The sequence below is a fragment of the Phaseolus vulgaris genome, chromosome 4 (genome assembly GCF_000499845.2).
Source record: "Phaseolus vulgaris cultivar G19833 chromosome 4, P. vulgaris v2.0, whole genome shotgun sequence".
In the NCBI taxonomy this organism is placed as follows: Eukaryota; Viridiplantae; Streptophyta; class Magnoliopsida; order Fabales; family Fabaceae; genus Phaseolus; species Phaseolus vulgaris.
This window is the reverse complement of record NC_023756.2, coordinates 43,145,531-43,217,619: the sequence shown is the minus strand read 5'-3', so window position 1 is coordinate 43,217,619 and position 72,089 is coordinate 43,145,531. Positions and strand designations below refer to the sequence as shown.

The window sequence follows — 72,089 nt, the reverse complement described above, 5'->3', positions numbered from 1 at the left end:
TATAACTCCAAATAAAAAAAAATATTTCAAATTATAAAATTCAAAAAATTTATAGATAATATAATTTAAAAATAAAATTGAAAGATTTATTGAGCTGGAAGAAAATATGGACGTGGAAGAAGAAATTTGCCAAAAATTAATATTGCCTTAAAAACAGTCCAAATTTCCTAACCTTTGGGTTATTTTCATTTATGTGGTTGTAATTCTCAACATCCTTGATGGTGTTGGAATTCCAATAACCAATTAATACTTGCCACAATATTAAATCTAAATTAGCATACAGTAAATTTCATGTTTTTGACAATTCTAATCAGCCAAAAAATTGCCTTATTCAGAGTTTAGTGTATAGATTTGTCATAAAAGAACGTAAAATATGATTGCTTTGAGTTATCTCAAACAACTATTTAAGCTGTCAACAGGAGAATACATGCATTTGTGCTTTGAGTTATCTCAAGCAACTATTTAAGCCGTCAACAGGAGAATACATGCATTTGATCTGTGTATAACGAAGATCACCAGATATTAGATGATATCACAGTTAATGAAAAGTACAACCAGATGGGAACAACATATATGTCCACACTACGAAAGCAAACTATAGCCAAAACTTACATCTTAACAATCAGCAGTGCAATATCTTGTTGCACAAAACAAAACATTATTACTAACACAGTTCACACATAGGTGTCAACGAGGGATTTCCTCATCTCGTCCACAATGGCACTAGGCTGAGCTTCTCTCAGCTTGAAAACACTCTCAATTACAGATAGCTCTGTTGCTGTGGTGTCTGAACCACAAAATGCTGTCCAATCATTAACTGTCATTCCAGCTGCTATCACTTCACTGCCCCGGTTAACTGTCCCAGCCACCAATGGAACCTGAAGAAGTGTTGAAAGCTCATCCAAGTCTTCTATGGAAGTATGAGGGTGGACCTGCATAGAGTGTATGGTCAAAAGACAGTGTATATAGATGTCTAGATTCTAAATTTCTAAGAGATAATATATTTTACTTACCAAACCACCCCTATTGGAGAAGGCACAGTAACTACCAACAAGAATGTTGCCTGCAATGGTCTGCCTGAAAACTTCTACTCCAAGAACATCTGCAATCATCTCTTCAGTTTCCTGAAAAAAAACTTAATATTGAAAACTCGAGCTAGCCAATATTTATATATAAAATCAAAGATAGATAGATGCAAATAACGATGATGGACTAACAAGGTTTGAAGAAAAAATTGGATTACTATAAATAAAAAGATTAGTGTTAATATTGACACCTATATAGGAAATTACCTTCATATGCATAACAATAAGAGAACATGTTTGGCAGAAAATAGGCTTAACAGGAAATTAGCCAGTTTAGCATTTTGTGAATCAACAAAAAAGCAGGCAGCATTAGGTGATCAAATTCCCTAGGCTTTGATACATGCTAAATATTGAGTTGTCAAAACTTAAGGCTTTCAGAGATAGAAATATATATGTGATAATTAGTCCATTCACTTCCGTGCTTCACATCAAAATATAAGTCTCTCAAAATCAATTTTTAATTTTAAACATGAATTATGAATAAACAGTTACAGAAAAAAATAATTAGTCAAAAATAAGGCAATACCTTGTCAAGATCAGTGTGTGTGAGGGCCACATGGTCATTACATGCTATACAATTCCCCAGAGCAGATAACCTTTCGTCTATACGCTGAACAACAACTTGATCAGGTAGACTGTTCCTCAAATGCTGAAGTTCTACAGCAACAACAAAGACAACAAAATCAAATACCAAATCAGAGATCATGAAAACCCAGTGAACAATGTGGAAAAAAAATTAAAGGCATAGAGACTAGATGTTGATAAAGATGAGATACTAACAAACAAAATGAACAGAATTCAGAATCTTTATGAAATCAGTCAAGTTCACAACCACAGACCCAACAAAAACACCAAGTCAATCATTTGGTATTTAAACTAGTAAGTTTGTTAGGATCTTTTCAATTACAGCTATACAGAAGCAAATGTAGTGAATTCTTTTTTATCAAAATCAGCTATTATTCATCCAATGTGCTAAGAGCCACCAGAATCACCAGTCAGATGTTGAGTAACAGTTTGACATGTTTTATTCACAAAGTCAATAGGAAGAATTTTTGTTTGGGAAGACAGGGAGTTTAAAAGCTTAACAGGCCATAGCACATGATATTAAAATTGCATCATAAAGTACAGAAAATCAAAACCAACACAACAGACACATGAATCACCTTGATCTGTGGTGGTATGGGGCAAGAGAAGCCCATTCTTATTTCCTGCAAACCAATTTTAAGAAAAATTAATTAGTTCCAATAAAGAGACAACTACTAGAAAGAAGAAACGAGTGTAATTTTTTGGGTTAAGTAGAAAAAGAAAATAATTATATATAAAGGATGGAGCCATCTCAACATGGACTATTACTACTTGACAAATCAAGAGAACAAATAAAGACAAGAAAAACTTTACCAGCACAAAGACGACCAATAATACGAGTACCGCCTATGGATGTCTTGACCACAGGGATAACATCAGCTAACTCAGTTTCAAATACACTGTGGCAAACACATATTAAATTCATCTATAAAACTATCATAATAAATTGTAACTATATATATATATAAGCAATGTTTTCAATAGTTCATAAAGAATGAAAACCTGTAAAAGCTTTCAGAGCCTCCAATGGCAACCAAGCAGTAGGCATTGGTAAGTTTAGAGAAGACTCCAACTTCACAATTATTTTCAAACTGAAGTCCTGCACGAAATTCATAGTCATCCGATATATTAATTTAAAAAATAAAAAAAATTCCTGCCAAAGAAGACAATAAAGTAATATACACACAAAAAACATAAATGATTTGTAAAGTACCAATTAAAGATAGGGAAAACATAAGTTTCACTTACTAGTTGCCATGATTGAGAATGACAGAAATCTGACCCAAGTAATCAAATTGAAGATCTACAGCACTAGAATTCAAATCAGAAAAACAAATAAAGGTTCCATATTTCATATGAAAATTAATTTAAACAATAAACACCTCATCTAAAACATGTAATCCTCACATACTCTCAATCTGTGGATGCATTTACATTAAGGTATTGGAATTTGAATATTAGATAGAACTTTTTATGAAAAAAAAAAAGAAAAAAAAAAAGAGGGGTCAGTGCTCAAACAACTCTTCAGTGTGGACATTGTCAGATTATAAACACATAAATTAACAAACTATAACTAATGCTCACCAAAATACAATTAAAAAAAAGAGAAATAAAGAGACAATGAGTGACTTCTCCACTAGAAACTCCTTCATTCTAATGCCACATAAAAATTGTGTATTCTCTACTGCTTCTAGCATTTCGTAGACATGATCAGGCGCAGTAGAACACAACAAGCAGATCAAGTTTTATGTTTGCTACATTAATAATATTTAACATTCAAAAACTCAGGTGAAAGTGATTCATTCTTGTAATAGAAATACAAATAGTTTGCACTTCTTTATTTTGAATTTTTTAAACATCATAAAAAAATCCTTTAAAAAACTTTTGAAAAAGATATTCTTCCATGAAAAAAGTAAACTGCACAAACATCACTTAGTTTATCCCATTCTTGTTGATTAAAATATGAAAGAGGAATATTATATTGTGTCTGAAACCTTCATGATAATTTCAGCTCAGCAACGAAATCAAATAAAGATAATAAATTTAAAAACAGAGGGAATCCCCAATTCGCAAATCATCCATAACCTAATTTTGGGTATTACGAAAGGAAAATTAATTGGATGTGCGAACATGAAGATAAGAATACCTGGTGCAGCGCTTAGGGATAGAAGGTCACGGCGAAGTTAGAAGGCGGAAATAGCGACGGCGCCGGAAGAGAAGTTGCCGGAGCTGAAAACAGGTAATGAGAGTCAGACAGAGAAATTAGGGTATTGTGTTGTTTTTGTAGTTGTGCATACCGTGACCTCCACGTTCTTTTTTTATTATTATATACACACATTTAATTTAAATTTAATTATAATTGAGTATTAAAATATTTTTATTGTATAAAACACCGAGTTATAAGATTAAAATTTAAATTTTATAAAAAAATAATAATTGGAATATACTAACATGATATGAAAAATAAGATTTTTGGTAATAAAAAAAAATAAACCTTCCTTCTTGAAAATATATAATTTTTTTCAATAACCATATAAAAGGATAATGGGAATGTGAATCTTACTAAGATATTTATATTTGGTGTAAAAAATATAAAAAAATCTTAAAAGATAAAAATTAAATTATAAAATTATAAAATAACTCTTGCAATAGAATTGTCTTTATTGATTTAATTAATTCAAGTGACTCACTAGTAATGTTTTTAAAAAAAAAATTATAATTCATTAAAATAAATGTTATTTATTTACCTTAAAATCATTTTTTCCATGCTACCAAAGAAACCAAGAAAAATAGTAAGGTGGTTTATGTCTTCACTTGCTCCTATTAATTTAGTCCACATGAACTTAGGACGAGTTTGAATTTTAGAAATTATATTTAATTAAATTTGAATTATAATTTAAATTATCTCAATTTCATTCAATATTATATACTTGTTTGAAAAAAAGTAATTGTTTAAAAATTATGTATAAATAATAATTTGTTAAACATTACATTATTTATTTTAAAATATATCATAATTGTATTTGTATATTTTTTAATATTATTATACATATAAATATAAATATATAGTTAAATTTAATATAGGTAATGACACCGATTCAATTTCAACCATACAACGTGAAATGATGAAAATATCTTAAAAAAGAGTTGTGATAAAAAATAATATTGGATTTCTTTTTTAGGACGTGTTTTTCTATTTGAATTTTGAAATACCATTTTGGTTTTCATAAAGGTAATTAGATGCAAGTAATTATTTATAAAGTATTATTATTTTTAAATATATTTCGAATTTCTGAAAGTTATTTTTAGATTTGATATTACCTTCTACATTATATAATTTTTTGGAATATATTTTTTTATTTTAAATTGCTTCGAATTTTATAAATCTCTAAAAAATATTTTTGAATATAAAAATATTTTTTTCATGTAATCAAAATATAAAGAATGTAAGATTTTAAAGATTAATTTGTTTTTTAATAAAAAAATAAGAAAATATTTTAATATTTAATATGGGGTGTCTAAAGGATGTATGGAGGTGCAAGAAGAAACAATGAGTTTTTCTTTTCCTTTCTTCTCATCCCTTCATTTTCTAATTTATTTTAAAAACCTTTCATTTTCCCGTTTCTCCAATTTCTCTCCAAATATGATTTTGTTTTTCATACGCGTATGGTACCTTATAGTAGGGATGCTGGTAAAGAACATGGGACGAACTTACCTTTTCAACTCGTTAACTCGTATTAGCCTGTCTCGCATAATTCGTGGCCTGCATGAGCCAGCAACCGGGCGGGGCGGGCTGACCCGCAAGCCCGCAAACAAAAAAAATGACTTTGGCAGTAGTAGAGTAAATGTTTTGTTTTTTTTTTCCTTTTTCATTTTGAGGGTAGAAAATTACAAGGATGATTGGAGTTATAATTTTCTTAAGACTCATTTTTTGTTTAGTTTTGGGGATGAAAATACAGATATGATATTTTTCATGTAATTTGGAATAAACAATAGTGGATATGTTAGGTAGTAGGTAAGTCAAGAATATTAGAAGGTTGATATTTTGATTATGTAACATTCAATTAATGTTTATTATTGTATTAATCCTAATGCCTTTGTTTTTTATGACAATTTTTCAAGAGACAAAAAATCATTGAATTTCTGAAAAAAAAAATTGAATGTGGGCTGACCCATAAACCCGCAGATCTGCCCTTGTGCAAGACAGGACGGAAAGTCTAGTCCGCACTCACTTTACGGACCAAGGGCAGGACGGGCATATATAGGACGGGCTGCCCGGTTTGCCATCCTACAACCTTGTAGTAGTAGATCATTTAGAAACTATTTTCTTTTTATATTAGAGTAACTTCATGTTTACTTAAAAAAAAAATCAAATTTCTTTTTCAGTTAAATTTTTAGCTTAATATTACTTAACTTAATTAAAAGAAATTAATTATTTCAATTAGTTTAATTTTTAATTAAATTTTAATATGTTTAAATTTGGTGATGCTAACTTTTGTATTTTGTGAAATTTCATAATCCAAACATTTTCATTATTCTATTATATTTACATTACTATGTTTCATCTCTCCTATGATTATTTTTATTATATTTTTCATATATTCTTATTTATCTTTATATTTTCATTTACTTTACAAGGATCACATATTTCTTCCTGCACCGTAACAAATGTCTCCTACATCTCATCAATTTTGAAAAACTATTTTATTCCTTTTAAAAATTATTTTGGATTAATTTTTTCAGAATATATATTTTGAAATTTATATATTTCTGGAAAAAAAATTTAAAATAGAATTTTTAGAATAAACTTTTCATAACTTATTACAAATGTGTTTTCGAAAATAAATTTTTTAAAGTATGTTTTGAAAAGAGTTTTCCAAAATGATAACAAACTAGATAAAGCATTTTAGTTATTTTACCTAATTGATGAGTACAAGAAAAACTTGATGGGGGTGCAGATAGAAAAAATAGCCTTAAAACCATTGATTTCAACTAATCATATAGAAGAAAGAGATGACCAAATTGTGAATGCTGGTTTTGTTGTAACTAAACTTTTCAACTGTCATTCTACCAACTACCCTCCAACTCCTGCACTACTGTCATACTGTTAAAAGGTAAAACTATTTTGTTTATCCCTTTTATTTATTTAAAAAAAAACATTTTTATCTTCAATTTTAAAGGGTTGAATTTTATTTCTTAATTTTAAATCAATTCAATGTTATCATTTTTGGTCTTAACCAAGCTGATAGCTGAAGATTATAATCAAACATTTCGGAATGATTTGAATAAAGAGAATTTTAAAAAATAAAAAAATTAATTAAAGCCTTAAAAATTGAAGGACAATAGTTTTAAAAATAATGAGGATAAAAAGGTAAATTAATTTTATTAAAAATTAACAAATATATAAGACAACCACATTTATGATGATATCAAGTACTATAAGCAATGACCCACCGATTCATGTAAGACTTTCAAATAACACCAGCAAACACTGTCCTTGATTCATGTAACTCCTTCAAATAATATCCTCCAGACCTATTTTAGTTTAGTTACTATAAACCAAGAGAGAGAAAAACATTTAGTATTTCAAAATATAACTTAAATATATATATATATATATATTTATTTATTTATTTTTTTGCAAAAAGAGTAAAAAAAATTCTAAACTCTTTCATACATTGCTCATGTACATATATCCATATCTGGTTTACAAGTTATACTATATTATCACACAAAACAACATATATAAATAAGTTATTGAAATAAATTTCAACATGAGAAGAATGTATATAAAATGAAGCATTTTAAGTATCAATTAATAAAATGGTATGCACTATACTCTCTCAATAAACAATGTTTATTAGGGAGATTCATGAAATTCTCCATGATAGCAAGTGAAATTGTAAAGAGAGAGAAGAGAGAGAAAGGAGAGAAAAACCAAAAGCAAACGAAAAATGGAGCATGAAAATTTATCCACTCATTGTAAAGAAAGAGTCAAGGTATGTGTATATATATACAACGAAAACGAAAGTGAAAGTGAAAGAAAAACAAACTAAGAATGTAACTAACTAGCAAACAAGATGATTTAAATAGTCTGTTAGCAAACTAAACAGTCAAGTGTTAAATATACAGATTAAACGATTTAGACGGTCTGTTAACGGACTAGACAGTCTAGTGAGAACAAACAAACTAGATGATCAAACAAGATGAACAAATAGACAAAACGGTCTAGATCGACTATACAAAGACTAAACAGTTTAGAAAAAGACGGTCTATATAAAGACTAGATGGTCTAGCAGAAGACCGACTATACAAATATTAAATGGTCTAGTGGAAGGTTGTGTATATACACGAAAACAACGCACAAAACAAAGTTTATCAACAATCTACAAACAATTTGATTTCATCAAACACAAACATATAAAAATTATATATAGCACACATGGACATCAAAGGATATTCAACAAATGGAATATCAACTAACACCTTCCGAAACCTTCATATTAAATATGTTCCAGCAAAAACTAAAATTTTTAAAACTTAGATTAACAAGTGAACCCAAGAGTAATGGATTAGGATAAGCTCATTACAATCCATGTCATACATCTACACATGTCATGGTGTGTAGAAACTCTCCCTTTAGTTTCTTACCACTTGATATCTTAGTTTACGTGACTTAGACCATCAGTGAAGCAAAACTATCTCTATTACAACATAAGTGTTGTTACTTAATACACAAATTAAATAATGGCTCACATACCATCCTAAATTTGTGACACCAAATTCATAAAATTTATATAATTCTCAATAATCATTTTCTTACAATTTTAAAAAACCAGAAATATATTAAATATATAAATTAATATTCTATTTATATATATATATATATATATATAATTAACATTCGCATTTGATATGATCCAACTTTATAAGAAGATGACCACGAGCACTAAAGACCATTCACGGCTAGGTCAGTCATCTCAGGTTGAGACACAAGACCTCACCATCCATTAGAGGATCCTCAAGAGAAGAACACCCGGGCATGGACCAGAGTATCAATTGTTTTTTCTACTAGTATTTTTAAGACAAGATTAAATTGTAATCAATTTGGCTCACATTGGTCCAATTATAAGAGAATAATTTAGGTTAGGATTTTATAAACCCTAACTTCTAGAAGATCATTCCCATGTGCCGCCCTCCCATGTGTCTCACAAATTACCCTAATTTCTAGAAGTCTCCATTCATGTGTGACATTTTTGTTGAAGATGGTTGCTGCCCCTTCAAGACATGTGTTTGATGAAGACTTTTATGTACATTTCATGTGTATTTTGCTTTGCTTTAAGTGTGTCTTAGGTAGTGCTTAGAGGTTGTTTAAGAGTGGGCTTTTTGCTGAGTAACTCACCTCATAACCATTGGCCATGTGATAAGAACAAGCATAAGTTTTCTTAAACTGTTTTTCACATGTTTTACAAAAAACACGTTTACTGCATAAAAATAAATCTGTTCTTTTCTAAATAAACAATTTTTTTAATACTGATGCCTTGGCTAAAGTCTTGTGAAAATTAGATTTTGTGCATCAAGTATTTTGACTAAGTCTTCTACCTTTCAAAACGACTGAGTTTTAAATAGTTAAACTTTCTCTGTTTCGTTTTGAAAAATAAAGTTGTTCATATATAAATGAATAGATTCTTTTTGTCTCTGGTGCCATATCTAGCTTAAACGTTTTTCAGTTTTATCGTTGCACCAAAATGGTTGACTAAGTCTCCTCACTTAACAAATTCTCTAACTGTTTTTTGAAAATAAATCTGTTCATTTTATTTTCAATCTGTTCATTTTATAACAGCTTTAACTGTTTTTCAAAATTTTGTTATAAGTTGGTTTTCTATAAAATGAAAACTTGTTTATGAGTTTAAACATCGTTCATACTTTTGTAAAAACAAGTTTTACAGCAGAGAATTAAGAGTTTACAAAGAATTAGCATTTGTTCTTCAAAGATTTCGAAAATCACAAAGTGCTTGTTCTTGATTTGGTTCCAAAAGCTTGGTGTGAGGTGTTGTTACTGTTCTAGCAATCTTGCCTACTGGTTTAAGGCAGATCTTTGTATCCTCAATCAGGTGTAGTCATTTCACTTTTCATTTCTTGTAATAGTTTGGTTGAACACTCTTCTTGATAGGTTTTCTTGAAGAGTGTGTGTGAGCTGAAATAAGTTTTTTCAGCAAGAGTACCTAAGTTCTTGTAGGTTTCAAGAACAGTGGGAATTGTGTTTGTTTGTACGGTGATTTAGTGAATTTCACCTTGGTTTTAGGTGAAGACTGGATGTAGCTCAGTTGAGTGAACCAGTATAATTGCCTTGTGTTCATTCTCTCTCAATCTCTGCAATTAAGTTTCTTCATAATTGATAAAACAGCAAAGAAATAAATATGTTCATTCATTAATAAATCTGTTTTTTCTGGGCTCGTTTCATCCTGTTCTTAATTTATGAAAAAGTTGTTTGTTTATGATAAGAACATATAAAATTTGTTGAAAGCCACTGTAACAGATTGATTGTGATAGGTTGCTCAAGAAATTGTCAAAGCTATTAATTGAACCTTAATCAATTGCTTAAAATTGAAGCTTGCTGTTCTGTGATTCACTGTTCTTAATTTCTGGAAAACTGTTTGATATCAAGAAGAACACTCATAATTTGTTAAAAGCCACTGGAACAGGTTGATTGTAAAGGTTACTCAATTAATTGGCATGCTATCAATTGAACCTTAATCACTTGCTTGAAATTGAAGTTTGTTGTTTTGTGTTTCACTGGTTTTTGTTCTAATATCAGTGTGTGTGCATCTGGAAAATCTATCTGCATAATCTTGTGATTAACCTTGCTGTATAAACGCTTTTCAAACACAAATAGTGCCAAAATAAATCTGTTCATTTTCACATAAATCGATTTATTTTCTGTAAACTGTGTTAAACACTGTTTCTGCGAGAAAGTGTTAAAAGGTCAATTCACCCCCCCTCTTGAACTTTGGCACTATTAAACCCAACAATTTTTGCATAACTGTAGATTCTAGAATACTCTCCTCGTGGGCCGCCCCTCTCCTTGCCTCTCTTGCTCATCAAGGCATCTTAAGCTATATAAATAGAGTTCTTTGTGTTGGGTTTAATAGTGCCAAAGTTCAAGAGGGAGGGTGAATTGACCTTTTAAAACTTTCTCGCAGAAACAGTGTTTAACACAGTTTACAGAAAATAAATCGATTTATGTGAAAATGAACAGATTTATTTCAGCACTGTTTTTGTTTGAAAAGCGTTTATACAGCAAGGTTAATCACACGATTATGCAGATAGATTTTCCAGATGCACACACACTGATATTAGAACGAAAACCAGTGAGCCACAAAACAACAAACTTCAATTTCAAGCAAGTGATTAAGGTTCAATTGATAGCATTCCAATTAATTGAGTAACCTTTACAATCAACCTGTTCCAGTGACTTTTAACAAATTATAAGTGTTCTTCTTGAAACAAACAGTTTTCCAGAAATTAAGAACAGTGAATCACAGAAACAGCAAGCTTCAATTTTAAGCAATTGTTTAAGGTTCAATTAATAGCTTTGACAATTTCTTGAGCAACCTATCACAATCAATCTGTTCCAGTGGCTTTTAACAAATTTTATATGTTCTTATCTGACTCAAACAACTTTTCCAGAAATTAAGAACAGGATGAAACGAGCCCAGAAAAAAACCAGATTTATTAATGAATGAACAAATTTATTTTTTTGTTGTTTTATCAATTATGCAGAAACTTAATTACAGAGATTGAGAGAGAATGAACACAGGGCAGCTATACTGGTTCACTCAACTGAGCTACATCCAGTCTTCACCTAAAACCAAGGTGAAATTCACTAAATCACAATACAAACAAACACAATTCCCACTGTTCTTGAAACCCACAAGAACTTAGGCACTCTTGCTGAAAAAACCTATTTCAGCTCACACACACTCTTCAAGAAAACCTATCAAGAAGAGTGTTCAACCAAACTGTTACAAGAAATGAAAGTGAAACGACTACACCTGATTGAGGATACAAAGATCTGCCTTAAACCAGTAGGCAAGATTGCTAGAACAGTAGCAGCACCTCACACCAAGCTTTTGGAACCAAACCAAGAACAAACACTTTGTGATTTTTGAAATCTTTGAAGAACAAATGCTAATCCTTTGTAAACTCTTAATTCTCTGCTGTCAAAACTTGTTTTTGCAAATGTATGAACGATGATTAAACTCAGAAACAAGTTTTCATTTTAAAGAAAACCAACTTATAACAAAATTTTGAAAAACAGTTAAAGTTGTTATAAAATGAACAGATTGAAAATAAAATGAACAGATTTATTTTCAAAAGCAGTTAGAGAATTTGTTAAGTGAGGAGACTTAGTCAACCATTCTGGTGCTGAGATAAAACTGAAAATTGTTTAAGCTTGACATGGCACCAGAAACAAAAAGAATCTATTCATTTACAGATGAACAGATTTATTTTTTTTAAAACGAAAACAGAAAAGCTTAACTATTTAAACACAGTCGTTGAAAGGTAGAAGACTTAGTCAAAATACATGATGCACAAAATCTATTTTTCACAAGACTTAGCCAAGGCATCAGTGTAAAAATGAATCTGTTTATTTAGAAAAGAACAGATTTATTTTTATGTAGTAAACGTGTTTTTTGTAAAACATGTGAAAAACAGTTTAAGAAAACTTATGTTTGTTCTTATCACATGGCCAGTGGTTATGAGGTGAGTTACTCAGCAAAAAGCCCACTCTTAGACAACCTCTAAGCACTACCTAAGACACACTTAAAGAAAAACAAAATACACATGAAATGTACATAGAAGTCTTCATCAAACACAATCTTGAAGGGGCAGCAACCATCTTCAACAATCTCCCCCTGTTTGATGGAGACAAATCCCCATAGCTAACCTCATAGCTTTGTTGCTTTAAGCACCTGCACTACACCAGATTTTAAACCAGAAAAAAACAGTAACATTGCACAGCATAAGAAATGGTTTTAAGGTGCAGAATTAACTCCCTGTTTTAGCTAGCTTCACCTAGCATGGTGAGCTATTTTTCAGCAGCTATTTTTCTCCCCCTTTGGATTCATCAAACAGCATATAAGCATAGGGAAAACAAATATGAAACAAAAACCATAACCATAATAGTCTAGAAAATAAAACCATATTGTTCACCATTACAGACATTTGAAAGCTGATAAAGAAAGCATTAAAAACAGATGACTACTGATCCTTGTAGTAAAGCTCTGCAAGTTGTGCCTGAACCCTTTCAATCTGATCATCAAGGTGTTGGAACCTTGCATGAGTAGTCTCAAAGTATGCCCTTTGTTCTGCATACATTACATCAAGATGATACAACACTTGCCTTTCAAACATAGACATTGGTTCTCCTCGGTATTCTGGAGCTTGATAGGCAACTATGGCATTTGGAGCAGCTTCCTCATGCACAAACTGGGTAGGAGGTGAGTCATCATCCATAGGAACAGCTTCATCCTCATCCTCACTGTGGAGGTTTGATGCCTCATGTTCTGCTTGAGGGTTCTTCCCTTTGAGAACCACCCACTTGTCCTCAATTTTGTGAAAACCCATTTTGGTGAGAGTTGAAGTATCAATCTCACTTACAACCTTGATAGGTTCGTTTCTCTCATTTGTAACATCAATACCAAAGTAATCAATCAATTTGGAAACAATTATAGCATAGGGAAATCGGTAATCAGCCAACCTTTTTGATTTGAGCATGTGTTCATTGATAATGAAAACCCAGTTTACCTTAATCTGGTTCATGATGCAATATAGGAGAATTAGATCCTCTTCATGTAAGACAACATGGTTTGTCCCTCTTGGAATAAGTTGCCATGCTATGATGTAGGCAACTAGACGTGGAGTGAGGTTCAAATGCCCTGCATGGAACCTGTTTATACTCTCTGTAGGATTCCTCATGCAACTCTTATAATATTGCAGCTTGTTGAATTATGAAATTCCACTGGTATTTCCCTTTCCTACTTTCAATCCAGCATATTTTATTCTAACCACAGAGTTCCACACCTCACTTGTGATCTTCATCTTAATTCCTTTCACATAAGAAACAACATTCTTCCCATCCAATGTGAGGTTACTGTAAAACACCTTAACCAAGTCAGGATATACATTACTCGTTAATTCCAGCAGCTTTTTCAGTTTCTGGTGCTTCAACACAACCCTTGTTTCTACCAGTTTTTCAGATTTCAGCCAGTTGAAATCCAACACCTTGGGTATGTTGATCTGCTTCCTGCTTGTCTCGTGAATGTAGGCATTGATGCCTTCTTCATTTCCAGCGAACCAACCTTCTAGTACACCTTGAGAGGTGGTTTGCTTTCCCTTGCTTTTCTGTTTTTGTCTTAAAGACGAAGCCATGGTTGAACCAGAAAATATCTCTTGTTTCTAATGGTGAGAATCAAAGAGAGGCAGCCAATGTGGGTAGCAAATATTCACACAGATTTATAGCAGAATAAATGGATTGATATGACAGTTATGAGTGGATATGCATGAAGATTTTATGCTCTGAATTTGTGCAGAGAATCTTTGAAAATATGCACCAAATATTTAGGGTCACGATGCACACAATTCATACCTTTATTGAGCACCCAAACCATCAAATCGGTTACATAACCATGACCAAAACCGTCAAAGGTACAGAGGTTAATGCCCACTAGGTCAGTCAAGCAGTCAAAGATCAAAATTTCTCTTTCCTAGTCATAAATGCATATCAGTACAGAAAATAAACACATTCAATTACGAATAAACAGATTTAATTTTTTACTGCTAGGCACAATTGACGTTTATAATACCCAATTCATTAAGCAGAAAATTAAACCTATCTTTGGCTAATGGTTTTGTGAACAAATCAGCAAGTTGTAAATCAGTACCAATGAACTTAATATCACATGTTCCATTAGATATGTGTTCCCTTAGAAAATGATGCCTAATTTCAATGTGTTTGGTTCTTGAATGCATGACAAGATTTTTGGTTAAATTGATTGCACTTGTATTATCACACAGCAGAGGTATATGGTTAAGTAAGATACCAAAATCATTTAATTGCTGTCTTAGCCATATAGATTGAACACAACAACTCCCTGCTGCAATGTATTCTGCTTCAGCAGTGGAGAGAGCTACACAAGCCTGCTTTTTGCATTGCCATGAGATCAAGCTTGATCCTAGCAAATGACAGGTTTCATTTGTGCTCTTCCTATCAATTTTGCAACCTGCAAAATCTGAATCAGAATATCCAGTTAAGCTTAATGAAATATTACCTGGATACCACAAGCCAACTTCTTTAGTTCCTTGCAAATACTTCAAAATCCTTTTGACAGCATTGTAGTGTGATTCTTTAGGAGCAGATTGAAATCTTGCACACATGCACACTGCAAACATTATATCTGGCCTGCTGGCAGTGAGATACAGTAGTGATCCTATGAGTCCTCTGTATTTGGTTTCATCAACAGAAATTCCAGCTTCATCATGATCCAAATGACAGCTTGTTGAGAAGGGTGTGCTGATTGGTTTACACTTGTCCATTTCAAATTTCTTCAGCAGATCCTTGCAATACTTAGCTTGACTTAAGAAAATGCCATCCTTGAGTTGTTTGACCTGCAAGCCTAGAAAATAGTTCAACTCACCCATCATTGACATTTCAAACTCACTCTTCATGACTTTCACGAAAGCTTCACACAATTCTCCATTGTTTGATCCAAAAATGATGTCATCCATATATACTTGTACTAGAATTGAGTCATCTCCTTTCTTCTTAATGAACAAGGTCTTATCTGATGTGCCTTTGTCATAGCCTTGTGAGGTGAGAAAATCACTTAGCCTCTCATACCATTGTCTAGGAGCTTGCTTGAGTCCATAGAGAGCCTTTTGGAGTTTGAACACATATTCTGGATGTTGATGGTCTTCAAAACCTGGTGGTTGTGAAACAAATACCTCTTCATTTATATAACCATTTAGAAAGACACTCTTCACATCCATTTGAAATAGCTTGAACCCTTTGATGCAGGAGAAGACAAGTAGCAACCTAACAGCTTCTAACCGAGCCACTGGTGCATAGGTCTCATCATAGTCTATCCCTTCTTCTTGATTGTACCCTTTAGCTACTAGCCTAGCCTTGTTTCTGGTGATCAGTCCATGCTCATCCATCTTGTTTCTAAATACCCATTTTGTTCCAATTATATTCATCTCAGGTATTCTAGGTACAAGAGTCTAGACCTCATCAAGAGCAAATTGATTCAGTCCCTCTTGCATAGCTAAAATCCAGTTGCTGTCCTTGAGAGCTTCATTCAGATTCTTGGGTTCAACTTGAGATACAAAGGCCATTGCTTCACAGAAATTGTTCAAGGATTTTCTAGTTGACACTCCTTTCTCAATGTTCCCAATGACATTATCAAGGGTTAAGTCTCTTGGGGTTTTCCACTCTTTTGGCAAACCTGCAGCTGCAGTAGATTCTTGTATAACATGTGTATCAACAGTATCAAAATGAATCGATTCATTTTGATTTAAAACAGATTTAAATTCATTACTGTCAAGGTCATCAACAACAGTTTTAGATATGCTACGATCAATTTCATCAAAAACAACATGCATTGATTCTTCTACTATAAGCAACCTTTTATTGAAGACTCTATATGCATGACCATTCAAAGCATAACCAATGTGCACACCTTCATCAGATTTAGCATCAAACTTACCAAGATTTTCTTTGCCATTATTCAATACAAAGCATTTACATCCAAATACCCTAAGGTGGCTCACACTAGGTTTTCTGCCCTTATACAGTTCATATGGGGTTTTCTTAAGAATTGGTCTTATTAAGGTCCTATTTAACACGTAAGCTACAGTATAAACTGCATTAGCCAAAAAATTCTTAGGAAGCTTAGATTCATTTAACATAGTTCTAGCTAGTTCCTCTAATGATCTATTTTTCCTTTCAACTACACCATTTTGTTGGGGTGTCCTAGGGGCTGAAAAGGTATGTGTTATCCCATGCTTCTCACAGAACCTCTCAAACTTAGCATTTTGAAACTCTCCCCCATGATCACTTCGAATTGATTTTATGCAGCAACCATTTTCATTTTGCAGAATCTTTGCTAATTTCTTAAAGGCAGTGTAAGCATCATGTTTATGTGCAAGAAATAAAGTCCATGTAAATCTAGAGTAATAATCCACAACAACTAAAGCATACAAATTTCCAGCCAAGCTAGCAACTCTAGATGGTCCAAATAAATCCATGTGCATCCTTTTGACTCAAAATTCACTTTGTATCCTTTGTCACAAAGCTGACTTATGCTGAGAAGACTATGCTTGAGTCCTTCTACATAAAGCACATTCTCAATGGTTGTTGAGTTCCCTGTTCCAACAGTGCCTCTGCCCAAAATCCTCCATCGGTTATTATCACCATAGGTTACATGTCCTTCTGCTTTGAGCTTCAAGCTAGTAAACTTTGTAAGATCTCCAGTCATATGCTTGGAACAGCCACTGTCCAAGTACCATTGATTTTTCTTGCTGCCAATCTGCAAAACAGAATAAAAATGATACAAATGGTACCCTTTTTCAGTATAGGGTCCAACACAGATTAAAACCTTCTCTTTGGTAGTGATTTTGCTAAGTTCTTAGGCACAAGATGCTTTCTAGCAATGCAAAACCTAGAGGTATGACCAGATTTCATGCAGTAAAAACAGGTTACATGAGATGCCTTTTTGCCACTGTTAAAAGCTGAAAAAACTGATTTTGCTGGAACAAAAAAACTTGAAAGCTTTTTGACATTGGTTACATTTCCAGGGGTATAACCAAGACCATTCTTATTGAAAACAACATTCTGTGATCCAAGGAGAGACTCAAGGTTTTCTCTTCCCTGGTGAAATTGGAAAGGGTTTTCAGCAAATACTCCACTTGTTTTTCCAATTTTTTGCAGTTTTCACAGGTTTTAATAGAGACATGCAAGCATGTTAGTTCAAGGCTTACCAACTTTGTTTTGGCTTTATGCAATTCTTTCTCAAGTGTTTTTACTATAGGTGCAAGCACATTATTTACCTTTTGCAGCTTATTGCATATTACAGCTAGCCTATTTTCTTCATCATGAGTTTCCTTGAAAGCAGTAAGCAATTGATCATAGTTATCTGAATCCACAGAAAAATCACTTACTGAATCTGAGATTGACTCCTCATCTTTCATCATGAAGAACAGATTGCTTTCCTCATTCTCAGTTGAAGAGCTGCTGGTTGAAGACACTTCATTTTCCTCCCATGAGATGTAAGCTCTTCTTCCCTTGTTCCTTTCAAATTTCTTGCTGGCAGATTTGTCCTTTGTTTGATTATCTGGACAATCTGTTTTGATGTGCCCTGTTTTGCCACAGCCAAAGCAAGTATATTTAGAGGAATTTGAATCATTGGGTTTAGGATACCTTCTTTTCTGCTGGTTCCTATTTATGCTTTTCTTCCTCAAGAATTTGCTGAATCTTTTTGTAAGAAGGCTGATTGTGTCATCATCTTCAGCATCTTCTTTTTCCTCCTTGATCTCATCCAGTTCAGTAGCTTTCAGTGCAAGACCTTTGGGTTTTCTCTCTGTTGTTTCCTACTCTTTGAGTCTTTTGAGCTCTAGCTCATGCTCCATTAGCTTTCCAAACAGTGCAGCAGTTCCCAGCTTTGACAGATCACGACTTTCAGATATGGCAGTCACCTTTGGTTGCCAGCTTCTGTCGAGGCACTTCAATATCTTTATGTTGAGTTCCTCTCTGTCAAATTCTTTTCCCAAACCAGTGAGGTAATTCACAATATGGGTGAACCTTTTCTGCACATCAGCAATGCTCTCCTCGGGTTGCATTCTGAACAGTTCATATACTTGGATGAGAGCATGTTTTCTTGACCTCTTCACATCTTCAGTGCCCTCATGAGTGACTTCTAAGACTTCCCACATCTCCTTAGCTGACTTACATTGGGATATCCTGAAGAACTCATCCATTGTCAATGCAGAGGTTATGATGTTCTTGGCCACAAAATCATGTTGAGCCTTCCTCCTTTCGGTCTCATTCCATTCTGATCTTGGCTTTACCACTTCTTCATCCTTGACAACCTGCATTGGCACATAAGGTCCATTGACCACAGCTTCCCAAATTAATGCATCAATAGATTCCATGAAAATTCTCATTCTAACTTTCCAAAATGCATAATTCATTCCATTGAACATAGGTGGTCTATTAACAGCGGATCTGATGGAAGAGGCCCAAGCACAAGCCCACATGCAAGCCCACCAAAGGGTAGATTTGGGCCAACCATAGAGTTATGGCCAAGAGGATCCAAGAAGACGTTCTTTTACATGTTCAAATGCCATAAACTCTAGTGTAGAGTAGACTTTAATTTCTTGTCAAAATTAGCATAGGAACTTTATTTGTAATTTTCTTAGAATTAATTTTTGCACCTAAAACACCAACCTAGGTAAACTTAGAGTTTCTAAAAAAACCTCTAAATTTACCAAGGCCGGTCTAGAAAGCCCATGGAGGGGGTGAGCATAAAAACTAGACACACCCCTCCCCATGTGCTTCACATTTACATTTCATTTGGCTAGCATTAGGGTTGCATTATGGTCCTCCTTAGCCTATAAAAGGAGGAGCCTACACCTTGTATTTTCAAGTTTATTGTGAGTAAAGTTATGCTGCCCATTTGTGCTCAACTTTGCTTCTCCCTAGAATCCTAGGCTCTAAACTTCAATTCCTTCATCTTTTCCCTTGGGCTGGCCGAACCACCCAATACCCACACTTATCATGCACCTACAAGATCAACACCACTCTTAGGAGGATCTTGCTCACTCTCATTCATTGCTTCCGCCCCATACTCTACATTGATTCAAGAAGAACTTCATGAAAATGCCATCATTTGGTATCATGAGCTTTTGGTTCTTCAAGATGAGTAGCTTGGTCTTTTAAATTTTCAGTTCTTCTTTATTTCATATTGTCATTTAAATTCCATACTTGTCTTGCTGTTTTTTTTACTTTTAAATTGTTCTTGGTGTGCTTATGGAAGATCCAACCAAAGCACAATTGTTCAATTGATCTTGAACAAATTCTGTGCAGCTTGTGATAGGATTCCTTACACCATTGAGTGGCTGTTTTTCTTTTAGGAATTTGAGTCCTTATTGCTTTCTTAATTTTGCTTCATTTTATGCTTTGAGTCTTTATTTTCTGAATCTATAAATGTTGTGTCAAGTCATGTGAATCCATATTTGTCAACAATTCTTAGTAGTCCTATTATTGGCTTGATTGTTTCTTGCTTTTGGGTCTTTTTAAATTGTTTGAATCTGCTGTTCTTTGATCCTTTGGTATCTTGCTGTTTTTGTTTCCAGTTTTCGGATTCCCCTGTTTTCACCTTCTCTGTTTTGGCTGTTTTAACCTAGAAAAATATTTCCACCCATAGGAAAATTTTGATTCTCTGGAAAATGCAAGTTTAAAGTGTTATAGAAAGGACAAAAAAAGAATTAGGTCAAAAGAAGCAACAGAAAAAAAATGATAAATCTTTTAAGATCAGAGTGCAAATCTGAAGCGCTCCAGCTGGCATAACCGAACACCAATTTTGCAAAATTTATTAAAACAAAATGGTGCATCCGTTTTGAGTGATTCCAAAGCCAGATTTTAGATAAGATCCTGAATATCTTGCATAACAAATTTCAGAGCCAAATTCTAAAAATACAGCTCAGCATAAATCGGGGAACAAACACGTTTTCTGGCCCACAACATTTTCCAGTGGTGCTGTTTTTTTTATTTGGTCATCTAATCTAGTGCTTTTCTTTAGGAATTCTTTTGTGTGCCAACCTTTAATTGAGTACCTTTATTTGTTTGCTTTACTTAATTGACTCCCTTTCTAGTTGTTACAATCTAAATCCTTTTGGTGGTACTGTTTTTATTCAATTAAATTTGTTTCTTGCTTTTGTTCTTTGACCTCTAATTTGGGTGCTGGAATTTAATTCTTCTTTGGTGCTTATGTGAATGGGAACTTGATTTGGTTAAGGTTTAGCCCTTTGCTAGGTGCTGGAAATTGGAGGATTAAAGGCCATCATTCTAAGGAGAAGACAAGGCCAAAGCCGAAACAAGCATTCTTGAGAAAACACTACAAACACTTGGAAGATCAACAAGCAAAGACAACAAGGAAGTGCACTAACCAAAAGAGGATCAACAAAGGGAGTTCTCTTATTTCCTTTGCAACTTGGTTTATTGTTAATTACCTTGTTAATTACGTTTAGACGGTGAGTGTGTCTTCAAGGGCTCAAAGTGTCCAAGAAGCCTCACCTAGGGCCGACTAGTATAGAATTCTTAATTAGCAATTGTTAATTGTTTGTAATTGCCTTTTCTTTTGCTTAATTAGTAACGCTTTGTATGTGTGGTTGTTTTTAAGCTTTGTTAAAACCGTCTAGCTTTGTTAATTAGTTAGCATACATTGTTTTTCTTGCATTGAAAAAAAAAAGTTTTGATTTCTCAACTTAATCGTGTTTCAAGTGGTTTACTAAGAGAAAGCTTTGTGTGAAGACATTGAGGGATAGTTTTTGGCTAAGGCAAAGGCTTGGTATTTAAGTAGTCCACTGTGACTCACCTCCCTTACCTGGAAGACTACCTTCTTTGACTTCCCTAAATTTTTCTCAAGGTAAAATACTTCTACACACAAAGCTTTAGTCATGTCTTCTCACTCCTCTAAATCTCTTAAAAGTGAGGTGAAATCCTTGAAATCTCTTCTGAAACAACTTACTAAGGATATTCAATCAATTTCATCTAAACAATTGGAGAATGAGATCAAAACTAATGAATTGACTAAAGCAAAGAATGAGAAGTCTCAATTTTCAAAAAAAATTACATTCTCATGCATCTAGCTCTAAACATCATGATTATCTTGGGGAAGAAAGTCCTAGGAAAAATGAATATCATCAACAATTCCCTAGGAGAGCTAGGAAAGAGAGACAAGAAAACCTAACCAAGCATATCTCTCACACTCAAGCTAGAGAAATTCCATGTTTAGAATACCTTGGCAATGATCAATTAGCATCTCAATGTTTCAATGAAAGATCTATGATCTTAAGGGACAAAGATGAGAATAGTAGCCAAGAAAAAGAAGCTAGTGAGAGTGAAGAAAATGTAAAAATAGAAAAGCAAGAGAAGACCCTTGAAGAACAAAAGGCGTGGGAGAAGAGTGTTCCTTCCCACAAGGTCATTCAACAAGACCAAAGATTTAAAAATACCTTTGAAAATGTGTGTCTTGTTGAACAACCTCAAAGCCTTACCTTTTGTAAAGGAACACTTGCAAGCCTAAGTGAAAAAGAAGAGTCTTTAAAAGAAGCTTGCATAGATAAAAATGAAATAGATTATTTCTCATATGTGCTAGGATATCACCAAGTGAATGTCAAGTTTTTTATAAGCATCTACAAAAACAATTTTTTATGTGAAGTAGTGCCTAAAGAAACTTGTCATGTCTTATTGAGACAACCATTGCAAAGTGTACAAATCCTTATAAACAATGGTTGTCACAACGAGACTATCCTTACACATAAGAGAAAAAGTCTTCATGAAGGAGAACTCATGGGACAAATTAGAGTTGATAAAACTCTAGAGCTTTTAAAAGGAAAACTTTTGTCCCCCATGAGAAAAGAAGTTCAAAGACATTACCTTAGGTACAATTCTTGTTTTCAAACTACGCCCAAGGCAATGTCTCATAAACTCTATACTCCTTCACCTTTTGCAAATGATCCTTGGGAAGATATAAATTTCATATTAAAACTCCCTAGGACAACAAAAGGTTGTGATTCAATCTTCATGGTTATGGATAAACTCTTCTCTAGAGAAGTGATACATCTTCATGGTTTATCTTCAAGCATAGTGTTGAATAGAGTTCCAAATTACGCAAACCATGATTTGAGGATTTCCTTTGGAAAACTTGCAACTAAATTGCACACTTTAAATTCTTATCATCCTCAAACGCATGGTCAAAATATATTTGAAAATCTAGCTCTTTCTACTATGCCTAGAATAATCATGAAGTGCACACACAACTCTAGAGGTGAGCAAACATACCATAAAGTAGTTCACAAAACTACTTATATTTCTACTTTTAAAGTTATGTGTGGGTTCAATCATCTTTCTCCTTTTAAGTTGTTACCATCTTCTATAGGATTTATGCCTAAAGAGAAAGTAACCACAAATGAACATTTTAAAATACATAAGATGATTAGAGACCACACACAACCATTAAAAGAGAAACTTTGTCCAAGGTTGCCAAAACCAAAAGAAAAACAAAAATGGCAACCTAGTAAAATTAATTTGCAAACTAACACCTATGCCTTATTTGATTATTTCTATAGGTGGACGTTTGATCCAGGAGGACAAGCTTTGGCGAAGCAAAAGGTTGCTATCCGAGATCAAGTCTGTAGATCTGAGGATAGATCTTCTCAAGAAGGAGGAGATGATGGACACCATCCAGCCACATCCATTCCCCTAGCCATGAAGAAGAAGAAGCAATGGATTTGAGGACAAATCCTTTTCAAAAGGGAGGGGATGATGGAAGAGGCCCAAGCACAAGCCCACATGCAAGCCCACCAAAGGGTAGATTTGGGCCAACCATAGAGTTATGGCCAAGAGGATCCAAGAAGACGTTCTTTTACATGTTCAAATGCCATAAACTCTAGTGTAGAGTAGACTTTAATTTCTTGTCAAAATTAGCATAGGAACTTTATTTGTAATTTTCTTAGAATTAATTTTTGCACCTAAAACACCAACCTAGGTAAACTTAGAGTTTCTAAAAAAACCTCTAAATTTACCAAGGCCGGTCTAGAAAGCCCATGGAGGGGGTGAGCATAAAAACTAGACACACCCCTCCCCATGTGCTCATTTGTGCACCCATGTGCCATGTGCACCCATGTGCTTCATATTTACATTTCATTTGGCTAGCATTAGGGTTGCATTATGGTCCTCCTTAGCCTATAAAAGGAGGAGCCTACACCTTGTATTTTCAAGTTTATTGTGAGTAAAGTTATGCTGCCCATTTGTGCTCAACTTTGCTTCTCCCTAGAATCCTAGGCTCTAAACTTCAATTCCTTCATCTTTTCCCTTGGGCTGGCCGAACCACCCAATACCCACACTTATCATGCACCTACAAGATCAACACCACTCTTAGGAGGATCTTGCTCACTCTCATTCATTGCTTCCGCCCCATACTCTACATTGATTCAAGAAGAACTTCATGAAAATGCCATCAGGATCCTTCAGCAAAAAGCACATTAAACTCAGACATTATTACAAACAAACTTGATTAAAATACAAGTCCTAGCTCTTGATACCAATTGTTGGGTTTAATAGTGCCAAAGTTCAAGAGGGAGGGTGAATTGACGTTTTAAAACTTTCTCGCAGAAACAGTGTTTAACACAGTTTACAGAAAATAAATCGATTTATGTGAAAATGAACATATTTATTTCAGCACTGTTTTTGTTTGAAAAGCGTTTATACAGCAAGGTTAATCACACGATTATGCAGATAGATTTTCCAGATGCACACACACTGATATTAGAACGAAAACCAGTGAACCACAAAACAACAAACTTCAATTTCAAGCAAGTGATTAAGGTTCAATTGATAGCATGCCAATTAATTGAGTAACATTTACAATCAACCTGTTCCAGTGACTTTTAACAAATTATAAGTGTTCTTCTTGAAACAAACAGTTTTCCAGAAATTAAGAACAGTGAATCACAGAAACAGCAAGCTTCAATTTTAAGCAATTATTTAAGGTTCAATTAATAGCTTTGACAATTTCTTGAGCAACCTATCACAATCAATCTGTTCCAGTGGCTTTTAACAAATTTTATATGTTCTTATCTGACTCAAACAACTTTTCCAGAAATTAAGAACAGGATGAAACGAGCCCAGAAAAAAACCAGATTTATTAATGAATGAACAAATTTATTTCTTTGCTATTTTATCAATTATGCAGAAACTTAATTGCAGAGATTGAGAGAGAATGAACACATGGCAGTTATACTGGTTCACTCAACTGAGCTACATCCAGTCTTCACCTAAAACCAAGGTGAAATTCACTAAATCACAATACAAACAAACACAATTCCCATTGTTCTTGAAACCCACAAGAACTTAGGTACTCTTGCTGAAAAAACCTATTTCAGCTCACACACACTCTTCAAGAAAACCTATCAAGAAGAGTGTTCAACCAAACTGTTACAAGAAATGTAAAGTGAAATGACTACACCTGATTGAGGATACAAAGATCTGCCTTAAACCAGTAGGCAAGATTGCTAGAACAGTAGCAGCACCTCACACCAAGCTTTTAGAACCAAACCAAGAACAAGCACTTTGTGATTTTCGAAATCTTTGAAGAACAAATGCTAATCCTTTGTAAACTCTTAATTCTCTGCTGTCAAAACTTGTTTTTGCAAATGTATGAACGATGATTAAACTCAGAAACAAGTTTTCATTTTATAGAAAACCAACTTATAATTTTTTTTTGAAAAACAGTTAAAGTTGTTATAAAATGAATAGATTGAAAATAAAATGAACAGATTTATTTTCAAAAACAGTTAGAGAATTTGTTAAGTGATGAGACTTAGTCAACCATTCTGGTGCTGAGATAAAACTGAAAATCGTTTAAGCTTGACATGGCACCAGAGACAAAAAGAATCTATTCATTTACAGATGAACAGATTTATTTTTTTCAAAACGAAAACAGAAAAGCTTAACTATTTAAACACAGTCGTTTTGAAAGGTAGAAGACTTAGTCAAAATACATGATGCACAAAATCTAATTTTCATAAGACTTAGCCAAGGCATCAGTGTAAAAATGAATCTGTTTATTTAGAAAAGAACAGATTTATTTTTATGCAGTAAACGTGTTTTTTGTAAAACATGTGAAAAACAGTTTAAGAAAACTTATGCTTGTTCTTATCACATGGCCAATGGTTATGAGGTGAGTTACTCAGCAAAAAGCCCACTCTTAGACAACCTCTAAGCACTACCTAAGACACACTTAAAGCAAAGCAAAATACACATGAAATGTACATAGAAGTCTTCATCAAACACAATCTTGAAGGGGCAACAACCATCTTCAACACTTTGCCTCTTGTAAATGAACATTGAATAGTAAAGAAACTCTGCTTGAGTGAATCTTGATTGTTCCTAAATTCGTTTGAGTCTTATCTTGGCAGAGATGGCTGCAAGTGGCAACTCACATCCTCACTCATCTTGGAGCTCCATCCCCCAAGTGACGTGAATCAACTCCATTTCTCCACTCCATAAGCTTATTTATCTCTTTCCTTCTTTCCTTTCATTATTTTGCCATTACTCTTTCCTTTGTTATTCCTTGGTCTTCCATTTACATTTGGTCATTTAATTATCTTTTGTGTTGGTAATTTCCGTGTTTATCATCTTACTGTGTGTGTTTTTCTCTTTGCTCTTTTAAAAAAAACCTTCACACTTACTTAACCACTTGGTTAAGTTCGTATTCAGTAGCAATCTTCACTGAGTTTCACATTATCCTGCTAATCCTAATCTTAATCCAAGTGAAAACCATAAAAACATGTGTAATAACAAATCAACATTCAATCATGAAAGAGAGAAAAAGAGAAGAAAGAAAGAAAAAAAAAATAGCTTGAGCAAAAATCTAGTTGAGAGCAAGGTTGAGTTGTAACTATATTTTTGCTTGAGCAAAAAAATTCTCGTTTAAACAAAAATAGAATTGAGAGTAAAGTTTGGATCTTTGTTCTATCTTCGCTTGAGCGAAAATATCATAAAATCAATCTTATGCAACATGACCATTTTTTATCAAAGTCTTACACAACCAATATAACAAATACAACCTTCAATCACATTCAAACTTAACACTACAATCCATAATTTGTCCAATCCTTATTTTTCACTCATTTCAATTCAACATTGATTAGTCAAATTCAATATATATATATATATATATATATATATATATATATATATATATATATATATATATGTTTTGCCTCCGCATGGAAGGCTAAACCTTTTTGGTTGATTCCTTTGTAATTTTCCATTGAGTTATGAGGTTTTGGTCAATAAAAGTTTTGATTTTTAATTCTCTATAGGAGCTGTTTTAATAGTCTAATATCCTGGAAATTTGGTTTTTGTGAGAGGTTATACTTGAACGCCTGATTGATAGTCTTCCTTATCTTAAACTTTGATTTATTAGTTAGTTTTCATTGTTCTGATTAATTTATTGGGCACATGATTCAAGGGTACACTTTGTTATATGTGTATACTCAATGAGAATGTTTATCTCCTCTCCCTTGAATCATGCACCCAAGACATTAATTAAAATAATGTGAACTAACTAAGAAACCAAAGTTTAAGATAATGAAGACTCTCAATCATGCATTCAAGTACAACCTCTCACAAAAACCAGCTTTCTAAGAGATTAAACTATTAAAACAATTACTATAGAGAATTAAAAATCAAAACTTTTATTGACCAAAACCTCAGAACTTAATGGGAAATTACAAAGGAATCAACCAAAAAAGGTTTAGCCTTCCATGCGGAGGCAAAACAAAAGAATTACAAAGAAAAAAAGAAACTAAGAAAACCCTATGAAGCTCCTCCCTTTTCCCCTTGGGAAAACATTGTAGTTTAGATTTTATTAACAGTTTCCAACTTTATAGAATTCTTAGAAATCAGAACATTTATCTACCCAACCATAAGGTAGATCAGTCGCTACCCCCCCGATACGAAAAAAATTATGCATCATTCTCATACCTGTCGCAGCTTCAAATAGATCATATATGAATTCTCTTTCTCTGAAAATATAGAAAAAAGGGGTTTGTATTTTGCAGAAGATTTGCTTTCAATTTTGTTTCTGAGATATTGTAGATTTTATTTTCTCTTTCTTCTCTTTAGAGTTTGTTTTCAGTTTTGATTCAAGAAGCAACTTGGACTTTTGCATATTTAGCCTATTCACAAAGGTAGACACTTCCTTCAGACCATTTACTCTAAAAACACAAAATTAACAAAAATAATAGTTAAGGTCCAAATAAACCCAATTATATGAATATTAATTAAAACAATAGATTTATTTATTATTATAGTCCAATAATTTATAATTAAAGCTATTGAGTGTGAATAAATATATGTTAATCAATATCATTCACATCAAACTCATAAACTAACACATTGAAAATTATAGGAAACTAAACTCTACTCATTAAAATCATATTCAAAACTTGATTTAAGAAACTATATACTTTAATATGCAAAATCTAACCATTATGTCAACATTTCAACAAGAGTATCCAATTCAAAGCATTTTAAAACAATCTTCAATCAATAAAAAAACTCAAATAACATTCTTACTCAATTTCTAATAAAACATAATTTTTCCTTAAAAAATTTAACCAAGTCATATTCACATCCAAGTCATATATTCTAAGGTTTTATAAAAAAACATAAATAAATTATTGATTTATAATTTTTCTCTAAAGAAAACTTCAACTCAAGAAAGAGAACTACTCAAAATCTAAAGGTTTAGAACAAAATATCCAAACATAACAAAAATTCATTATAAGTTTAATCAAGTTTATTTTATTCATTATAAGTTTAATCAAGTTTTTTGTTATTCATTATAAGTTTAATTAAGTTGAGAATATTATTTTTTTTAACTAAACCCATTTAGATGGATGATAAATCCATAAAAGAAAGCAAGAAGATAGAAAATATTTATAATAAATAGCAACTTACTCTATTTAAAGATCTAATTAATTAAAAATAATATTAATTCTTCCATGCTTGATCAAATTCTTCAAAAACACTATTTTGAAAAAACAAATTAAAGAGGAGGTAGAGAGATGAGAAATGAAGGAGGGTTACACCTCCTTAAATTTCAAAACACTCTTCAATAAATATTCACCACATTAATATAATTTAAATTTTTTGAATTAATAAAGTCTCCAAATTGAATCACTTTTCTTAAGCTCGAGACCAATATATTATAGAAGGAAATCAACTCAGCCAAAAATTTATCAGTAAAACGATACATTTTCAGAAATGAGAGACAAAATGATTTTTTAAAGAAAATAAACAATACATTTTTTTCCATTTATATAAATGCAAAAATTTATAAGCCAAAAATTATTTACGCTGGAAATGTTATATGTTGAAACAAATCTTTCGAAATACTTCTAAAATAATAAAATAAAATAAAAGTTTCTGCAAAAGATAAAATTGTAACGATAGAAAAATATTGGTATGACTCTACACACATATGACACGCATAACTCGAGAAATTCTACAAATTTTTTCTTATATTTCTCTGTATATCATAAATACATCATTGTTTTATGACATTTTGTAAAGAAGTTTTTTCTTTTCATCAAGAGTATAATTTCACTTCCCAAATATTTTTAAAAAGAAAAAAATTTAATAATTTTAAAAATAAAATTTATTTAATAAATATTTATAATTACAGATAGATATAAAATAATTTAGGATGTTTTTCAACTCATATTGAATATCGGATAAATACCATTGAAGGATGATAGAGTAGTTGGTCCCAACTCATTTAGTGGCGGCTATTATATATATATATATATATATATATATATATATATATATATATATATATTCCTTTCATTTTCTTTTTGGAAATTAGAAAGATGACATAAGTGATAAGAAGATAGCATCAAATTCTTTGAAAAAGTTATATAAAGACAGATATATTTTTTTAAACGATTCATTATTGAATTTCTTCTCTCTATACATAAGAATATATATTTACAAAGAAATAAATAGAAGTATAAACTATTAAGGAGTCAATTATTTAGTGTTTAAACAATAAATTTTATTTTAAACTATATTGCAAATGAACAGAAATAATAAAAAAAAACTGAACAAGTGTCAATTTTATTTTAATTATCTAATTTTCATGATATTATTTTTTAATAGGGAGAATGAAATAAATTTTGTTGAATATTTTTAATTATTAAAAGAATATATTGAATGACTTCCCTCGTCAATAATATATAATAGGTTTTTTAATATTGTTTTTTTATTTTAAAAGATGTGCTGGTGAATTGACAATACATGTTGATAAAAGTTAAATGCTTTATTATTGGTTATTTATTTATTACGTGCTTTTTGTGACGATTAAAAAAGTACAGTATAAAATATATAAGAGAACGATAGAGTATAAATTAGAAAGTTTTTCTTGTCACTTTGTATTAAATATACAAATGTAACTTAAATGTTATAAGCAATTCAAATATTACTATTTTCTTAAAAGATTATTAAATATAAAACATGGAGAGTTAATTAATAATTACTATAATAATTATTAATAGCACTTTTTTAGATTAGATGTCTATTATTTAATAATGTGTCTTACTATAATTTTATTAAAAAAAACCTGCAAAATAAAAACCCAATAAATTATATATTTCTAAAAAACACACATAATATATATATATATATATATAATATATAGACTAACTAAGAAAAATACATTCAATTTTTTATTGATTCACTTTACAAGGATTTTGTAACACCCTAATGTAAACCACCCTAATATAAACCAAATTACATAGATCAATTTCTCAATTATTCAATATTCTTCAAATTCTAACTTAAAACAATTATTAAGAATGGATTTTAAGTCAAACTTAACCTCATTTATAGTCGATGTGAGATCTCCAACACACCCCACTCACGCAGAGACTGACAGCTCGTGCGTGGGACAACATATTATGAGTGATCCGATAATGGCTCGATAGCGGGTGGCATGATAGGCCCAACAAACACTTGCTATGATAGACTTTAAATGACTCTGATGCCATATTAAGAATGAACTTTACGTTTAACTCAACCCCATAAAATCGGCTCATGGGATGAGGTTTGCACCCACTTATATACAATGAAATATCTTCATCTTTAGTCGATATGGGATCTCCAACAACAATCACATAGATCTCACATGAATCTACACATTCAGGATATTCAACAAACAAAATAACAATCGACGCCTTCCGGAAGACCCGTCCTACACCTGATCCGATACCCAAGACTTAGATTACCAGCAAAACCAAGGGAAAGGATCAGGGTAAGTTCAATACAACCCAAGCCGTGTATCTCATATGTCACAATGTGCATGAACTCTCCCATCAACTTCTCACCACCTGATATCTTAGTCTGTGACTTAGATCATCAGTGAAGCAGATATCTGTTACCACATATGCATCAATACTTAATACACAAACAAACATGAGTCCATATATTATCCCAAATGTATGACTTTAATTTCATACAATTTTCATCATACAATATCATTCAAAACGTGATCCACAAAATTCAAAAGTCTATTTAACATATAAAAAAAACAACACTTGAATACTAAACCATCAAAATATGATATTTCTACAATTTTAAATAATATATAAACAAACAACATCCCTTTAAGGGAAATTGAATATTGGGGTCACGCCCCCTCTACATTCACATCTTCTAGCTTATGATACTATTAAAAATTAAAGTTAGTTTCCTTTACCTTAATTACTTGCTTTATAAGCAACCTCTAAAATTTTATCCCCCAATCTGGATAAGCTTCAAGGTATAAGGACCTAATGCAAGTTTTTCAAACAGAACATAAATTCAGTATATAGTAAAATAAGTTGAGAGAATTACTCTTCTCAATTGACCCCATCAAGATTAATGAACTTACTATGTTTAAAAATCTAATCGGATAGAAATGTTCCTTAACTCTTGAGTTACAACATGATGCGACCAGATTCTAAAATAGATTAGGTATGGAGTGAGAGATCAAGAGAGATGAGATACAGTTTGAGAGATGGAGAGAGAAGAAAGAAAAGTTCCATTTGGGGGTGGGAGTGACTTGCTGTTATGTGTTTTTTTTTTTTTTTTTTTTTACGTTTTTACATATTTTCAACTAATCATTATTTATTATAAATCAATTATCATTTAGATTTTTTTGCTATGTTGATTAGATAGTTGTAATAATATCTTTTGGACCAAATTATATTATGATTAAATTGTTTAACTTTAACCATGTCAAATCAATATAATATTTATAAAAACACAAAAGAATCCTATTATGAAAAACTCATGAAAGAAGAAATTTATATGTTTTGAATTTTTATCCGAGTCCAAATTAGATGTTAAAATGTTGTATAAATGTAATAATGTAAAAAAAAATGTATGTGATATTTGAATGTTGGAGTCACAACCACAAATTTTGGATAAACAAACCTAATTAATTACCCTTAATATGTCATAATTTGTCAAATAATGAAAAAAAAATAGTGGACATCTACCAGGAATAAAAGTACCTTAATTATACTTTTTAAATATTAAGAGATTTATGTCAATTAAGAATTTCTAACTTGTTGAATTAAAATTTCATGTTTATAATGTCTTAATGGGACAAATTTTCCTAGTGACTATATAAATCAATGTGATAATGTGATGTGTCCACTTTCCACATTAGTTGTAGAAAACCCATATAGAAAATGCTAATATGCTTCAACTAGATTAGAAAATTAACATAAAACAATTGTTTTTTAAGTAATGGATGTTAAATTTGACATTTTTTATATTAGTTATCAATCAAAGTGAAAACTCTACCACTCATTACATCAATGAGATGCATTTGAGTTATACAACTGTTATAAAATATTTAAAATAATTAATGTAAAAAGTATTTCTTACTAATGATTATCATTTGATTAACTAAAAAACTTGTTAGAAAAACCCAACGAAACCAAAAAAAATATGTATAACTTATTTTTCCACTTAAAATTTAAACATCTGAAAAAACTTAGTGTTGATAATTTACAACTACCACTCACTACTACTACAAACAAGAGAGAAGCTATATCAATTAAGAAGTTTTCTTATTTTGAAAATGTATATATTTTTTACTATTGATTATGAGAAAATTTATAAAAAAGTTCTGTTTACTTTTATAAATAATTAAAGTCAAAATATTAAATCAATGACATCAAATCAAATAATTTAATCAATTCACTATTGTTTATTTTTCTCTCTTGAACTTCCGTGTAAAACACTGATTCCCCAACCTTGTGTGAGAAAATTTGGGAAAAGCAATTTGCCAATTACACCACTTTACGTGGCAATGCCCTGCAACAGTACATTAAATGCAAATTCATCATTATATAAGTTAGAGTGTAAACTTAACTTAATTGTTCTTATTTATGTTGTTTTTTTAGAATTTAAAAGAGAGTTTCTATATAAAAAATCTTATAAGCACAATTTTTAATTCTCGAATTAAAAAAATATCTTAAAATTTGAAGAATAACTATTCTAAATTTTAAGATTTGGAATATATTTTTAACCTCAAAAAATATATTTTTAACTATAAAATTTAAAATATAATTTTGTATTTTAAATTTAGAAGATACTTTTAAATTCCAGAAAATGTATTTTAAACTTTAAACTTTAAAATATAAAATTTATTTTAAATTTTAGAGTTAAACTCTGTTGGAGATCTCACGTCAACTAGAGATTACAACATTTCACAGTGGGTGCAAACCTCACCTTATAAGCCGATTTTATGAGGTTAAGTTAGGCTTAAATTCCACTTTCTAATATGGTATCAGGGTCATTTAAAGTTATCGTAGCGAGTGTTTTGTGGGCTTATAAGGCCATCCGTTATCGGGCCGTTATTGGACCACCCATAAATATATTGTCTCAAGCACGAGCTATCACCCTCGACGTGAGGGGTGTGTTGAAGATCCCACATCGACTAGAAATTAGAGCATTTCATGGTGGATGCATACCTCACCTCATAAACCGTTTTTATGAGATTGAGTTAGGCTTAAATTTTACTTCCTAATAAACTCAAAAATATATTTTAAACTCTAGAATTCAAGAAAACAGAAAAATGAATGTTACTAGAAAAAAATGAAGAAAATGACAAAGTTGTTATTTCATGTTTTTTTTATACAAGTGCAAGAAAAGAACATGGAGTTGAAGGAAGAAACCGCCCCTTCTTATTTAAAAAGAACTGAACCAATAAAATATAGAAAGGTACATAGAAAAGATTAAGGATAGTGTGGGAGTGGGGTAGCACTTTGTTAGCACTCTGTATTTTCTGTTAAACACGCAAATTGAAACCACAAAATATATTACAAAACAAGTTGTCTTTCTTGAAGAGGTTAATGTTGTCACAAACATTATCTTTTTGATAAACAAAATAATAAGGTACTTCAACATTGATGACAAGAGTGACATAAAAGTCAAATATGTTTTGTGGTGCATTCGAGAAGTTTTATTCTTTTGTATGTCTTAATTATTATAGTTTGAAAGGTAAATTTTGAATTTATCCTATTGGTATATGTTATTATCATTTTATCAAAAATTATATAGAAAACAATACTAATTATTTATTTGAGCAAAATAAATGTAAACACTATCTCTCCTCTGGCTTGGGAGGGGAATAGATACTCCACCTAATCATTATAATAAAGTAAAGTGATAAAAAGAGATAAATAAATTTATGGGATATTTTTTAATCATTTACTACTTTTGCATTTGTTAGCTTTGGAGAAGACAAATCTAATTTCTTCCAAAGCAAATTATACATGTGTTTTGATTTTGCTGTAACTTTGGAGGAGGAAAGATTTTGTTGTCTTAACTATAATAACTGGCAATGAATTATTGAGTGCCATGAATTATTGAGTGTTGTCTACATATTCTAAACTTATCTAATCATTTTGGCATTCCAAAGAGATGCTGGAATAAGTATTGTCTTCCAGAGTTGGAACACTCCTCTCAGATCTAGGACGATCATTGACTGCTGTGAAACACCACAAACACTGGTACTTCTTTCATTTCAGTGCTCCATGCAATGAACTCTGCTACTTCTATCATCTGATCATTGATCATTGTGTGTAATTGTGTATATCTATTCTGCTCAAACTGCTTTTTTTTTGGTTTGATTGTCATAATGTGTTTGCATTTGGGTTGGGCATATCCAGGATTTGGTTCATCGGGGCTGAGTAGCCATTAGTTTGTGGTGAGAGTATAAGAAAATTGTATGTAGGAAGATGGAAAGAAGAAAGAAGATGTTATTGAGAGAATTTTCCTGTGACCCCTTTTGTTGAAAGTGCCAGAAGTGCTTTCAAAATGTTGAAACTTGTGGTTGAATTTGCCATGATGTTGAGCATACACCCCACATGCTTTTCAGGTTCTGAGTAATAGTTATACATCTGCTATAAATTAAGTTCCTTTTATGACAGCTGGGATGATGGAAAAAGAAGATGATGAGAACTATGGTGATTATGAGCGTGGCATAGAAATTGAAGGTCTGTTGGATGGGAATGAGGAAAATGGAAGGTACTTGTCAGGGTTATCTGACAGAAGCATGGCTCATACAAAGCCACTTCTTGTGAAGAGGATCAACACCACCTCACAGATTGCTATAGTTGGTGCCAACCTCAGCCCTATTGAAAGCCTTGACTATGAGTAAGCAACCTGCGTTTCATTTTATTACGAGAATTTCAAGTGGGTATTTCTATTCAACCTTTGGGGTTCATTGATACCGTATTGGGACAAGGATGAGTATGAAGATACCCACCATCTTGTACCCTTTTGCTACACAGTTATCTTTCCATTGCTCTTGTTTGACTCATTGAACATTTTCTTTCTATTTATAGCCTTAATTACACATTTTTATCTTAAGAAGTGAATTTTAAGAAAACGGTTTGACAAGTGAGGTTTATACCTAAAATATATTATAAACTGATGTAGAATTTTCAATACAACCCCTCACGCCTCACGCCGATACCAACCAACTCGTGTGTGTGACTATATATTTATGGATGGTCGATAGCATCCTGATAGGGATGACACAATAGATCCAACAAACTCTTGTTAGGATAGACTCTAAATAAATTTAATATCATCTTAAGAAATGAATATTATGTTTAACTCAACCTTACAAATTGTATCTACTTATATACTATGAACTGACCTTATCTTTAGTCGATATGTGATCTCTAACATCTTATCCTTTTTTGTATGATTTTCTTCAAACTATCTATTGCATTTTAGGAAACCTAAACATCAATTTTATCAAATTATTGTGTAAACTCAGTTTATTAGGTAACATAAAAAACTTATTTTTTCTTTTATTTTTAGTCTTAATTTTGTTTCATTTGAAGAACTTTTCTTTCCTTATACAAATTTGTATTCTTTCTTTTAATGTTCTAATGCATCAAGTTCACTCAAATTCTCAAAGTATTATTCTAATTATTTTATGTTTGGAAACTGATGCTTCAGAATTCAGTGATATAGTTGCATTTTATCTGTAAACTACATATGGCTGAACTTTTATCACTTCTTGAATTTTGGGAGGGGCATTGGCAATTTGTGCACACATAAAAGTATGCTGATGAGGAAATCGTTGTTACTTAGTTTACAAATTTTATGGCAAATTCTATTCTGTTTCTATATGCTTGTTTTCTTTCCAAGCTTCCATGGCATTTAAAGTCATATAAATATGCATCAGCTAATCAAAATTACAAATAGCAAGAACTCTGGAGTTGTTTTTTTTTTGTATTGGCAAGTCAAGTACTGAAGGAATTAGCAAAGATGCTAGAGTACTTACTCTTCAATTTCAGGATTTTTTATAATGAAATATTGAAGCATGACTGGAGGTCTAGGAAGAAGTCTCAGACGATCCAATATGTGGTGCTTAAGTGGGGATTTGCCCTTCTTATTGGATTAGGCACTGGATTGGTTGGCTTCTTTAACAGTTATGCAGTTGAGAACATTGCTGGTTTCAAGCTGCTTATGACCACCACTCTCATGTCCAAAAACAGGTGAGCTTGTTCCTATCATAGCTCCAAAGTTGCTTACTGGTTAATGACATTTGGTCTGTACTTGATTTTTTATGAAAAAGCTAATTGTGTTTTCGGAAGTTACTTTTGAACTAAAGATGAAGATGGGGTGCTTATACTGTGACTGTTGAATTATTTCATCAAGTTATGTTAACAATAAATGTGTAGATCTTTCTCCTTATGTATTATTTATCTTTATTTGATATAAAACTTCGAACCCCACAAATCCTTGTTATGTAATTATGCTTGGCAGAATTACTGTTCATGTATTCTCATAGATTAGAAGTTCCAGTGCAGATATCTTGAGGCATTTTTAGCATATGCTGGTGTGAATATATGTTTAGCAGCAGCAGCTGCTGCACTTTGTGCTTTCATTGCTCCAGCAGCGGCAGGCTCTGGCATTCCAGAGGTAAAAGCATATCTCAATGGAGTGGATGCTCACTATATATTGGCTCCCAGCACCCTTTTTGTAAAGGTAAATAACACTACTATAGTAGAAGCAAATCTACCTCCGCTCTCATTCTTTTGACTCATCATGAGCACACATAAAGTTTGAGTAACTTCTTGAACAAATGAAAACTACACAGTATCAGCTTTCTATTTTAGATAAAAAGAATTTTAGTGAAGAGTGAAGTTTATCTTATGAATAAGCCTTTTACTATACTTCAATCCAGGGGATATTACCAAGGAAATGTTAAGACAGTTTCTTAATTGTTCAAGATAGGCTATTGTATGCATACTATTTATTGTGACATGTTTGGTGTTTCTCTTACTGATTTTTCTACCTTTTCTATCTAGTCTTTTTTTTCTGCAAAATAATATGGAAAAGATAGACATAGCTATACTAATTTACTAAATGTTAAGAGAAAAAATAAAACCATTCCAGTGTCTACTCTTAAACTTTGGGATGAATTTATTTATTGACATGATATCTGCTTCAATGGCTGAGCAATAAAAAAATTATCCTCACTCTGTGCTGATAGTGAATAAAAAATAGAATAAACTATGACAAATAGCCCATCAAATTCAAAAGATAATTGTTTCTTGTACAGATATAAGCTATTTTCCTTGAGCTAGTTGACTCGCAATGGATAATAAATTTCATATAATCATATATGTTGAAAATGTTGTTAATATTTCTTTAGAGAATAGAACCCCAACAACAAAATGTTTTTGCCTAGAGGTGTAGCATGGATGAAATGTGCTGTTGTGTTAATTCAAAACCCAAATGTTCTAAAAGAAGTTTTTATCCTGATCTTCACTCTTTATTTCTGTGTTTCTCTTAGAATTGTCCTTAACTCCTTAATCTTCTTCTGCCTCTATTTATTGAGATATCTTCCTTCTGATTAACTTAGGACTTCTCCTCACGGAGCCAAACCATCATATGTGAAATTTTCATATTTTCCTCAATAAGTACTACTCCAGTGGTCTCTAAGATATTCATTGATGATCTTATCTTTTCTTGTATTTTCAATCATACTCAACATTTTTATTTCCACAGCACTTAGCTTGTGTTGATTCGTTCCTAATGCATCCAGTGTTTTCTTCTCTTTTTAGTGTTAAGAACAAATTGAAATGTTTTACTTCTTGGTGAATATTAAATTTCTGTATGAAACCTATGGAAAAACTGTGACAGATATTTGGTTCCATCCTTGGAGTTTCTGCTGGATTTGTGGTGGGCAAAGAGGGACCTATGGTACATACAGGTGCATGCATAGCTTCTTTATTGGGACAGGGTGGATCTCGCAAGTATCACTTGACTTGCAGTTGGCTTAGATTTTTCAAAAACGACCGAGATCGGCGAGACATGATTACTTGTGGTGCAGCTGCTGGTGTTGCTGCTGCCTTTCGTGCACCAGTAGGGGGTGTCCTCTTTGCCCTTGAAGAGGCAGCTTCATGGTATCTATTTCTGCTAAAAAGTTTCTCTGTCCCAACTTCATGGTATCTTTAGGTTGCAAATTTGTAATTCTAACAGAAAGAAATTCTCTGCAATCTCCAATTTTTAATAGCAACAAATATTATATTCTAATATATGCAGTATAAGATGTTAATTGAAAAGAAACCAACAAGGGTTGTGTCTAGCAAATGGGCTAGTCCCTTACAAGGTAATGAACCAAGGTTTGAATTTTTTTCCTAGGAAGGTGTCTGATTGTGTCTCAAATAGTATTGTTCCAAAGGGATATGGGAAATCAAAAAGAGATGTTAATTGAAAAGCAGTTAAATGACATGAACGGTAACCTTGAATGTGTAATCATTTGTGTGTAAAGAGGGTAACTTCTAAGATGTTAGAGTTACATAGCATGGAAATTAGTAGTTAATTGAAAAGAAGCAGTTAAATGACATGAATGGTAACCTTGAATGTGTAATCATTAGTGTGTAAAGAGGATAAGTTCTAAGATGTTAGAATTACATAGCATGAAAATTAGTAGGCTGTCTGATAGAATAAAAATTGAAAAGAAAGCAGGCAACTAAGCGGTTACCATATGGAGCTGGTGTTGGTGTACGAAATAAGGTTTACTAGGTAGGATGATCAATGAATTGATGAATAGATTCATTATGTTTAATAATTTATGATGATTAAGTAATATGGTATTACCAAATTAGGAAGAATCTGAAGTCATCTTGATGAAACTTGTTCGGGTATACAATAATCACTTATTTAGAAGTCAAGGTCAAACGCAATTTAAATACACCCCTTAACCCTGTGAGACACCTTTTAAGGACAAAATTATGATAGAACTTCAAGTTCCAATGCGCACAATATCTCGAATGCGGTAATTCGGACTTGAAATTACTGAGTTTTTAATGCTAACATAGTCCTTGCCTCAAAATGTAATATTAGGATTTTTGTTTCTTTCCTTTGGACAAACGAAGATGATGCCTGCATAATATATCTCACTTTATGTATTAAGTGCTCTTAAACTGTTTATTCTTTGAATAAAGGTTATACACCTTCTATATAAAAGATTTTTAAAAGAAACTCTGCTTCATCTAAGCTATTGCCATTCAGAAAACTGAACATTTTTTTCTATGTGGAACACCTTCAGGTGGCGGAGTGCACTTCTTTGGAGGACATTCTTCACAACTGCAGTAGTTGCTGTTGTTTTAAGAGTTGCAATTCAGTTTTGTGCCACAGGAAAATGTGGGCTATTCGGTGAAGGTGGTCTGATAATGTATGATGTTGGTTCAGCCAATATAACATATAGTGCTGTTGATATATTTGCAGTACTACTTTTGGGAGCCGTTGGTGGAATTCTCGGAAGCATATATAATTACCTTGTCGATAAGGTTGTTCGAACATATAGCATCGTCAATGAGTATGTCTTACATTCAAAGTTAAATAGTTCTTAGCCATTTACTTTCTGCATCATACCTATAAAGTGAGAGAGAAAAAGGGTGCATCTACCCTTATTAAATTAGAGTACCTTTAAATTAAGGATAGATGCATCCTTACTTTCTCACTTCACAAGAGCCAAAAACTAGTACTTTTGTAGTATAATATAATGTATTAACAATATAACTAATAACCCTTTTCTTTGTGTTGTGGCAGAAAAGGTCCAGCTTTCAAAATCTCTCTTGTTGTGACAATTGCTCTTTTGACATCATGTTGTTTTTATTTCTTGCCATGGGTTGCACACTGCATTCCCTGTCCTTCTGATTCAACATCAGCCTGTCCCTCTAGTGATGAGTCTGGAGAATACCAAAACTTTCAATGCCCTCCAGGCTACTACAATGATCTTGCTTCCCTCTTTCTGAACACCAATGATGATGCTATTCGCAATCTGTTCAGTCCCAAGATAATCAAAGAGTTTCATATTTCTAGTCTGTTTATCTACTTTGCTACTATTTACTGTCTTGGGATAATCACTTATGGTATTGCTATTCCATCTGGGCTCTTCATTCCTGTGATACTTGCTGGTGCTACCTATGGCCGTCTTGTTAGCCGGATCTTTGAACTGATCACAACACTTGACAGAGGACTCTTTGCCCTACTTGGAGCAGCTTCCTTCCTTGGTGGCACCATGAGAATGACAGTTTCTATTTGTGTCATATTGCTTGAGCTCACTAATGATCTCTTGTTACTTCCACTTGTGATGTTGGTCTTATTAGTGTCAAAAACTGTGGCTGACAGCTTCAACAAGGGTGTGTATGATCTAATACTTCAGATCAAAGGACTTCCTTATTTGGAGGCTCATGCAGAACCTTACATGAAGAATTTAGTTGCAGGTGATGTTGTTTCAGGTCCATTGATTACCTTTTCTGGCATTGAAAAGGTTGGGATTATATGGCATGCTTTGAGTGCTACAGGGCATAATGGGTTTCCTGTCATTGATGAACCACCTTTCACAGATGCACCAGAATTATGTGGGCTTGTACTGAGGTCTCATTTACTAGTGTTGCTGAAGGAGAAGATTTTTTCAAATGATAAGAATTTCATAGATCAAAGTAGTTTCCAAAGAATTTCTGCTTTGGATTTTGGAAAGGCAGGATCAGGAAAGGGGATCAAACTAGAGGATCTTGATATTGATGAGGAAGATATGGATATGTATGTTGATCTCCATCCCATAACTAATGCATCTCCTTACACTGTGGTTGAGACAATGCCACTTGCCAAAGCTGCTATTATTTTCCGCCAACATGGACTCAGGCACATGTGTGTTGTTCCAAAGAGCCAAGGGGTATGTATAATGCTTTTTCTGTTATTTATGCCTTCACTGGAATCTGTCATCTGCATTCTTTCACATGTAAACATAACAGTTTTCATCCCTGTCTCTACTGTTTATTTGAAGATTCCAAAATGACTAAACCATAATTTTTTCCCTTGAATTATGACCTCCTCTCATAAACAGTTTCAAAAGTAATGAAAGTAGTATAGAAGTAATTCATGAAGAATTGAATATTGATCACTTTAGTCCTTAAGTTGTTGGAGATTATATTTCATAGTACATAAGTGATGAAAACCTCACCTCATAAGTCAGTTTTATAAGGTTGAGTTAGACTTAAAGTCCACTCTTTAATATACTATCATAGTCATTTGGAGCTTATAATAGTGAGAGTTTGTTGACCTTTTCAAGGTACCACTATCGGACCACCTATAAATATTTAGTCTCAAGCACATTTGGAGTCTTACTTAACATGATTTTTAATAGTTCTTGGACAACTCAAGTAATCTTTTTTACATTAAAGAACATTGTGATAGTTTAAGGACAAAATTGATGGTGTATACATTCTAAACTAGATCCAAGAGGCATTCAAAAAAACTTTTGAATTTATAAATGAATTATGAGCTTTGACCTCCTTATATAATAAGCTCTTTTTTTATCTTATTTTAACTTAACTCAATAACATTCACCATTAATCTTATCTTATGAATAAACTCTAATTTATTGAAGAAGTACTTAGTTAAGCTGTTTAGTCAAAAACATTCCCAGTTTAACATTACAACTTCTTTTGCTTCACCTGATGCAAAATATGCTGACAATCTCTACATGTTGCAGAGACCACCAGTTGTTGGGATTCTAACACGCCATGATTTTATGCCAGAGCATGTTTTGGGACTTTACCCTCACATCAAGTCTCAAAAACAGAGTTTAGGGATATCAGTGAAAAACATTCTTTCTTCAGTATTGAAGTGCTGCATTCATTAGTTGATCAAAGTTTTCACATACAGTAGAGTGTAATAATTATTCACAAAACATTTGAAGCAGAAATGCTACTTTGAGATGTGGCAGCTGCATAGTTTTGATGCTTGATTTAGCAACTGTGTCTGTATATTAATTCTTTACCTCTATTTCCTAAAGTCAGCTTGAAACTTGCATATAGATACTGTGAAACATAGAGTTGCAGTATACAGTGGACATTTATCTCTTGTAAATGTTGCTTGTTTGGATTTTTTTTATAAAGTTATTTGTATGATATTGTTAATGTTAAAATTAAAAATTATCACAGTTGTCTTTACTTATTTCTTGTGGTGTTTTATTCTCTCCAACCAAATAATAAAAGTGACTTATTTATGTTTTATATTAAAGACCTTTAAACAAACACACTTAATGATACAGCTTAAAAGTACACAAATCAAATAAAACTAAAAAATAATAATTTAAAAATAAAAAATTATATTAAACATTGGAATTTTTTTTCTTATTTTTTTTTTTACTTTTCGTTTTATTCTTACACTAATTCATAATTTAAAGGTCAAAATCAAAGTCAAATAAAAAAGTATATAATAATTTACTTTTTTTTATATTTTTGTACTCAGTTTTAAATTGATTATGAATAAAAAAAATGCAAGATAAAATTAAATTAGTTAATTATGACTCAAAATATTTAAACAAATCATAATTAATTTTAACAAGTAATGATATATCCTATAACTAAAGTTAATATAAATAATGAGATTATATGTAAGATTGAACACATAATTATATTAAAATAAATATATTATTATATTGAATAAAATAAATAAAAAATTGATACAGAATCTTGAAAATAGACAAAAAAAAATATGCTTCAATTTATTTTAAATTTGTTAAACTTTGAAATGTTATTATCTAGAGTCTCTCTATTTAATTTTGTTATTATTTATATCTCACCAACAAGTGTGTTTTTAGTTTATTATTTGAGTATGTTTCTCAAGTATATAATAACAAAGATATGTTCAATCACCAAACCAAAAATGGTCATTTCAAAACATTTGACTTGTATGAAAAAAAATATGGAGGTGCAAATGTAATTGCCTTATTGTAATCAAAGTGGGCCTAAAGACAAGCAACTAAGTTAAAAAAAAATCATACACTTTCAATAATTCACTCTGAGGATCAACAAACTATATCAGGTTGTCCTTAAAGTTGATTCCTAAATTATTGTGTAATTATCTTTAAACAAGTTTTTTTTTTAAAAATGCACCGGTCCAGTTTTTTTTTTATGATTTTAAGATTAAAATTAAATTAAAAAACAAATTAAATTAAATACATTATTTTTTATTAAATTATAAAATGATTCTCTATAATAATGATTTCAATAAATTTTAAGATAAAATTACATTATTTAATTATTACTCAAATATTTAATCAAATCATTAATCTTTTTAAGAAAAAAAAAACAGAATGTATTGTGAAAACAAAATATTTGGACTTTAGTTGCTTATCTTTAAGCCAACTTTGATAATGCAATTATTATTTGCACCTTCATATCTTTTTATACATCTCAAATATTTTGAAATGCCATTTCTTCTCTGGTGATTTACATCTGTTGCCATTTTTATGTATCTTTGAACTGGTAATGTTGGGAGTGGTATCATGATAAATAATACATTAGGGCATTTATTTTAAACAAGAGACACCATAAATGGATATCTGAAAAAAATGATTCAAGAATAAGAGTAATATGGTTGAAGAGAAGTGGAATCCATATCTTTGGAGGGACGTCAATATTGGAATGTTTGTCCTCATGAATCCTCAAACCGAAATCTTACAACAACAAAAATGAGAAATATGAGAAAGAAATATATTATAAAAATATTTATGAGAATAAATTCAAAATAAATTGGTGCAATACTCACCTCACTTTATTTTCTTTTGAATTAATATTTATTCAGATTTTTGTTTAGATAACTATCTGTGTTGTGAGTGAAAAACTCTGTTGTACGGTGTCGTGAAAAGTATGTTAAAATAGTTGAATAAGGTAGATGAAAGGTATATGTAAGGTATATGGGTAAGATAGGTGAAAGTGTTTGTGTGTATATGTAGATAGAGTGTGTTTATAACTTGTGTGTATGAGTTAAATGTCTTTAGGATGTTTTAGTTGATTTGTGTGTAAATGTGTTTAAGTTTTTCTTTTTATGTATTTTACTCCTTTTAAATGTGTTTTTAGTTTATTATCTGAGTGTGTTTCTCAATTTTTATTTATGTACCAGCCATTCAATGAGTTTTGAATTTAAACTATGTTCAAGCATGTACATTTTACTTGTTAGATATGTCTAGCAATTCAATTTTAAATTAAAAAATATTTAAAAAGTTAAACAAAATATACACTAAAAAAATATCAAGTTTAGATGATGATAATAAAATTCAAATTTTCAATTTTTTACAATAATTTTATCATAATTATTTTTTGTTATGACATGCATGCCTTATAATTTTTGTTCATAAATGTTCATTTTATTATTAATTTAGATTTTTTAAAATATCCCAAAGACTGTGAACTTAATCTTTAAAAAAATTAGAAACTATTCATTATGAATTATAAATTAATCAATATAAATTGTATATAAAAAGATTATTATAATAATCCATTATTAGTTTTTAAACATTATAAAATTTTAAAAATTCAAAAAAAATTGAACCATATATTTTTTTGATCTATTTTCAAGATTCTGTATCAACTTTTTTTTTATTCAGTATAATAATATATTTATTTTAATATAATTATGTGTTCAATCTTAAATAAGTCTCATTATAAATTATATATATATAAAAAATAATATAATAATCCATAATCAAGTTTAAACATTATAAAATTGAACAAATTTGAATATTTTTTAGTTTGAGTATATTTTCAAGATTATCTATCAACTTTTTTTATTCACTGTAATAATAAAATTATTTTAATTTACTTAGGTATTCAATCTTATATAAAATAATTAGCAATGTAGTTAAAAAATATCAAAATTAAATGATATTAAAATTCATAATTTAAATATATCACTCATTGTGTGTGTTTTAGTTTTTTATAATGTTTAAATATATTTATAGTTTAAACTATTTTTGAGTATGTATTTAATAATGTTTTGATATTTAAGTGGGTGTAGCACCTCTGATCATGTTAATAAGACTGATATAATTTAATTCAGTTTCAAATTGAAAATGGACTCAAACTATTAATATAATACAAAAATAATCAAATCAGAACGATGATTAAGTTAAAATTTTAATTTTTTTTATCAGCAATGAATTAATATAATAAAATGGAACACTTTAACCCTTATACTCCTAGTTTAAGCAATCAACAAAGCAAAGCAAGATTAAGTGACACACCACTTAACTCAAGAATCTTAAACTATTTAAGCAATCCCTACCCAAACAGAACTGGTTTTGCAAAAACCAGCAAACCAAAGACTTGATGGCTATCTAGCCAATGAAATTTTAACAATCTAAAACTTGAAGTCTAGCTAGCTCCCCTACCCATTGCAGCAATACCAAACCTACTACCTTGTGCACTACATTTTATTGCCAAAGTGAGGCACGGCTTCTGCTGCCAGTCTACTTCCAAAAGAGCTGGTCTACTAACCACACAAAACATGCATCTACCAAAACTGCAAAACTTGACCAGCATTGACAGCATTTGGACATTGGCTTACAGGTCAGATTTTTGCTTAGCAGACCACTCAACAAACCTTTGTCCTGCTTGCTGCTGCAATAAATAACCCATAACCCTTTTCTGCTTAATAAATCACTTCTACACCATCATCTTCCTTGTCCCTTCCTCAGCGTCCTTCTTGTAACGTATATATGACTCCACCACAAAGAGAATCATTGTCCCTGCATCCTTACCATAAGACCTTTCCAACCAATAAACAATATACAATTCTAACCAATAGCTAATACGCAGAACAGGTAATCCAAATACATATGAAGTTAACGAAAAAATAAAGGATCCCATCCAGCACCCAACCCCATCCTAATAATACCCTTTTAATTTCAAACATATAACATGATAAAGAATCCAAACAGGGAACCCAACATGAAAAACATTCACCATATCTTTCAACCATAACCAAACTTTGAATCGCCTTTGTCGTGACTTCAGTTGGACTTGCAAACAACTAGCAACTAGCTCTCTAGGAGCATTAATAGCACTAATCTCAGAAACATCACAACAACAAAATTAAAAATAGTTTACAGTTGTAATTTACAAGATTTCTTCCTATTAAAACAAACCCCTCCTTTTTCATCTTCTCTTTCGGATAAATTTCAGACATTCCGTAGGATTTATGCACCTGTGGGCGTATGTAAATTCAGCTAGATTCTCTTTGTTTGTAAGCCACGTCCACGCCTTTAGTTGAGCCAAAGTGAAGATTTCGGAGTTGTCTGCTCGACCATCCTTAAAAATGAGTTGGTTTCTTTGTTTTCAAATTTCTCCGACCACTGCAATCCAAACACACCTCCAAGATCTGTTTATCTCTTGTAGCCCAGTTCAGATTAAATTGTAGGAAATGGGATTTGCCTTCCCTATGAACCACTGTTGGTTCCCCCACCCATTCACTACAGAGGCACCATACTTTCCAAGCTACTCTACATTCGAAGAATACATGACTTCCACTTTCCTCATCTTCCCCACACATTGCACACCTATTGCTTTTCAGGATTAACCCTCTTCTCTCCAAATTAGCACGCATCGGAAGCTTGCCATTCAAAACTCTCCAGGCAGTTGTTAATGTTGAAGGTAACGCCTTGATGCTCCAAAAAGTCTCATACAATGTACTATTGGCTCCTTCGTCCCTTGTTCTTAAACAATTATTAGTTGAGTTAACCGTATAAGATAGTTTTTCAGCCACCTTCCATATCCACTGATCCCTGGACCCTTTTAATAAGGTTTTGTTATCTAACAACGATGTGAGTTGGTTTTCCTCACCGATTTCTCACTCGAAAAGATTACGTCTCCATGCCACTTTCCAACACCATGTGTCGTTATTCCAAAAACCTACTTGTGAAAGGCTAGCAGATTTTTCTTATAGAACGACATATAAAACAGGGGCATTGACGACAAAACCGATTTGAGCATACAGATTCTCCCCGCCATTGATAGAAATTTCCCTTTCCACCTGTCCAATCTTTTCCTTATCTTTTCAATGACTTTGCCAAAAATTAGTTCTTCGGTATTACCGCCCACCTCCATACCCAGGTATGTGAAAGGAACCTTTATAACCTCACAATTAAGGATAGACAGCAGACACGTACATCCGCAATTGGGGTTGCCTTATGCCCACCCCTCCCAATCGGCTTTTTGAAAAATTGACTTTTAGTCCTGAAGCCAACTCAAAGCAGCATAACATAGACTTTATGGCCATCTCATTGTGGGTATTATCCTTACAGAAAAAAAATTGTGTCATCTGCAAAATGTAACATGTTAATCTTTACTTTTTTAGTCCCTACCTCCACACTCTAAAGCATATCCTTGTCTACGGCTTGCCTGACAACCCCTGCCAATCCCTCTGTCACAGCTAGAAATAGGAAGGAGGCGAGAGGATCTCCCTATCTAAGGCCCTTCCCAAGTTTGAATTCCATAGTTGGGCTCCCGTTCACCAGTATTGACACTGACGCAGACTCGAGACATGCTTTAATCCACCTGATCCATTTTCTCCCAAAACCTAGCTTGCCTAACATATAATAAAGAAAATCCCATCGGACAGAATCATATGCTTTTTCGTAGTCAAACTTTAAGAACAAGCAACTGGATTTGTTCCTTTTGACCTCTTCCAGAGTCTCATTAGCAACAAGGACATTGTCCAAAAGAGGTCTCTCCCTTCCAAAACGCTGCTTGCCTTGGGTCTATGACTTTCTGTAGCATTCCTTTAAGTCTCCTTGATAACAACTTACAACTTTCATAATAACTTTCGTCATACATTTTTTCATAAATATTTTCACTTAATCATTATATAAACTAGATTTTATTTAATATAAAATTTTAAATTGATCTTCATGAATTATGAATAAAAAATTATAGTAACAATCCATAATTAGTTTTTAAATAACATAAAGTTTAACAAATTTTATAAAATTAAAATATCAGAGTGTTATTTTTTTTAATGACAACCATCACCCTCTACATGTTGTATATTATGAAGAACAAAAAAAAATCTCATTCTGAAAAACAACAAAAATTACAAATACGAATGAGTTTATGATCTTAAAAGGAACTAACACTTAAGACAGGCACAAAACCGGCAGTGAGGGTTTACTTTCAAAACATTTTGGCTAACATATTAAAAAAAAATACAATTACCAATCAATATATAAATGATTCTCATGCATTAAGAAGCATGTACTGTTCAAAGATAAAATAAGATCATAAGCCTAACTTGTGCATTAATGAGAAAACATTTATATATTTATCTCTTTCTTGCTTTCCTCCTTCTGGACTCTGCCTTCTGCCATTTCTTTCTAGAAACCAGTTTACTCTTTGGTTTCAGTTTTAACTCAGGTGAGAACTTGTAATTTGGATCTCTCATACGTGCTTGTATGTCCTTGAAAAACTGAATATTTAGTTGTTTAGGCCCTCCTTGTCTAAGCTCTTCATATTCTGGTCCTGAAACAACATTTTCAAATGCTCCTATTAGAATATCTAAATCACTCATAACCTCCCACACATTACTGTACCTCCCATCTGGACCTTTCTTTAGTTTCTTTAAGGCATTCTCAACAGCAATCTTCCTAGCTTGCTTTCCTGGTGACAACTCCTCAGGTTCTTGTTCTGCTTTCAACATCTCTGAGATGGTTCTGTATTTGGGAACTTCGTCAAACTCAAACAATTTATCTATGTACTTGTCACTACTTTCATTTGGGTAAGCTGAAGTAGGAATATCATCATCACTATCCATTTCATCACCAGTCCACAGTGTCTTCTCTTCATCACTGCCAGACCAGACACTTCTTAACTCATCACTGTCATCTGCATCAACCAAGTCTGAATGTTTTTTAGCTTCCAGTCTTGCTTTCTTTATCTCCTTATCTAGATTACTTTTAGATCCCATTTCTTTATCACTTTCATCCTCACTTCCTGTCCATAGAGTGTTATCTTCATCCATCTCCTTTGCCCAGGCTTTCTTGAACTCTTCATCCCCTGGTCTACTTCCCCGGCCAAAGAGATCATAGCCTCTACGTGTGTCACGTGCATATGATCTCAACGCTTGAAAGTTCTTGAGAGAACCACTATTGCAACAATGTTGTAGTAAGCTTGGACCTGAATCATAAAAATAAAATACTTCTGACCTTTGAGAGAGTGGCAACAAATGTGACTTTGCAACCCTTAGAAGAGATGGAAAAAGACTATTGTAGGAGAATGACCTACATCCCATCAGGAAGAACTAATTGATCTGTCAATAATAATTTTTTTTCTTCAGTCCACAGCATTTAGCCACACTTAAACAGGAAGAAATAATTAAAAAATATATAAAATCCTAGGCAGTCCATGCCACAATTTCCAAAATTAAAATCACTAGTGCTATCTTTCAAGGCATGTTTGGATGAAACCATTTTGCAGAATGATCGGACATTTTGTCAAACAGCTTGAGGGCATTGCAGTTAAACCACTAAATCCCACATTTTCAGTAACGAGAATGACCCATTGTAGCACATTCTTCAACTGAGAAAAGAAGCAACAAATAGGTTTATGGGTGCTATAGATTTCTAAAGAGTGGTGTGAAGAAAATTGGTTACCTGACAAGGAAATGCAGAGAAGCGAGAAAAAGAAGAAGAAATAGCCGCAATAGGAAAAAAGACCTTGCAATAGTAAGAAAATACGACGTCGTCAAAGGCTAAGGAGTGATTCCGGCAAATAGTTGAAGATGGAAGAACCAAGGAAAATGGCTGAAGGGTTCAACTTCCACAGATAGAAGACAGAAGAGTGCAATGTTTATATCAGAGTGTTATTTTCAATATTATGTATAATTTTTATTTATTTTATTCATCAATTTATATTTTCATATACTATATTAAAGTCAGTTGTAAATTTGTATAATCACTTGTCAAAATTAATTATGGTTTGTTTACATATTTGAATTATAATCAATTACAATTAATTGAACAAAAATTATAAAATATAATATAAAATATAATTTTATTTATTTTAACTTTAATTTCAACCTTTAAATCTTGAACTATTCTGCACATTTTTGTAGGTAATGAGTATTATGTTGAGGAATGTTTAGAAAGATTAAACAATTATTCTTATATTGTTGATTTTAATGAAAAATGTTACATGCTAAAATTGGAAACATAGTTAGTGTTGACTATTCTTGAATGTTTTTTTTTAACATCTTGAGATGCTTTAGAACACAATTACTTTTCACCCTTGACTGAAACTAATATATGTGTACATAACATTTCAACACTTTTAACAATTTTTATAATATATAAAGTTAAAACTAATTAATGTATATTTTTTTATTTTTACATGAAAAGTTAATAAAAAATATTGTATGCAAGTAATAAATCATCAAGTTAATTAATAATGTTAATAAGTAAATCAATTTTAGTTTTATTATAAAACTTTAAAATCCTGTGATTTTAAATTACTTTTTTTTTATCAAAAGTTTGGGTCCTGTGGACCAAAGTCAAGTTAAATAATGAGCTGATGAATTCCCGTTAAATTACTGGACTTTTGCAAACCAAGTTCATATCATACATATAAATACATGAGTGTTTCTTTCTCTATCCTTATATTTTTCTTCTTGTATCTATATATTTTTTAAAATATCGAAACTAGTCTTAATAATTTTATTTGAAAGGTAGCGTTAATGGATTACATGATAAGGTTGTTTTTCTTCTGTGATTGTTGACGTTGGTAAAGACTGTGTCAAGGTTTGTATAACAAGGATAGATGTGTGACTGCTTTTTCGAAGTTTTGGTTGATTTTTTGAGATAAGAAAAGGGTTTTGTTTAAGCGCTTTGGGTGGTTATGGGGTGTAGAGATTCCTAAAAATTGAGTTTCGAGAATCAGTATCAGACTAGGTAATCTAGAATTGTATAAGTGCACTCCGAAATGGATAATCCATAAGCCAATATTTTCTGTTCAAAAAGCATTGCGAGATGGCCTCCTAAAAAATGGGTTTTGAGAATCAATATCAAACTAAGTAATCTAGAATTGTGTAAATGCACTCTGAAATGGATAATCCATAGACCAACATTTTTTTTTTTCAAAAAACATTTCGGGATGGCCTATTCAGAATGCATTTTTTGACTTACGAATTGGTGAATTTTTTTTTTTATAATAATGATTCCTGAACAAAACTCTTTACACTATCTAAGATTTTTGTTGCTTCTATTTGCAATTTATTGTAATAAAATAAATAAATTAAATTTAAAAATATTCAAATTAGTTTAGTTATTAGAATTTTGGCCATTGAAATTGAACTAGTTTCATGATCAACTATATGGAAATAATAACAAATAGTTTGTTGATGGTCTGTAATGGTAAACTCTATTGTGTGGAGGATGTAAATGCTTGAGGGAAGTGAAAAGGTCATGGTTGAAGCTTGACATCTCTTTTCTCTCTTTGCATGAAAGACAAAAATTGTTCAATAATAGGTAGGGAAAAATTGTATGCTTTAAGAAGAACATTGACAACTTCATCCTATAAGGAGATGAATAATTTGATTGATTATTCTTTATCATCAAATAGAAAAAAAGAAAAAAAAAAGACATTGACGGCATATTTGGGTGACCTCTACATTAATACAAAAATTGCACATAACCTCATAATGGATTTGCAAATTTGGTTTCATTTCGAAAAATACATACTTATCAATTTTCAATCATTTATTCTTGTTTGATATTACAGATTGGTTAGTCAAAAAGAATCTTCATACCATTACATTATGGATTCCTTAATTTGCAAAAAAAAAAAAAATTGAATAAATTTAATTGAAAAATAAAAAGTTATATTAAAAATTATAAAATAAATAATGATTATACGTGTACTACGAGACCGAAAATTTTGGTCGAAAGGTTGAGCCGAAATGTTGAATATAAAAAATATAAATAAATAAAATTATAAATGGCTACTGTAGCAAAATCCACAATGGTAAGACCCAAATTAATAGGTGCGTTTAAAAAATATGTTAGGTATAAAAAGAAGGCTAAATAGGTTTTGAGTCCAATAAGAGAACACTATAAATAGGTCATCAATCTAAGAGGTATAATGAATTTATCTGATAATTATATAAAACTGATTTTGACTTTGGCATCGGAGCGCCTTACCCAACCGTGAGTGGAGATCGAAAGGACAAGTCGAGAGGTTCAGTTGATCTAGCCTAACCTAGTAAACTTGTCAGGGCAGATTCTCCCTGCACCCAATCAAATATGATTGGCACCCAATTGCTTTTGTGAAAAGACTAAACTAACTTTAATGAAATGATAATTAGGGGTTTTTTTAGTCCCTTAGTTTTCCCTACACCCAACACACTACAGCCCCCTTAGTTTTCCCTGCACCCAACACACTGCAGCCCCTTCTTTTTCAATCTTTGTGCCGTTTTCCGTTCAGTAGCGGCGCTTACCTGTGACGAATACCAAACGAACGGCGATGTCGATTGTGATGGTGGTGGTCACTGAGGCGGCATCGTCTGTGACGTAGTTGGACGGCGAGAGAGAATGAAGCTACCACGTCCAGCACCACACTAAAACCACCTACGCAGCTTAAACCAGCACCAACCAAAAAGAGAAGAGGAAAACCAAGTTTCTCTCTGCACCCTACACCTTTTTCAAAATAAAGAAGACAATGACAGAATTGGGTTTTAAAAAGTCCGCTTGGGTGCAGGAAGCAATTGATTGAGTGCAAGGAGCAATTGTCACTTGCCAGTCATAAGCCCAACCTGAAGCCGGAGTCAACCATAAGCCCAACCTGAAGCTGGAGTAAACCGAAAGTCCAACCCGAAAAGTTAAGAAGATCCAAGAAGTCAGCACATTTTGCCGAAAGAAGAAAAGTTTATGGGCCTTTGTAAGAATATGTAAGATTGAACACATAATTATATTACAATAAATATATTATTATAATGAATAAAATAAAATAAAATTGATACATAATCTTGAAAATAGACTTAAAAAAATATTCAATTTTTTAAATAATTGTTAAATTTTCTAATCTTTTAAAACTAATATGAATTATTATAATAATATATTTTTATATAATTTATAATGATTACTTTGTAAATTTATAATGATTAGTTTATAATTTTTAATTATTAAGTTTATATACTTTTAGAATTTTAAAAATATGTAAATTAATAATAAACTGAAATGAAAAAATTTTCTAGACATATGATTTCATAAAAAAAATGAAAATTTAAACTTTATAATCATTTAATTTTGATATTTTTTTAGTGTATTATACTATTGATTATTTTTTTAACATTTTTTAATTTTAATTTTAATTGTTAGATACATACAATAATATATAAAAAGAAGTGCACGTATTCTATAATTAAATTATCATTGAATTGTTGACACATAAATACTGATTATTTGAATAAAAAAAATTGAGAAACACACAACTAATTAACTAAAGACATAATTGTGAGATATAAACACAGATAAACTTAAATAAATAAAGAGACTCGTAGATGAAATATGGAAATATTGATACATATTTTAAGAGAACAACATTAAAAATAAAGATAAAAAACTTAAACACATTTACACACAAACACTGAATCCATGCACACTCAAAAATTATAAACACACCTTAGAACTAATGAAAAAAATTGTAAACTTCATTTAACCACACACTAACAAACCTTACATACAATTAATCATAAACACTTAAAAATCCTACACTTACTTTAATTAATAAACAAATAAATCCTAAACACAGTACCATTTAGGAATTATTTTGAAACCCTAATAATGTTTTAACTACACAGTATAAAACTTAAATGCAGATGACACAAACACTCAATGACCTTCCGTCACAACATACAGAGTTATCGAGACAAAAACCATAAAAAATAATAAAGCTAACTACATATGCACAAAATCCTTTCACAAACCTAACACAAAAACTTTTCACCTACTTTACACAGTCGCAACTTCACTGTAGAGCCTAAAAAAATACTAAAACTATACGAAAGTTAATAAACCTAAATACGTATCGACACAAATAAGCAAACTACGTTAACTTACTCTAACCTAGTTTCCATACTGCACTACACTGCACTATACTGCACTGTAGAGTTTTTCAAAAGCTTTATTACTTTAACCACATTTTTATGTCGCCACATATTCCATCTACTACATAGCTTTTCAAAAGCTGAAATATTTTAACCTAGCTTCCACAACACCGCACTTCACTGCAGAACTTTTCAAAAACGACTATTCTAACATGCATTTCACGATCGTCGTACACAAAAACCTTTCACCTACTTTACTCAGTCACAACTTCACTATAGGACCTTTTAAGTCACACTAGGTAGATAGAAAAAAAAAATCTTAAAACTAGAAGAAATTTAATAAACCTAAATACGTATCCACACACGCAACCTACTTTTAACTACTTTAACCTAGGTTCAACACTGCATTGCACTACACTACACTGTACTGTACTGACTGCTGACTGCACTGCACTGCCACACACTCCTATACTGCAGAGCTTATTTTAACCGAGTTTCGAGTGCGCCCTACTCCACTTCATCACTTTTCACACACTATTATTTTAACCTATATTTCACGACCACCGTCGTACTGTTGCACTTTTCACGACCGCCGTACATTTTCGCAGATTTCACGACTGCCGCCGTACACTTTTGCTACAGGGTTTTCAGAGAGAAACACTCGGAGCACATATTATATTTATTTTAAAATCCAAGTGAAAATGAACATTACTAATTAATTAAAAATTATCACAGTTGCCTTTACTTATTTTTTAGGTATTTTACTCACTCAAACCAAATAATAAAAGTGATTTATTTATTTTATTTGAACCAAGTCAAGTAGTCATTCCAATAAGAAATATAATTTTATATTAAAGACCTTTGAACAAACACACTTAATGATGCACCTTGACTACAAAAACAAATAAAATAAAACTAAATAAATTTAATTTAAAAATAAAAACTTATATTAAAAATTATAAAATAAATAATGATTATATGTGTACTACTAAATCGAAAAGTTTGATCGAAAGGTCGAGCCAAAATGTTGAATATAAAAAATTTAAATAAATAAAATTATAAATGGTTACTGTATCCAAACCCACAAGGTAAGACCCAAATTAATAACTGTGTTTAAAAAATAGATTAGGTATAAAAAGAAAAGCCTAAATAGGTTTTGAGTCCAATAAGATAACACTATAAATATGTTAAACACTGAATCCATGCACACTCAAAAATTATAAACACACCTTAGAACTAATGAAAAAAATTTGTAAACTTCATTTAACCAAACACAAACAAACCTTACATACTATTATTCATAAACACCTAAAAATCCTACAATTACTTTATTTAATAAACAAATAAATCCTAAGCACAGTACCATTTAGGAACTATTTTGAAACCCTAATAATGTTTTAACTACACACTATAAAACTTAAATGCAGATGACACAAACACTCAATGACCTTCTACCTTACCCAAAAACTTCAATGACTTTCACATAATTTACACAAAAATAGTACAATGTATTAAAAGTTTCTTCAGTCACAGCATATAGAGTTATCGAGACAAAAACCTTAAAAAATAATAAACCTAACTACATATGCACAAAAACACTTTTACATACCTAACACAAAAACTTTTCACCTACTTTAGACAGTCGCAACTTCACTGTAAAGCGTAAACAAAAAATTCTAAAACTATACGAAAGTTAATAAACCAAAATACGTATCGACACAAGTAAGCAAACTACGTTAACCTACTCTAACCTAGTTTCCATACTGCACTACACTACACTATACTGCACTGTAGAGATTTTCAAAAGATTTATTACTTTAACCTAATTTTTATGTCGCCACATAATCCATTTACCGCATAGCTTTTCAAAAGCTGGAATATTTTAACCTAGCTTCCACAACACCGCACTCCACTGCAGAACTTTTCAAAAACGATTATTTTAACATGCATTTCTCGATCGTCGTACACAAAAACATTTCACGTACTTTACATCGTCTCAACTTCATTGTAGAACCTTTTAAGTTACAATAGGTAGATAAAAAAAAATCTTAAAACTAGAAAAAATTTAATAAATCTAAATACGTATCCACACATGCAACCTACGTTCAACTAATTTAACATAGGTTCAACACTGTATTGCATTGCACTACACTACACTGTACTGACTGCACTGCCACACACTCCCACTACTGGAGAGCTTTTCAAAAGTTTGATTATTTTAACATAGTTTCCAGTGCTCCTACTCCACTTCATAACTTTTCACAAATACCTATCTTTCACGACCGTCGTACATTTTCGCAGCTTTCACAACCGTCGTACACCATAATCTTTCATAGCTTTCACGATCGTCAAACACTATCGCTACACGATTTTCCAGAAACAAACACTCCGAACACACATTTATCCAGACAAAAAACTGGGTGAAAATCTATTCGGAAGAAAGTAAGGGAGGTGAGTCATAACATTTTTTTTTTAATTTATTCTCAAAAATATTTTTATAAAATATTTGTCTTTCTCATCTTTTTTTCACAATCCTCGTACACAAAATCTTTCACTTATTTTACACAGTCGCAACTTCACTGTAGAGACTTTTAAATCACAATAGGTAGATAAAAAAAATCCTAAAACTAAAAGAAATTTAATAAACCTAAATACGTATCTACATACGCAATCTACGTTCAACTACTTTTAAACCTAGGGTTCAACACTGCATTACACTGTACTGCACTATAGTGTTTTTCTATAGCTTTATTACTTTAAGCTAGTTTCTACAATGCCACACACTCCCTCTACTGCAGAACTTGTCAAAAGCTTGATTATTTAAACATAGCTTCCAGTGCGCCCTACTCCACAACATAATTTTCACAAACTATTATTTTAACGTACATTTCACGACTGCCATACACTTTCGCTACAAGGTTTTTCACAGAAAAACACTCTAAGCACACATTGTTATCCAGACAAAAATCTGGGTGAAAATCAGTTTGAAAAAATGTAAGGGAGGTAAGTATTACACCATTTTTTTTTAATTTATTCTCATAAATATTTTTATAAAATATTGTCCTTTCTCATCTTTTTTCTAAGATTTTAAAAGTAAAAAATTATATTAAAAATTATAAAATAAATAATGATTAAATGTGTACTATTGAACCGAAAAGTCAGCCAAAAGGTAAGGTCGAAAGATGGTGCCGAAATGTTGAATATAAAAAATATAAATAAATAAAATTATAAATGGTTATTGTAGCAAAACTCATAATGATAAGACCCAAATTAACATGGTGTGTGTTTAAAATATATATTAGGTAGATACATATAATATATAGAAAGAAATGCACGTCTTCAATATAGTTAAATTATGAATTCATTGAATTGCTCACACATAAATACTGATTATTTGAATAAAAAAATTGAGAAGCACACAACTAATTAACTAAAAACATACTTTGTGACATTAGTGATAAACGTAAATAAATAGAGAGACTTGTAGATGAGGACCAACCTACAAATATTAAGACACATTTTAAGAGTAAAACACATTAAAAATAAAGATAAAAACTTAAACACATTTCTACGCACAAACACTGAAACATTCTAAAGACACTGAATTCATGCACACTCAAAAATTATAAACACACCTTAGAACTAATGAAAAAAAGTTATAAACTCCTTCTAACCAAACACTAACAAACCTTGCATACAATTAGTCGTAAACACTTAAAAATCTTACACTTACTTTAATTATACACTATAAAATCTAAATTCGTCAAATGACTATAAATAAACAAATAAATCATAAACACAGTACCATTCAGGAATTATTTAAAAATCCTAATAATGTTTTAACTACACAGTATAAAACTTAAATGCAAATGACACAAACACTCAATGACCTTCCCCTACCTTACACAAAAACTTCAATCACTTTCACTTACTTTACACAAAAATGGTACACTGTATTAAAAGTCTTTTTAGTCATAACATACAGAGTTATCGAGACAAAAACCCTAAAAAATGAGTCAAAAATAATAAATCTAATTACATATGCACAGAAACACTTTCACATTTTAAGTCACAATAGGCAGGTAAAAAACATATACTAAAACTAAACGAAATTTAATAAACCTAAATACGTATCCACACAAGCAAGCAAACTACGTTCAACTACTCTAACCTAGGTTTCATACTACACTACACTACATTGTACTGCACTGTATAGTTTTTCAAAAGATTTATTACTTTAACCTAATTTTTATGTCTCATGTCGTCACACACAAGCTCGATTATTTTTAATCTAGCTTTCACAACACCGTACTCCACTGCAAAACTTTTCACAAGCAATTATTTTACATGCATTTCACGATCGTCGTACACAAAAAATTTTCACCTATTTTACACACTCACAACTTCACTGTAGAGCCTTTTAAGTCACAATAGTTAGATAGAAAAAAAATCCTAAAACTAGAAGAAATTTAATAAACCTAAATACGTATGCACACACGCAACCTACGTTCAACAACTTTAACCTAGGTTCTACACTGCACTGCACTATATTACATTGCACTGACTGCACTTTAGTACTTTTCAAAAGCTTTATTACTTTAACCTTGTTTCGACGTTGTCACACACTCCCTCTACTGCAGAGTTTTTCATAAACCTGATTATTTTAACCTAGCTTTCAGTGCGCCCTACTCCACTCCATAACTTTTCACAAACTATTAGTTTAACCTACATTTCACGACCGCCGTACACTTTCGCAGCTTTCACGACCATTGTACACTTTCACAACTTTCACGACCGTTGTACACTTTCGCTACACAGAAACATCGATGACTTTCACCTACTTTACATAGAAATGGTACACAGTATTATAAGTCTTTTAAGTCATAACATACAGAGTTATCGAGACAAAAACCTTAAAAAATGAGTCAAAAGTAATAAATCTAATTACATATGCACCAAAACACTTTCACCTACTTACACAAAAACACTTTCACCTACTTACACAAAAACTTTTCACCTACTTTACACAGTCGCAACTTTACTGTAAAGTCTTTTAAGTCACAAAAGGCAAGTAAAAAAAATATACTAAAACTATACAAAAGTTAATAAACTTAAATACCTATCCACACAAGCAATCAAACTACGTTCAACTACTCTAACCTAGGTTCCATATTGTACTGCACTATAGAGTTTTTCAAAAGCTTCATTACTTTAACCTAATTTTCATATCGCCACACACTCTCTCTACTGCGTAGCTTTTCAAAAGCTCGATTATTTTAACCTAGCTTCGACAACACCGTACTCCACTGCAGAACTCTTGACAAGCAATTATGTTAACATGCATTTCACGATCGTCGTACACAAATTCTTTTTACCTATTTTACACAGTCGCAACTTCGCTGGTATAGCCTTTTAAGTCACAATAGGTAGATAGAAAAAAATCCTAAAATTAGAATAAATTTAATAAACCTAAATACGTATCCACACACGCAACTTACATTCAACTACTTTAACCTAGGTTCAATAATGCACTGCACTATACTACACTGTACTGACTGCACTGTAGTACTTTTTAAGAGCTTTTATTACTTTAACCTAGTTTCTATGATGTCCCACACTCCCTCTGCTGCAGAGCTTTTCAAAAGCCTGATTATTTTAACCTAGCTTCCAGTGCGCTCTACTCCACTTCATAACTTTTCAAAAACTATTATTTTAACCGTCGTCCACTTTCGTAACTTTCACTACCGCCGTACACTTTTGCAGCTTTCTCGACCGTCGTACACTTTACAGCTTTCACGATCGTCGTACACTTTCGCAGCTTTCACAACCGTAGTATACTTTCGCTACACACAAACTTCGATGACTTTCACCTATTTTACACAAAAATCGTAGTATTAAAAGTCTTTTCAGTCACAACATACAGAGTTATCGAGATCAAAAACCTAAAAAATGGGTCAAAAATAATAAATTTAACTACATATGCACATAAACATTTTCATCTACCTTAGGCAACAAAAATTCACCTACTTTACACAGTTGCAATTTCACTGTAGAGCCCTTTACGTCACAATAGGCAAGTAAAAAAAAAATACTAAAACTAAACGAAAGTTAATAAACCTAAATACGTATCCACACAAGGAAGCAAACTACGTTCAACCTACTTTAACTTAGGTTCCACACTGCACTGTACTCAATTATTTTAACCTAACTTCCACAGCACCGTACTCCACTGCATAACTTTTCAAAATGATTATTTTAAGATACATTTCAAGATCGCACCGTACACAAAAACCTTTCACGTACTTTACACATTAACAACTTCTTTATTGTAGAGTCTTTTAAGTCACAATAGGCAGATAAAAAAAATCATAAAACTATACGAATTTTTTTTTTTTTATCGGCAATCAACTATTAAATTAAATCGGTTCACTTAAGGGGTGATCCAACCCTTGTACATATAACAAAAGATAAAAGTTCCTTTCCACCATCGTATCTAAAATTCACAGATTAATCCTCTACTTCCTTTCCAATACTAATAGCTATAACTGAAGAAAAAAACAAATAACACCAGTATTAAATCGAGTACATACATACCAAAGGTTCAAGACACCATTCAGAAAATGAGAAACTCACTGACGGTATCTTTAAGTTGATCCAAGACCAAACCTTGACCTGTGCCAGAGAAAATACTTCAGTATGATCAACCACTCCTCCTTTAAACAAACAATTATTCCTGTGTCTCCAAATCTCACTGACCAAAGCTATCCAAATATTACCCATAGTAAGATTAACTGAATGAGGTGCATCCAAAATTTTGAAATGTTCAAAATGTGACCCGGGAACGATAAGATCAACCGAATTCATTCCTAACCAGTCATAACATAGGTTCCAAATTTTCCAAGCTACCCTGCAATCAAAGAATAAATGATTTGTTGACTCCTTTGATAACCTGCATAAGCTGCAAAGATTACACTCAATTTGTATCCCTCGTCTCACTAGATTTACCTTGGAGGCTACCTTGTTTTCAATCACCCTCCAAGCTGTGACATGAGCTGAAGGCAACACTTTAATCCTCCAGAAAGATTTGTAAAATCTTGAATTTTCCTCTTCTCCTTCTCCCTTTAAAAGCCTATAAGCAGACTTGACTGAAAACGCTCTTGTCTCACTATCCTTCCAGACCCATTTATCCCCTATCTCCGACTCAATCCTCCTATTAGAAATTGTTTCTAAGAGTTGGCTTACTTGATCCTCCTCCCAAGTGAACAAACCCCTTCTCCACCTTAAATTCCACTCCCATACCCCATTAGCCTTTGATCCACATTCACTTATGTTTGCTTCCTTAAAAACAGATAAAGAGAATAACCTTGGGAATCTACTTTTCAAATCTCCAGATGTTACCCAATTATCTGACCAGAACAAAATGTCTTTCCCATTTCCAACCTCCCAATTAACACAATCTTCAAACTTCCTTCCCCACTTTTCTGAACTCCATACCTTCATCAAATCTCTCCACCACAAAGAAACTTTGTTACTATCATTCTGAAGTTCCTTTAGGCCTCTCCATCCACCATACTTAGAATCTAATACCACCCTCCATAACCCTCCTTCATCTGAGTTCAGACGCCATATCCATTTTCCCAATAATGCTATATTAAAACTTCTAACATTAATAATTCCTAGCCCGCCCGCTTCCTTGGGATTGCAAATCTTATCCCAAGCAAGCCATGCTATCTTCCTCCCTTCTGACCCCCAACCCCATAGAAAATTCATATGTAAACTCACAATCTTCTTCAACACATTAGACGGAATCTTAAAAAGAGAAAGATAGAACAAAGGTATAGACGATAAAACAAACTTAATCAAACGTATCCTCCCTACCATTGAGATGCATCTACCCTTCCATCTATCTAGTTTTCTTTTTATTTTGTTGACCACTTCATCCCAAAAAACGCCCTTCTTATGGCATCCCCCTACGGGTAACCCCAAATACTTAAAAGGAGTTCTCATTATTTCACAATTTAATACAGACGCGAAACTTAGAATTTCCGTTTGTTCCACACCAACCCCACCAATCCTACTCTTGAGAAAATTCACCTTGAGACCAGAAACCAACTCAAAACAACTCAACATGATCTTAATGTTAAACACACTTTTGATATTTGCCTTACAGAAAAACAAAGTATCATCAGCGTATTGTAGCATATTTACCTTAACTGACTTTTTGCCGATCTTCAAGCCTTCAATCAATTCTTTCTCTGCTGCAGTCCTAGACACCCCTGCAAGACCTTCAAGCCACTATTAGAAACAAGAAAGGAGATAAAGGGTCGCCTTGTCTCAACCTCTTCTTCGGAATAAATTCCTTAGTTGGGCTCCCATTTACTAGAACTGACATTGAAGTTGATTCCAAGCAAGCCTTAATCCAAGATATCCACTTTTCACAGAAGTCGAGTCTGTCTAACATATAATAGATGAAATCCCACCTCACACAGTCATACGCCTTCTCATAATCCACCTTGAAACACACACAACTTTTTTTCTTCCTCTTCGTCTCTTCTATTACTTCATTAGCAACCAGAATGCTATCCAAAATTCCCCTTCCTTCAAGAAAAGCGGACTGCCAAGTTACTAAACCTAAATACATATATGCACAAGTAACCTACCTTACACAGAAAGTTCAACTACTTTAACCTATTTTTCACTTCACCACACATTGCATTTTGGAGCTTTTCAAAAGCTCAACTACTTTAATCTAATTTTCATGTCGTCATACACTTTCTTCACTGTAGAACTTTTCAAAATATATTTATATACCCTTTAAATAACTAAAACACAATAACACTTTTTTAAATATAAAGAGACACTTAAAAAATATTAAAAGACATAATCAATTTAATTTAAAATTAAAAAATCAAATAAAAATATACAAAATAAAGTATAATTATTTTTATTTATTTTTCTTAAACTGCACTATTAAGTACTTTTAACGATTCTAAGATGAAAAATAAGTTTAAAACAAATAAATTAAATAATACATTTTTTTTACAATTACTGTTTATTCAATTGTAAACTGATTTTCAGTAATAAAGATCTTAATAAATTTTAAGATAAAAAAAATTATTTAATTATGACTACAATAAATAATGTTTTAGAATTTTTTTGTGAAACTCGTATAAACAAGTATAATTTTTTTATGTAATTGCTTCAATATTTATGTATAAATTTATTAACTATTTGATCCTGTTTGAAGTGTCCAATTTTTATAACACATCAAGTCCAAAAATCATCATTGAGCTTCGTAGCATGTAGTTGGTCAATAAATTAATTTAATTCATTCAATATATATTTTTAAGTTAAAGAAATCAATTAATGTTATATTTAATATTTGAATTGTTTTAGCTAATTTTATTTATTCTCAATATAATATATATATATATATATATATATATATATATATATATACTGAACAGATTTACTGATATTTTCATTTTTATGATGAACCAATAAATATATTTAAAAAATCAGTCTGTAAATTTTTATTTTAATAATTAAAAATTAAGTTTTAGTTTTAATTATTTTTTCTCAAGAAATTACTCTAGTCTGCGGACCCGTCGACTAAAACATACAAGTTATAATAGTGGGCCTTTATTGATCCATATACCCAATTCACAAACAGTAGAATGAAATAATTTGACAATTTCTTCCTGCACCCAATCCATTGTGATTAACCGACGAACATTCTAAAATTCAATTGTACCCTTGTCATGTTTATTTTAAAAAAGCTTGTAGGATGCGTTGATGCCCTCATACCTTCGCGTAACAATGAAGAACCTTTGCGCTCTTGGCTTCATCTTTGTTCAAGGGGTCCTTCCACTCAACACTACGTTGCCGGAGAAATGTCAACCAAGATGCGAGGATGCGAACGCTCGTGCTAGAGATGGTGTTGGGTGCGAAAATGGCAGAAATGAACTTGGGTGTGTGATTGGGTGCAGAAATCACTAAACCCTAATTTCATTTTCATTAAGGGTAATTCGGAACTTTCACAAATGCAATTGGGTGCATGTCCAATTTGATTGGGTGTAGGGAGAATCAGCCAATAATTTTGACACTTTCTTCCTGGCAACTCTACATTTTTCTTCCTGCACCCCTACAATGTTATGCAAAGACTAAAATATTCTAATTATTTTTTAAAAACCCTAAAATGCCCCTAATTCATAGAAACCTTACAACTTTCACTTTCATTTTCTTCTTCCCAACGCAGCCGCAACTCCCAATCTCCAGATCTCCATTCTGTGCGGCACCATTCCAGGAACTCTATCTTGGTTGTTTAGGTGACAACTTGAAGTTAAGTAAAATTTATGGTTTTTGGATCTCTAATTTTATTTTTTGTTTGGATTTTCATTTCCACACTTCATCTATATTATTTCAGACAATGCAATCCGGTAATTTTATGGAATAGAGAATCCGTATATGTCTTTTCATATTTTGAATTATTGAATATGTAGAAATCCTGGATTGATGCTTCCGGTAAAATCTCTGATTGATATTTTCGGTAATATTCTGGATTGTTGCTTCCAGTAATACTCCGGATTGATGAATCCATAGTACATTATTCAATTATGGATTAATGAATCCGTAACACATTACCCAATCTCGATTTCTAGTAACCACGAAAACTCCATAATCACCAATGTTCCTAAAAAAAAATTAATTCTTATCTTTAGAACTCAAGCAACACTTCGGCAACCTACTCCTCCACCTTGCTCCGCACAATTACAAAGACCCTGCACCAGCACCTATATGAATGAAGAAGATGAACAGTGGCAAACAAAACTCCACCATGGTGCCCCTTTTCAAATAATAGGTTAAGGTCAGTTTTGGAATTTTCAAAATTATGGGGGTGCAAGAAGAAAAATGTAGGGGTGTAGCAAGAAGAAGCCAATAATTTTTCATAAAGCATTTTAAGCCCAAATGCTGCTTAAGATGTGGCTGCTTTGTAATTTTTATGTTTGGGATATAGTAACTATGATCCACTTGATATTTTTTTTTCAAGTTAAATTATTATTTATTAAGCAAGATTATTTGATGTTTCATAATAATTAAGTGTTGTTTCATGTTAGAGTTATATGTGTATGTAACATTTCAACACTTTTAACAATTTTTTATAATATATAAAGTTAAAACTAATTAATGTATATTTTTGGTTTTTGCATGAAAAATTAATAAAAAAATATTGTATGCAAGTAATAAAACATCAAGTTAATTAATAATGTTAATAAGTAAATCAATTTAGTTTTATTATAAAACTTTAAAATTCTGTGATAAACTACTCTTTTTTTTTTCAAAAGTTTGGGTAGGCATCTGGATCAACCCATAGTTAAGTTAAATAATGGGCTGATAAACACCCGTTAAGATACTGAACTTTTGCAAATCAAGTTCAAATATGCACCTAATCTGGTATTGAAAATAACAAATATGCTCTTCAAAAATGACGAAAATAACCTTAATAAAGAAGGGTGTAAATAAAAATCACTTCCAGATCCTTTTATCTGGAAATTCCGGATTTAAATATCCAGAAATTCTGGATTTAAATATCTGGAACAAATTTTTGAATTCCGAAAATATTTATCCGTAATGTATTTTTAATTTTATGTTTTGGATTTTTTTTATCCAGAATGTATTTTTTTATTAATTTTACTATTCTGGATTTTTAAATTCAGAATAAGGGTAATTTTGAAAATTTTGAAAAATGATAGAGTGCAGGTTAGAATTGATATGGTGCAGAAAGAAATTGCCTCATACATATAAATACATGGGTGTTTTTTTTCTGCATCTCTATATTTTTTTTAAATACTGAAACTATCCTTGGAAGTTTTATTTGAAAGGCAGCGTTAATGGCTTCCATAGCATAGTTGTTTTTCTTTTGTGATTGTTGGCATTGGTAAAGGTTGTGTCAAGGTTTGGAGAACAGGGATAGACTTGTGATGCTTTTTCAAAGTTTTGATTGTTTTTTTAAGATAAGAAAGTTCGTTTAAGAGTTTTTTATGGTTATGGGGTGTAGAGATTCCTAAAAATTGAGTTTCGAAGATCAGTATCAGACTAGATAATCTAGAATTGTATAAGTGCACTCTGAATTGGGTAATCCATAAGCCAACATTTTCTGATATAAAAACATTTTGAGACAGCCTCCTAAAAATTGGGTTTCTAGAATCAGTATCAAACTAGGTAATCTAGATTATTATAAATGCACTCCGAAATGGATAATTCAGAGGTCAACATTTTATGTTCAAAAAGCATTTCGGGATGGTCTATTAAGAATGCATTTTTTGACTTGTGAGTTGGTGATTTTTTTTTATATAATGATTATGAACAAAACTCTTTACACTTTCTAAGATTTTTGTTGTTTCTGTTTGCAATTCATTGTAATAAAATAACTTAAAATTAAAATTGAAAAGATTCAAATTACTTTAGTTATTAGAATTTTGGCCATTGAAATTGAACATGTTTCATGATCAACTACGGAAATAATAACAAATAGTTTGTTGGTGGTATGTAATGGTAAAATCTATTGTGTGGAGGATATAAATGTTTGAGGGAAGTGAAAAGGTCATGGTTGAAGCTTGACATCTCTTTACGCATGAAAGACAAAGACAAAAATATATAGTAATAGAGAAGGGAATATCGTATGCTTTGAGAAGAACATTGACAACTTCATCCTATAAGGAGATGAATAATTTGATTGATTATTCATTATCATAAAATAGAAAGAAAAAAAACATCGATGACATACTTGGATAATTTCTACATCAACACAAAAATTGCACATAACCTCAAGGGATTTGAAATCTGGCTTCATTTCGGACAACGTATTCTATATCAAATTTCAATCATTTATTTCAGTTTGATATTACAGATTGTTCGGTCAAAAAGAGTCCTCGTAACATTATGTTACGGATTCTGTAATTTGCAAAAAAAAAAATTGCTCAATAAAAAGGAAAAAAACTCACATTCTTCTTCTAACACAACGCCGTTGCAAACAACTAATTACAAAAAATTAAAAAAAGGGGAAAAAAAATAACAATAAGAGTATCTCGTGCCTTTAGGATTTTTAAAAAACATCAAGGATAAGTAGCTGTAAAATTATTAGCATAACAAAATTTTTAAGTAAAATTAAATTAGTTCGCGACTAAAATATTTAAACAAATCATAATGTGTAAAAGATTTTAATAATAGTTTAATAAGTAATAATATATATAATTAAAATGTTAATACATATAAGGATATTTTAGATAATATCAAGCATATTGACATATTAAAATAAATTAATGATTATAATGAAAAAATAAATAAATTTAAAAAACTACTTCCATTTTATAAAGTTTGTTAAACTTTGAAAGTTAATAATGGATAAATATAATAATAGGAGTAAGTTGTGGTGTTTACATATTTATTGGTTAGTTTAAGTAATTTTTAATTTAAAAATAAATCAAAATGTATTATGAATATTTTCATTAAATATAAAGAGAAATTTACACTTCTATAGGAAAAATTATGAATTGAGACACATCTAATATAGATAAAATTATATAGACAGATACATTATAAACCTTATCACACACATAAATACTACTACACAAGTAATGACACAATCAAATATATTAAGTAAAATACACATAATGATATATTAAAATAATTGTTTATAAAATTAATTGTTTATAAAATTAAATAGAAAGACACACTCACAGATATACAATAATAAACTTTACAAAAGGCCTACACATAGTTACACACTTAAAGAGAGACATACTTAAATATCATAAAGACACTTTAGTCATAGACACGCACTTTACCCGTCATAGTCCACATGTTTTACCAATTACAACCCCGTAGAAATCATAAAAAAGACAATAAGAGAAAATTGATGTGTTTTATGATGATTACTCAAACAATAATTTTGTATGACAAATGTTTGTTAGTGTTTTACAAACATCATTTATAAAATCTGGAATACATATTTATATTACATAATCTAAAAATATATTTCAAAATTTATAATTTAAAATTGTTTTTTTTTCATTTTTTCTTTAATCTACAATTAATTTTTTACTTTCTATTTTTCTTATTATTTAATACAAAATCTTGGCTATGAAATTGCATAAAAATAATACTTTTTACATGTCTCAAAATATATAAAGCATCGAATTGTCTTTTAAAAAATACTATATAACATCATGTTGAATATAAATGTTTTTAGAGTTAAGAGAATTAAAAGTAATGCAATAGATTATGTATTTTGGAATTTAATTTTAGATTTTATAATTCAAAAATATATTTCTTGACTTATATAACTTGAAACGTATTTCTGAAATTCATAACACACTTTTAATTACAATTTAAAATACATTTTTTTAATATAAAAACTGTATTATAGGCAATACATGTGTTCAACTAGTGTAGTTATAGGGTCTCATTGATACATCATGATGAATAACAAAAAAAATCTTAAATCTTAATTTTTTTAAGGCAGTTTCTTCGTGCACCCCTAAACCTTCTTCCTGCACCCCGACAATTTTTTAAATCTTGAAACTGACCTCCATCTGTTATTTGAATTCGGAATCTGAGAGTGTGCTATGGATTCATCAATCTGGAAGTGAATCATGTTTCTTTCTGGATGATGGGGTGTTCCAGAAGTAAAGTTTGTATAAATTGTTGATTTACAGATTTTTGAATCTTCACGCCTAATTTCTATTACGGATTGGTGGATCCAAAATGATTTTTTTTTAATTATAGATTTCTAAACCCAGAATTTATATTTTGAATTACGGATTGACAAATTTGGAATGGTTTTTTCATTATGGATGTTCTGCATTTTTTATTTTGGATTAACATTGTCATTCATGTACTACTAGAAGTACCAATCTGGGAGATTACCAGACGCGCCAATCAAAAACTTTACTGGAAGAGTTAATCCAAAAATTTACCAGATTTCATAATCCAGAATGCAAAAAAATAAATGTACAGTTTTATATAGGGACAATTTTATCTTTGCACAACCTTGTGGGGGTGAAAGAAGAAAAATGTAGGAGTGCAGGAAGAAACTGTCATTTTTTAAATGCAAAATACAAAAAGATATAAAAAAAATAAAGAGTATTTTATTTTAATTTTTAAACTTAGATAAATTTAACTTTTTATGCAATTGCTTGAATATTTGTGTATATTTTTATTAATGATTTTATCCTGTTTGAAATTTCCAATTTATTATTACACATCTCTCATAAACTTTACACTTCTATCAAGTCCAACAATCATCATTGACTTTTGTAGCATGTAATTGATCAATAAATTCATTTAATGCATTTAATATATATTTTTAAGTTAAAGAAATCAATTAATGTTATATCTAATATTTTAATATTTTTAACTCTTTTTATTTATTCTCCTTATACACGCATACTAAACCTATTTAATGATATTTTTATTTTTACAACCAATAAATAATTTAACAAATTAGTCTTAAATTTTTATTTTTAATAATTAAAATTGAGTTTTAGTTTTTTAATAATTTTTTAATGTTTTTTTTCAAAGAAATTACTCAGGCTGATCAAACCGACTAGGTAGTGGGTAATACGGTACAGTTCTGGAATCACGTAAAACTGTGAAAGCATAATTTCAGGGTGCAGGAAACAATTGTAGGGGTGCATGAAAAAGCTCGAATATTTTAACCTAGCTTCCACAACACCGTACTCCACTGCAGAACTTTTCAGAAACAATTATTTTAACATGCATTTCACGATCGTCGTACACAAAAACTTTTCACCTACTTTACAGTCGCAACTTCACTGTAAATCCTACAAAAAATACTAAAACTATACGAAAGTTAATAAACTTAAATATATATCGACACAAGAAGCAAACTACGTTCAACTACTCTAACCTAGTTTCCATACTTCACTACACTACACTATACTGCACTGTAGAGTATTTCAAAAGCTTTATTACTTTAACCTAATTTTTATGTCGCCACATACTCCATCTACTGCATAGCTTTTCAAAAGCTGGAATATTTTAACCTAGCTTCCACAACACCGCACTCCACTGCAGAACTTTTCAAAAACGATTATTTTAACATGCATTTCACGATCGTCGTACACAAAAACATTTCACCTACTTTACACAGTCGCAACTTCACTATAGAACATTTTATGTCACAATAGGTAGATAGAAAAAAAAATCTTAAAACTAGAAGAAATTTAATAAACCTAAATACGTATCCACACACGCCGCAACCTACTTTTAACTACTTTAACCTAGGTTCAACACTGCATTGCACTACACTACACTGTACTGTACTGACTGCTGACTGCACTGCACTGCCACACACTCCTATACTGCAGAGTTTATTTTAACCGAGTTTCGAGTGCGCCCAACTCCACTTCATCACTTTTCACACACTATTATTTTAACCTATATTTCACGACCAGCGCTGTACACTTTCGCTACAGGGTTTCCAGAGGGAAACACTCAAAGCACACATTTACAGTCGCAACTTCACTGTAAATCTTAAAAAAAAATACTAAAACTATACAAAAGTTAATAAACCTAAATATGTATCGACACAAGAAGCAAACTACGTTCAACTACTCTAACCTAGTTTCCATACTGCACTACACTACACTATACTGCACTGTAGAGTTTTTCAAAAGTTTTATTGCTTTAACCTAAGTTTTATGTCGCCAAATACTCCATCTACTGCATAGCTTTTCAAAATCTCAAATATTTTAACCTAGCTTCCACAATACCGTACTCCACTGCAAAACTTTTCAGAAACGATTATTTTAACATGCATTTCATGATCGTCGTAAACAAAAACATTTCACCTACATTACACCGTCGCAACTTCACTATAAAACATTTTAAGTCACAATAGGTAGATAAAATAAAATTCTTAAAACTAGAAGATATTTAATAAACCTAAATATGTATCCACACACGCAACCTACTTTTAACTACTTTAACCTAGGTTGAATACTGCATTGCACTAACCTACACTGTACTGATTGCTAACTGCATTGTCACACACTCCTACACTGTAGAGCTTATTTTAACCTAGTTTCGAGTGCGCTCTACTCCACTTCATCACTTTTCATACACTATTATTTTAACCTATATTTCACGACCGTCGCCGTAGACTTTCGCTACAGGGTTTCCAGAGAGAAACACTCAGAGCACACATTGACAATCGCAACTTCACTATAAATCCTAATAAAAAATACTAAAACTATACGAAAGTTAATAAACCTAAATATGTATCTACACAAGAAGCAAAATACGTTCAACTACTATAACCTAGTTTTCCATACTGCACTACACTATACTGCACTGTAGAGTTTTTCAAAACCTTTATTACTTTAACCTAATTTTTATGTCGCCACATACTCCATCTACTGCATAGCTTTTCAAAAGCTCGAATATTTTAACCTAACTTCCACAATACCGTACTCCACTGCAGAACTTTTCAGAAACAATTATTTTAACATGCATTTCATGATCATCTTACACAAAAACCTTTCACCTACTTTACACAGTCGCAACTTCACTAT

General features: G+C 31.6%; 4 protein-coding genes across 9 annotated transcripts; 1 reads left to right on the top strand and 3 right to left on the bottom strand.

Annotated features, from left to right (window-relative positions):
• Nucleotides 1-461: 461 nt before the first annotated feature.
• LOC137837784 (eukaryotic translation initiation factor 6-2) lies at nt 462-3,978 on the bottom strand. Of its 2 annotated transcripts, none has more exons than XM_068646913.1 (8): nt 3,817-3,978; nt 2,919-2,981; nt 2,673-2,769; nt 2,484-2,569; nt 2,249-2,293; nt 1,612-1,742; nt 1,014-1,124; nt 462-932 (listed from the first exon to the last, which is right to left on the bottom strand). In XM_068646913.1, the coding sequence occupies exons 2-8, from the start codon at nt 2,926-2,928 to the stop codon at nt 675-677; spliced, it is 738 nt and encodes a 245-aa protein (XP_068503014.1). In that variant the 5' UTR covers nt 2,929-2,981; nt 3,817-3,978; the 3' UTR covers nt 462-674. The 2 variants fall into 2 exon arrangements, with proteins under 2 accessions (XP_068503014.1, XP_068503015.1); XM_068646914.1 differs by having other exon boundaries at nt 2,919-2,973.
• Nucleotides 3,979-33,988: 30,010 nt separating this feature from the next.
• LOC137837782 (chloride channel protein CLC-c) lies at nt 33,989-42,527 on the top strand. The gene is made up of 8 exons (XM_068646911.1): nt 33,989-34,589; nt 35,010-35,235; nt 36,393-36,593; nt 36,909-37,086; nt 38,248-38,510; nt 39,659-39,928; nt 40,162-41,290; nt 42,110-42,527. Exons 2-8 carry the CDS (start codon nt 35,015-35,017, stop codon nt 42,257-42,259), a joined length of 2,412 nt encoding a protein of 803 aa, XP_068503012.1. The 5' UTR covers nt 33,989-34,589; nt 35,010-35,014; the 3' UTR covers nt 42,260-42,527.
• A 6,067-nt stretch (nt 42,528-48,594) lies between these two features.
• On the bottom strand, nt 48,595-50,243 carry LOC137837781 (uncharacterized). Of its 5 annotated transcripts, none has more exons than XM_068646907.1 (2): nt 50,111-50,243; nt 48,595-49,704 (listed from the first exon to the last, which is right to left on the bottom strand). In XM_068646907.1, exon 2 carries the CDS (start codon nt 49,684-49,686, stop codon nt 48,721-48,723), a length of 966 nt encoding a protein of 321 aa, XP_068503008.1. In that variant the 5' UTR covers nt 49,687-49,704; nt 50,111-50,243; the 3' UTR covers nt 48,595-48,720. The 5 variants fall into 5 exon arrangements, with proteins under 5 accessions (XP_068503008.1, XP_068503009.1, XP_068503011.1 ...); XM_068646908.1 differs by having other exon boundaries at nt 48,595-49,571; nt 50,048-50,239; XM_068646910.1 differs by having other exon boundaries at nt 48,595-49,571; nt 50,111-50,239.
• LOC137838881 (uncharacterized) lies at nt 49,833-65,331 on the bottom strand. Its single transcript, XM_068648094.1, has 9 exons — nt 65,267-65,331; nt 65,137-65,185; nt 64,300-64,494; nt 62,873-63,106; nt 62,701-62,787; nt 62,518-62,655; nt 61,087-62,301; nt 50,048-50,197; nt 49,833-49,973 (listed from the first exon to the last, which is right to left on the bottom strand). The coding sequence occupies exons 1-9, from the start codon at nt 65,329-65,331 to the stop codon at nt 49,833-49,835; spliced, it is 2,274 nt and encodes a 757-aa protein (XP_068504195.1).
• Between the last annotated feature and the right edge of the window lie 6,758 nt (nt 65,332-72,089).

Coding starts and splice junctions, on each gene's coding strand:
- LOC137837784 (XM_068646913.1), bottom strand. Junction 1,743..2,248: donor CCATACCACCACAGATCAAG/GTGATTCATGTG, acceptor TTGTTGCTGTAG/AACTTCAGCATTTGAGGAAC. Junction 1,125..1,611: donor CACACACTGATCTTGACAAG/GTATTGCCTTAT, acceptor GTTTTTTTTCAG/GAAACTGAAGAGATGATTGC.
- LOC137837782 (XM_068646911.1), top strand. CDS start 35,015: ATGATGGAAAAAGAAGATGATGAGAACTATGGTGATTATGAGCGTGGC. Junction 36,594..36,908: donor ACTCTCATGTCCAAAAACAG/GTGAGCTTGTTC, acceptor GTTCCAGTGCAG/ATATCTTGAGGCATTTTTAG. Junction 37,087..38,247: donor CCAGCACCCTTTTTGTAAAG/GTAAATAACACT, acceptor AAACTGTGACAG/ATATTTGGTTCCATCCTTGG.
- LOC137837781 (XM_068646907.1), bottom strand. CDS start 49,686: ATGGGATGTAGGTCATTCTCCTACAATAGTCTTTTTCCATCTCTTCTA.
- LOC137838881 (XM_068648094.1), bottom strand. CDS start 65,331: ATGGTGGAGTTTTGTTTGCCACTGTTCATCTTCTTCATTCATATAGGT. Junction 65,186..65,266: donor GGTGCTGGTGCAGGGTCTTT/GTAATTGTGCGG, acceptor ATTTTTTTTTAG/GAACATTGGTGATTATGGAG. Junction 62,302..62,517: donor AAATTCTAAGTTTCGCGTCT/GTATTAAATTGT, acceptor TCTCTTTTTAAG/ATTCCGTCTAATGTGTTGAA.